The sequence below is a fragment of the Apus apus genome, chromosome 2 (assembly GCF_020740795.1).
Source record: "Apus apus isolate bApuApu2 chromosome 2, bApuApu2.pri.cur, whole genome shotgun sequence".
NCBI classification, from domain to species: Eukaryota; Metazoa; Chordata; class Aves; order Apodiformes; family Apodidae; genus Apus; species Apus apus.
Window position 1 is genome coordinate 54,160,314 of NC_067283.1, and position 71,181 is coordinate 54,231,494.

Below are 71,181 nucleotides of genomic sequence, written 5' to 3' on the forward strand. Positions count from 1 at the left end.
AGTGAAATATGGAGTCACTAGATGAGATCAGGTGAGCTGACCAAGCAGTCTGCTGCTACTGACATGACTCCGCTTGGCCATGTGCTCCTGCTGCTCCCCTACAACATCTCCCTACAAACTACGTATCTCAAAATTAAACTGGCATTTCTCTAAATGCTCTTATGGCAGCTCAAATGTAACAATTCAAATTTACATCCAAATTTACATAGCCAAAATTAGGATACCCTCCAGTAATGGTCAGGAAAATGAAAGAACCACATGCTCAATCTTTTACTGCACTTCTTCAGTTGTTACAATTAACAGGAAGTCAAAATGAAGTGCTTAAGCAATGTGGAAGCTTTCTAAAGATAAATCAGGAGGCTACACAGCTTCATATTGCTCCCAGCTTACCGAGTTCTTATAAACTGAAAAGACTGAGCAGAAAAAAGCAAGGTATTAAAAACAATCTTCTCTGTCCTTACAGCTTTAGAGGAGCGGCCTCTTATTTACCTACAGTATTTTCATTATCTATCTAATATCTAATAACATTACATTAAGTTATATTACTTAATGACTAGGTGTTACAGTACTGATTGTTAAATAGATAGCACACAATTCAAGTTGCATGAACCACTCCTAAGACCATTTAAGGAAAATAGAATCAGATTGTTCTCTTCTACACGCTGAAGTGGCTTAAAGCTGCATTACCTGAACAGATGATATTCTCCTTACACAGCGAACCTCTAGGTTGATTTAGCCAGTCAAATATCAAAGCTAGCTCTGAAATGTCTCTAGAAATGAAGGCACATAAAAGAGATGACTTCCCACAACTTTTCTGCAAATATCTGCTCTCCGCCTTGCTGTTGGCCATGCATCATGGCTTAATTTCTCAACCATTTCATTCATTTTTTCCATCATTAGCTCATGGAAATCACTGTCATCAAATTTTAATAAGGCAAAAGATGTAACAGAATTCCAAAAGCACTTAATGCTATTGGAGAGAGTGAGACAACCCAAAAAACGCCTACAAGGATCAAAAACAAACATGGGATTTGGGCTTTCCCAAACAGCTAGACAGCGAGAAGGAAGGGCTCTCAGTGAGCAAATCACCAAGCTTACTACACAGCTTCTTTACCCTCCCCGCGATAAAACTGGACCTCAGCTTTGCACAGGGCTCAAGTGAGGACAGCAGGACCTGTTTCAACTTTACCATCGCTGAGTTGTTCTACATGGAACTGTAGACATGGCCCACAAATAACACACACCCCAAACACTAGTTCTTTCTGACCTTGCACAAGTATCTGAACTTTCCGTAACATCTTCCTCTCTCGTGAACTCCTTCACCTCCTCTTCCTGCCCCATCCCCCCCCCCCACCATGTCTGGAAAGATTGACACAAATAGTTTATTTTGAGACATCCCTGAGAGGTAGCAGGTTATCATTCATTCAGCCTTGTAGTCCTGTATGTGCCTCAGTTTCCCCAGCTGTGAAGTGTTAAAAAGTTACTCATTTTTATAAATTGCATTGGACTTCTAGGGGAAAAAGTAGCTGAGACCCAAGCAGTGCTGAAAGTCTGTCTGGCCTGAATCACACAATACTGTTTCAAAAGTTAGATTTAGAGCTTCTGATATGTAAGTCAGCCTATCCTTATCTATAAGCAAGAGATCCTGGACTTCATGGTTTTTTCCTAAATTCTCCAGAAAAGGCCAAGATTTGCCCTGTTGACAAACCAAACCAACAAAAAATTAGCTCCATTAAGCTTTCTGGAACATTAAGCCTGAAGTACAACCTATAAAACTCTTCTTCCTGTGGAATTTGGCTCTGAAGAAACAGAATCTTTGACTTTCCTTTTCTCCCAATCTAATCTCCATGAAAAAGAACAACACTCTTTGCAAAATACAAATAAGGTACCTGAAGGGACACTACCACAGATCCTTTTCCCAAAACATAAATAGTTATATCTGACACAAGATGCCCTAGGGCACTTGCAGCCCTCAGCTCACATGAAAAGAATGAAATAGCCTTAGCATCCTTCACCTTTCCAGAAAATCTGGTCCTTGCAGCTAGCAAAAGAATAGCTTGTTTTTAAAACAGTAGTTTCTGTCTCATGTTATGCAATCTACTCTCATAGGTCTTGTAGCACTGAGTCTACTCGTGTAAATGAAAATTTCCTAAATTACCTCCTTTGGTGAGTTTGCAAAACTAAAAATTATTCTGCCTAAAAAAGTATTCTGCGACACTTCAAAAAACAAGCAAACAAAAAACCAAAAACAAAACAAGCCACGAAACAAAGGAAAACCAAACCACCCAAACAAACCGCAACAACAAAACGCAGTAATATAAGAATTTGCTTAATGTTCAAACAGCAATGAAAATAACTAGCTACATTTAGTTTAAAGTATTCTGCAGCTGTTTAAGGTACCCAAATGAAGATCAACAACTTTCTCTCCTATGGTAGTCCAACAAAGGATACTAGTCAGTATGTTTACTATAACCCAGTCAGATCAAGGACCCACCCAGCCTAGTGCCCTGTTTGCAAAGGTGGCCATTAGCTGATACTCAGAGAAGATCAAGAATTTATAATAAATCTTTATATTATATGAACATAAACACATGTAATATGTCAGCCTTCAACTAATATTCTCTCACTCTCCAACCATTTCTAACCATTTATGATGGTTATAAAAGCCAGGGTTGACAGCAGTACCCAATAGGAGGAAGGAGGACAACAGGCAAGAGCTGAAACAACAGAAGTTCAGACTGAATATAAGGAAACACTTTGACACCAAGAGGACTGTCAAGCATGGGAGCAGGCTGCTCAGAGAGGTTGTGCAGGCTCTGTCCTAGGAGCTTTTCTAAACCCGACTGACTAAAGCTCTGAGTAAACTGATATGAGCTAAGTGACCCTGCTTTTAGCAGGATATTGGACTGCAGACCTCCTGAGATCCTTTCCAAGATGAATTATCCTATGATCCTTTTGTTCATCTGAGGATTTCTTAGACTGGATGTTGCTAACATGTATTTAGTGACTCTCAGTTTTGCTTTTATATGCAGTCTTCTCTTCAGCCTGTGTAAACTTCTGACAACTAGTTTCTCCACCATATGACGAACAACATCCCTTGCTTTGATCCTAGCTCCACTGAGCTTCATTTCATGGACCCAGCTTGCTTTCAGGTGAAAGAAGTATAAAAATCATCAGCTAGGAAATATTATTTTTTAAATTGAGTATCACTTATTCACAATATTCTTAGTACATTAAACCCATTTTCATAAATACCCTGCACTAGATGTCTCAGTTTGGAGGTGAGGGGGAAAGGAAGTTATGTATCACAATTTGCTTCAGTTCCCATTAATTGCTGTCAAAACCTCTAAGTACAGTGCCTGCCTGCACAACATGCCTTTGGAATACTTGGATTGTTAAAATGCAGAGCAAGTTTTCACTTCCAGCCATTCAGCAGGCACAGAAGTGTAAGAAGGGAGAACTGCTTGTTGGGAGAACTTGGGCATCTGAAATGATTTCTCTCTTCATAAGGAGAGAATTTTTCTCCCGGCAATAAACATTTATAGTTTATTTATTTACCCTCTCTAACTTGGTAATACTGTATAATGGATGTTAATATTTGGAATGGAGGCTACATTCAGGAATCAGGGGAAGAAAACTGCTGGAAAAAGACTGTTTTCCAGGATACAGCCTCCATTGCCTGTATGGCTTTTATTCCTTTATCCTGTTCACATAACTTACCTTGTTGGCTGGGGCCTACTGAAGAAAATGTAGCTGAATGCAATAAATCTGCAACACACCTCTTTCCTCATCATGTATTGCTTCTTTCAGCAATGTTAACTATGTTTACTTTCAGATCACTGAAAATGTTGAATCACAGCAGGCTTTGTACTGATTCTTAAAAACAAAACAAAATAAAAACAAACTAACTAAAAACACACCCAACCAGTAAAAAGAACTACTCAAAATTTATCCCTTGATTACGATTTTTTGAGATTTCTCCTTAACAATTACCTAACAACGTGCCTGGTAACAGTGAAAACCCAGTGAATCTCACTTTGTCCCCAAACAACTAACCTGCAACCCTGCCTTAAAATTCACTGCAACAATGAAAGAAGCGGAAGAGATGTAGGAAAAGCAAGATGGGCAACTCGGCTCAGTGAGTCTTGTGAGAAGGGAAGATTAATACTTCAGAAACGAACTTGAGATCCACTGAGGGATCCACTGCACAATTACAACTCAGTAGGAGTAATAGAATCTGTGGCATATTTTTTGCTCTTCTTTCACTAACGACACATCCACCACCTCATGAAAACAACAGTGGGTTAGGAAAACATTTTCATAAATAAAAACACAAGTTCTTAGTCCATACCAAGGAATCTTGCTCATTGCAGATAGCTATCTGCAGATTTCTGACCTGTGCATCATCCTGTTACCTTTTACAGGTGAGTCAGTGACAAATTCTTCCATTCTCATTTGAAAAAAATATGATGTTGCACATCAACGTTTAACTGAAACTAGTAACACAGATGAAATCTACTGCAGCAGTCATGTATCTGTAGGTGTTCACATGCATCAGCTTTTCTTCTACACTTCAAGAAAAAAATAAAATCCTTCTGTTACACCATAAAAAGCTTGATTAGAAGAATAATGCCTCAGGCAAACCCTAGAGCTAGAAGCAACTTGAAAGAAACACTGTGCTGAAAAACTAAGTTGATAAAATATTAAACAAGTGAAATCAGGGAAACAGGAAGGGCAGGGGGAGGAGAATCTTAGAGAGCCAGATTCTGAATTCCTTTACGTTGACTTGACATTAACCTAATTCTGCTAATTTCTGCAGAATTGCAAGATAAAGCCATTACGCCATTCACTCATATGAATGTCATACATAGAACCAGGCCCACAGTTCTTTATCTGCCTCACAGAGAGCTGAACACACAGACCTAAGATTCATTACTTCCACAGCAGACCCCAAAACATAACTTACCTAGTTACATTTGCCACAACCTCCAAGTGTTTTGCCATGACCCACTTGCCTGGCTAGTAGTGAGCAGTGATGAGGAAGGTCATGGGGAACTGCATCTGTGCAAACAGAGCATCTTTTCTACATCAGAAACAGCCCTTAGAACAATAATTTTGCTTTGCTGATTAAATCACACAGGGAGCTGGCACCTCTCTGGAGATTTGTCTGGTTCTGTCCAAACATTTTAAGTGCATCACTTTGGGACTGAGATACTGCCTAAGATGTCACAGGTTTGATACACACATGCACAAACACACGAGTTTCCCACAACGAACAAGGAAGACTTCCCAGTGAAATCCAGCCTTGACCAAAACATCTCCTTTCCCTCACACTGTTATTTCCATATAACACAGAAGCCAGCTGCATATTTTTAGTCACACCTCACCTTTAACCTGTTACCAAGAGGCATGTTCAGTTTGTCAAGTCTTGTATCAAAGGCTTTTTGAAGATCCTCATTCAAACCAACAGGATCCATTACCCTGAGAAACCAGCCCTGCCTGAGGCATACAGTGACACCACTGTTGGTGCTACTGCAGTCTGGGGTCACCTCTTGGCCCCCAATGTCCTTTCCTGCTTATGGTAAAGGTTATCTCAGCCTGTGTAGCAAGGGGCAGGAACTGCCTGATTACAGTCCCTGACAGGTCCTAAGCTCATTTGGAGAATGTAATTTGGATGTTGTTTTTTGCAACCTATTATTTTCAGGAGGATGTCAAAACACACAGAGGTATGCGTTTGCCTTTAAATACCCAGGGCTTCTTGTCCTCTATGTTCTTCAAGCTGCTCTTCAGACGCCGGTGCTTAACCAGCATTTAGGTAACCATGCCGAAAAAGATGACAACCCTTTCAGCACTGCTGACTCTGCTTCTGGTCGATCTGCTAAAGGCAGAAGGTGAGTCAAGAACATATTGGCAAATCAATCTTTGTCAGTCTGAAATAAGATTCACATTCCAGAGTGGACTTGTGGAGAATAGCCATGGGAAAAGAAAAAGGGCCTCCTCTACCTGTACAGAGGTAGATAAAACAATATGAGACCAGCTAAGGGCCAGGGCTTGCTGTTAACAGCACTGTGAATGCTGACAACATTCAGAACACTGTTTATCGTGTGTCTGCTGCGTGACTGGCTACATCCTGGGAACCCGAGGACTGTGTATGTCCATGGGGCAGGTGTGAGTGCTGGTTACCTTCTTTGTACCCTGGTTGCTTATTTCTCAGTTCCCACCATAGAAGTATATAAGGGGGCATTTTTTCTCATAATCAACGATTCCTTTTGCTTCTCACCCTGGAGTCCGTGTCACAACTACCACAAATGCCGCCCGAACTGGGGTTTTTTTGCAGTTGAAGGAAGCAACCGTCTGGCTTCGTGCTGCAGAAAAGTTCTACAATTCCGGTGGTAGCTCCGCGATTGAACGCCGGGGGAAGGCGAGCGCGCTCACTGCAAATTTAATTTCATTACCTTCTGTTGAACGGATAGGTGAGCAATCGCGGTAACATGGGGCAATCAGTCTCCAACGAACATAAGCCGTGTGCTGAGGTTTCGCACCGAATTTTGAAAGGACAAGGCTTTGCGGTGTCTTCATCGGACTTAGTGAATTTGTTAGTGTGGACTAGAAAATATTCTACTTGGTTTTCTATTGCTAGCGCTTGTGATAGTGGTGTCTGGGCAAGAGTCGGGGAGGAGTTGAAAATTCCTCAATTCCTTCAATTCCCGGGTTTAGATGAGCTGGTAATCACCTGGAAAGCCGTGTATACTGCTTTGAAAACGCTGCAGCCCGCTGAGGATCTGCTGCAACCTAGGGCGGCACTCCCGCCTCCTCGGGCTGGTGAGGAAACGGGCTCGTGTGGGATTTTCTGTGATAAAGTTAGGAAACCTAAGGATGCTTTCGGCCCCGGATCTGGAAGGCCAGTCGGGTCTACATCCCCCTCCGCTTCCCCCCACCCCCCCTACTCGGAGAGTTTCCCCTCCTTCCCCCTGCGGCTTTTGCCCCTCCCGCTGATCGAGAGCTCTTAGAATTACCAAGTCGTACATGGGGGGGGGGGGTGTCAGTGTTCGGAGAGCGCGGTGGTTCCTTCTGCACCGCCCTGTGAAACAGCTGAGGACATGAGGGGACCTCTGTTTGGTTTGGATACTCAGCTACAGGAACCTGAGGCACTTCCAGCTGCCGGATGAGTGTCGGCGGGATGCTTTCAGGAATGGTGCTGCTGCTTGGTTAGCTGCCCTGCCGGCCGTGATCGGGGACGGATGGAGCGCTTTCCTGTGAGGTTGCAAAGGAGGTCAGGAAGGCAGCCCGCGATTATGGCTTGCAGAATCGTTTTACCGTCAATCTTAACTTGGTAGTTACATCCTGGCGCCTGCCGACTGGGAAGCCCTGCTGCGTGTGGCTCTACCGGCAGCTCAGCACGCTGTCTGGTGGGCTGAGGAGCAGGAGCTGGTGAAGCTGCAGGTCTTGGGTAACATTACGGCTGGTTCGGCAGCCGGCGAGAAGGAGCTGACAGCGGGCAGCGCTCCGGCAGACCTGGCGGGAAAGGCTTCACGTGAAGTGCCCGACCCAGGGCGGCGGAATCATCTCTTCTCGCCACCAAACAGGGGCCACAGCAGCCCCACGTTTCCTTTATAGATCGCCGTCGAACAGCTAATCCCAGACAGGTAGACAATGAGGAGGCGGCTCGAGTGTTGCTGCTTCCGCTGGCCTTTGAAAATGCAGGTGCGGAGTGTCAGAAGGCAATGGCCCCCATTAGGCTCTCTGCGAAGTCCGTAGCCGAGCTATGAGGAGCCCGTCACGCTGTGGGTTCGGTGGAACACAAAGACATCTGTGTTGGCTGCAGCCCTTACTGAGAAGCTTGCGGCGGGCAAAGAGGCTTTGAAGTGTTTGGGATGTGGGAAAGAGGGTCACGTTAGAAAAGATTGTCCGGCCAGGTCGGAGAGGAGACATGAAGCGCCAGCCGCCCGCGCCTTGCCCGCGCTGCCGAAGGGGCTGCCAGCGGGGCAATCAGTGCCCCTCGAGGCGGAGCAACCCAGGCCAGATCCCTCAGAGAAACGGGAAGCGGGGCGCCAGAGCATGCGCCTCGAAAATCAGCAGCGGGGTCTGTTGCCAGCAGGAGACGCCGCTCGGGCTGCTGCCCCAGCCGGCTTGCGCTCCGGGAGGCGCACGGCGGGAGATCTCGCAGCCAGCGCAGCAGGGAGGGCCGGGTTGGGTTGGGTCTCACGAGCACCGTAACAACAGGTTCGGCTTGTGCGATTATGGCACGCGGGAATCTAGGGCCCTTTTGCCCGGAGGTTTGTGTGGTCTTTGGCTGGGTCGCTCATCTGGTACGCGTTCCGGTTTGTTTGTCTTGCCTGACGTTATTGGTTCCGGTTTTGCAGGACAAATCAAGCTTATGGTGTGGACGCCACATCCACCTGGTACTATTCCCTCTGGTCGGTTGGTGGCACAGCTTTTGTTACTGCCATTCTCTGTGCCCGCTGCTGCTGACTGCAAGAGGGGGAGAGGAGGTTTTGGGAGTACTGGTCACCCACGGATATTTTGGATCCGACGGGTAACTGCTGGACAACCACTTGGAACTGTCCTTCTAAAAGGCCAACCTTTCGTCGGGATGGTTGACACTGGTGCCGATGTGTGGATCACAAATCGGTGTGACTGGCCACAGGCCGGCCCTTTGCCCCAGTGCAAGGCACAGGGGGAGCTCAGATCCCACTGCAGAGTGCTCTCACCCTCCTGGTGGAAGGCCCTGAGGAAAAGCAAGCTGTGTTGGAACCCTCTGTTCTCCCCGTTCCATGCGCTTGATGGGGCAGAGATTTATTGTCTCAGTGGCACATCACTCTGTCCATTACTCCATTGTGCCAAAATGCATCAGCAGGGCCACTGACGTCCAGCCTCGACTCAAACTGAGGTGTCTGACTGGCACTGGTTTGGGTAGGTCAGTGGCCTTTGAAGGGAGAAAGGCTGGAAAAGGCACAGCGATTGATTGGTCCAGGAGCAGTTAATCTGTGGGCACATTGTACCTTCTACCAGTCCTTGGAACACACCTATACTTGTTATACCGAAGAAGTCTGGGAAATGGCGTTTGTTACAAGACCTCAGGGCAGTGAATGCTGTCGTGCAGCCAATGGGGGCCTTACCACCTGGAATTCCAAATCCTTCTGTGACTCCTGCAGAATGGCCTTTGTAGGTGATTGATCTTAACGATTGCTTTTTTACCATATTGTTGCATCCTGATGACTGTGCAGATTTTGCCTTTTCAGTGCCTTCCATTGACAACCAAGGGCCCATGCAAAGATGTGGTACTGCCACAAGGAATGATGAACAGCCCCCACCCTATGTCAGATTGTGGTGGACAGTTCCGTTTCTCCCATTAGAGTAGAATTTCCACAAGTAACAATTTATCAATATATAGATGATATACTGTTAGCTGCTAAGCAGTGAGCAGAGTTGTTACAAGCACTGACTCAGCTGAAACACTCTCTGGCAACTTAGGGCTTGCAAATAGCACCTGAAAAAATCCAAGAGGAAGCGCCCTGAGAATATTTGGGTTGGCAGCTGTATGCAGGTACAGTTTTCCCTCAACATCTCCGTATTGCTACCTCCATTAATACTTTACATGATCTGCAGAAGTTGTTAGGGACCATCAGTTGGATTAGACCGTTATTGGGGATCACTACAGAGGAATCAGGTTAGTGTTAATGTCTGAGGCTGAAACAGATACAGGGGCATCACCAACCCCAGACCAAATTGGCTGCACATGCATGTTTGGCCTCATGTCATGCATCCGGGGCAGGATGACTTATGACACATGCTGGCCCCATGTGTTGGAACCTCATCCCCCTTGTAAAGGGTATATAAACCGATTTTTTTTCCTGAAACTGTAATTTGTAATACTGCTTTGTGTAGGGAATTAGTAGCTTAATAGATTGCATCTGCATTGTGATCGGGAATGCATCAAGGGGGTGGGAGAAGGCTACTGGTGAGAAACTTTCTGTGGCTGGTCTCTCACAGTCGCTGGGATCTTCAATACGCTACTGCATCCTGTTGCAGTGATACTATCAGTGCAAATCTGTAGGTACTGGTCATTGCATTAACTTGTTACTGTAAGGAGGCAAGTGAAGCTCTGCATTGATAAGCAAGTGAAAGGACTGGGACTGGCCAAGCGCTTCCTCCCACACTCAAGGACTGGGTTGGCCTCTGTGTTTGCCACCAAGAAGAACCAGAGCTCTGCTGTTGGCCGCAACCCAGCAGGCATTGAGCAGTGGAGACACATGCCATACCAGACCTTGATGTGAGGGATGGCCTCCTCTGTTGTAAGAGGGCCATCCAGGAGGGGAGGGCAGGCTCCAAAGCCTGCAGCTGGCATGAATTACCCAATGGTTGCATCTGGACATCCATTCAACAACTGCAACACACCAAAGCCCAGTTTGTGTCCACCCTCATCTTGAGTGGCTATTGAAAAAACAAAAAGGGGGAGATGTGGAGAATAGCCATGGGAAAAGAAAAAGGGCCTCCTCTACCTGTACAGAAGTAGATAAAACAATATGAGACCAGCTAAGAGTCAGGGCTTGCTGTGAACAGCACTGTGAATGTTGACAACAATCAGAACACTGTTTATCGTGTGTCTGCTGCGTGACTGGCTACATCCTGGGAACCCGAGGACTGTGTATGTGCCATGGAGCAGGTGTGAGTGCTGGTCACCTTCTTTGTACCCTGGTTGCTTATTTCTCAGTTCCCACCGTAAAAGTATATAAGGGAGCATTTTTTCTCATAATCAACAATTCCTTTTTCTTCTCACCCTGGAGGCCGTGTCACAACTACCCCATGTACTCATTCCCAGACTTCTTTCTTGTTCCATCTTCAAACTCCTGCTGGGTTCTCTGACCCATAAAAGCAACTATGTACATGTTTAGATACTCCTAGAATTAACTTGGCTTTTCAAATTATGCTCCTCATCCATGTAAACTCCATTCATTTTATTTGTAGGTCCCCAAGTTACCCCTGTGCTTGAGGCAACGAGTGTGGAGCAAAGCAAAGGTCCCAGCATGCAACCAAGCACAGAGCTCCCCCTGGACTACAGCACAGACCCAAACAAGGAGGAAGGTGTGGAGGAAGTCGGGAACACTGGAGTGCAGGAAGGAGAAGCATCCACCTGGGAGCTGAGTGGGGAGCCAAGTACTGAATCTACCCCTAAGCCAAGCACAGAGCCAAGCAAAGAACCAACCCAGATGTCAACCACTGAAATATCCAGTAAGACCCATTTTGTCTCTGATTGTCCATGTTATTATTATCCAAATGATGTTATTCCAGTGCATCTATTTTCCTGCATGAATGGGGCAAGATATAAAAAAACCTGATTTTCCTTGCAGTCTGTTTCTGGCAAGGAATCTGGCATGCCAGAGATCTAGCCACCTTCTGTTCCTCTCCTTCTTCCAAAAACATAAAGAAATTGCCAGTTATGGAGAAGGTGGTGAGACTCCTTAAGACAAATTTTGTTATTATGAATAAGTGCATTTTACAGCTGTATGTGAAGTGAGGAGGTCACACCTTCCTCCTTCATGAAAGAGGTTTCTCTTGTGGATTTAGTTAATGCTAGCTTATAAGGTGAATTCCTAATGTGAAAAAAAAAAGCAACAAACACAAAAAACCCCCAAACAAACAACAAAAACAAACAAACAAAAAACCCCACCAAAAAAAAAAAACCCAAACCACTCTATATGGTGCAGTTTCATTGTTATGAAGGCCCGTGGTCTGCCTGAGTGATATTTCACTCTGGTGAACCTCACCTCTGAAAAGATGAGCCAACTACCCTCTACAGAAGAAAAATCTGAAGGAGTCAGAAATTCTGTGACTGCAAATCAGCAGAGGGTCTGTCGTATCATCCATCCATATGGAGGTTTTATCTGCAAGGAGGCTGTATGACGCAAAGACCTTATCTCAGTGTTACATTTGAAGGCTCTGTCTACCCTTTGTCCCCTAGAGCTATCAGCAGGTTCTCCAGAGCTCACAGCAGGGCACAGAGCATGCAAAGGGATACACTGAAGAATTACTTCCCCCCCATCCTCACCAATTCCTGCCATGCTCTATTGTGGCTAGAATATGACACTTACTTAACCTTCCATATTCCTTTACTCCTATTCACATCAGCTGCCTCATCTTTTGAGAGTGTTTTCTCTTGGAAACATTTCCTTTGAAATGTTTTTGCTTTGTTTCTGCCACTTATTTCAACAGCATTTCGGGCTATGTCTGTGCTAGGAAAACTGGAAATTATAGAATCATGTCCATTCTGGTCTCAGACAATGGAGCAACTTGTGACATTAGGCAGCACCACTACCACCAACATAACAAGGAAGTGCTACAGTAGAATTCCCTGAGCTCGCTGTAAACTTTCACCCTCATTACTGTTACCATCAGAGCAGTGTTGAGAGCACAAATGCTTCAGTAAATGGATGTGATGAACCTCAGCAAAAAATACTATCAAGCAGTCATGCCACTTGTTCCTCTAGCCCCTGCATTTTGTTACCTACATTGTAGCATAAACTTCTATGCCCTTTATTTATCTCCATGTTTCTCATTACCACAGTGAGCTGCTTTATCATGCACTCAGCCTTATTAATGAATAAGGGGACGCAACTTCATTATCAGATATTAATTATTTTGGCTTGCTTTTGAGATACTTTTTTTTTTGGTGCTGATTTTGTCATTCTGGTATTCTGGTATTTGGAGTTGTTTGGTTTTGTTTTGTTGGGTTTTGGAGTTTTTTTGAGAGGAATGTCTTATGTAAGACATTATAAGTGAGGATCTTTTAAACGGACAGAAGGATCTTCCAAATGATGAAGGCCTGAGGAAGTGTTGGGGTTTTTTTGCTTGTTCTTTACAACTGTTTATATAGAACAATCTTAATTTCCATAGCGTTCGTAGGAAACAATTTGCAGAGCCCCAAAGTTAAGATTCCAAGCAGCTCTGTCACGCTTTGTAGTATTTTTACATTCACTCTTTGTAGTAGTTTTACATTCACTCTTTGTTTTTACTCTAGAATAAACCTCAGCATTAAATCTTGATGGAAAAGCAAGAGCCACAAGCACCTACAAGAGGTGATTTCATGAAAAAAAGAACACACATATGGTGCCTGAAGCAAGCTGGATGGTGGAGCATTGCCTAGAACTACAGCTTGCAGGAGAAGTGTAACCATAGCCTTCAGTTCAAGAAGCAACTCTTGCTTACTTTACTAGGTTAATTAGGTAACAGATGGACTGTGCTGTTTTGCTTGCATAACAACCTGAAATAAAGAATGTCATTGCAACTACGTGCTTTGTCATTATTGTAAATCCTTTCCTTGCTCTTCTTTAACAAAAAAGATTTTAGGGTTTTTTTTCTAGGTTTCCTCTCAAACATATTTCAGAAAAGTGATCCTTGTGTTTTCTTGTTTTATTACCGTTGTGACCAAGCCTACGTTCAGTTTTCAGGAACTAGGAACATGGTTGTGAAAGGACTTTCAGACAGGCTCCAGAAGCAGTCTGCTGAAGTCATCAGAGGAGGGGGACAGTTTGAAACACAAACCACTATTTAGCTCATTAACCTGCCACAGAAAAACATTTTTACACAACTGTGGCTGCAACACACAGAACTACCTCTGAGTGTTTTCATGGCTTGCAGGTGCAACAACTAGTCATTTATCTGCAAATTTTATCTGCAAGAACAACAGTAAGTAAAGAACATGCGCAGCTGTGTCCACAAGTAAGTTTGCTTTTGACAAAACCTTGGAAGACAAATTAGAAACATGAATGTATAAACAACTTAACTTACCTATTTATTTCTTATATAAGATCCAAGTGCTTTCTACTGCCTGGCATCAATCATAGCATTCCTTGTTTGGTATCCCTACTGCTGGAGAAAAGAGAGCAGGCTGGGTGCTGCACAGAACAAAGATGCTGGCCCTCCTCAGAGGCTACGGAGCCATACAGAGATAACGTAAAATACATTAAATGCACCAGAAGAACAAGGAGCCCCAAAACAGTTCAGGAATCCATCTTTGCCAAGGAACTTAATACTGGCAAATTTAATGAAAAAAATAACCAAACAAAATCCATTGCAGCAAGGGAGAAGTCTCCATATCCTGGAGTGCCTGCTACAGACAAAGCAGTCGTGTGATAATGGAAGAGAGGATAAGCAGCCCTGGATTTCCATTCTTTTTCAACTTCATTTCAAACATTATTTGCTCTCTTCTATTTACACATTTGTAAAGTCAAAAAGAAGGGAAGTCCAATGTCTGATACCCCATTTGTAAAATTTAGTAGAAGCTATCTAAATGCACCAAACCAGAACACTGGTTTATGTATGTAGATGACCAGTATCTTGGAAGGCAACAAAAAAGCCACCAAATATTACAATCAAAACACATTTTGGTTCCAAACCAGCATTCGGTTTCAGGTTTCAACTTCTGCACTTCTGTTTGACCAATAATCCAGAAAACCAGTGAAGATAAAAATAGCTTAAAAAACCCAACAAAAAAACCCAAGTAGAACCTCCCCATTCTGAGCTTTCAATAGCACCATGCAACAGGAGACACAAAATAACAATAAATAACCTTCAAGCTACACATTGGCACACAGCTAATTTTGAGAGCTTTGCTGTCCTCAAATACTGCTCATATTATCGGTGGAAATTGCTAAGAGAAAGAAAACGGGCTCAGTAACAAAAACTGTGCTGGGCAAAAATGGCTGGTAACGAAAAAAATCACCACACGGTGGCTCCAAATGCAGAGGCTTTGGAGCAGAGTTGCATTTAATGTTCATACAAAACTATGGCTACAAAACAAGTCAGCTAGCTCTGCAGGAGTGAGGAAATGCAGCAAACAGAGCTCACCCACTTAATCTAGGCAACACAGAGGTTACTTGCTTTTAGGTACTTTCTCTGGGTCAACTACCACGTAAAAACCGGGTCACTGCCCTCTCATCCGTGGTTTGGAGAAACCTCTTTAAGATTGTGCCCAAAACGATATTCAAGGCAATATTCCAAGCGTATCACATGGGATACAGCAAGGAGAAGAATGGAAACCCACTTCTTAGAGTGATGGCAAGGAGTGGAATAAAAGCAGCTCTCACCCATTTACTCATTCAAACCACTCATCGGAGTGAAAAGGCTGCAAGGAAATTAAAAGTAACTTAAACAATACAAAGGATTAGCTCTTAAAAGGCCACAAAGGATTAGTTCTTAAAAGGCCATTATGAATTATCGTGCATAAGTGCACTGTTAGTATGCGCTCAGCTTTAAATATAATCCTGGAAGATTGTAAAATAGATTGATCAGTGATAAAACTGTTAGCTGTCTGCAGGCACCTCAGCTTTTAAAGCTCTGAGTTGCAAAAAAAAAAAAAAAGAACCCTCTCTCCCTCCCAGGTTGTTTGTTCATAAATTATTCCTAGGAGGTTGCTTGTACCTTTTTTCAGGACTTTTGATACCAAAAACACAGTGTTGAGAAACACAGTTCTTATTCTCCACAGACAGCCTCTCCCATCTCTACTCCCACACCTACTGCAGAGGAAAAACACCACAGAGGTGACCAGAGTAATAGCTCTCATGGCAGAAATTAAAGACACCTTTCCTTCTAGCTGTTTATAGCACTGTAATGTTGTGCTCTGGTAAATCCACCACCCCATGATGAAGCACAATCTCCCTAATAAAATCTCCTGTATGATGAAGCTCGCGCCGTTAACTACTAAGACAGACTTGCATTCCTGCAGCACAGCCAACGTGTTCTTTCTAATGTATTTATACTGGAAGAACTTCCAGGAAAATTACTGGATGCAGTGGGGGATGTATCCTGCCACAAGGTTTCATTACACAGAGTTAGACGGCAGGGAAAAGGTAATTTTTTTGTTAGAACAACTCACTGAGGGAGACTTGTGAAATGGGCAGGTATAAGACTGGATGCTGAAACAGCAAAAAACAAAATCCAGTTCTACCCATCTTAACTAAAACCCAGGAACTACCCCAGCAACCAGCAGAAATGAGGAGTGGGTGAAGAACAGACTGCCCTCTGCTTTGTTAGCTGTAAAGACATGCAGCATGTGGATACTGCTGACAACTCGTAACACCTTACTACACACGCACAGTACAGAGCAGAGCAGGAGTCGAACTAACAAGCAAACTTTTCCTCCTTGGAGCATAAATTTTTTCAGATGGAAGAGGGATGCAGACTGGTTTTGCTGGCATGCCAGTATCTTCACATCAGTGCTGGAGTATATGAGAGTACTGGAGACAGAAATAGCTAGAGACTATGGCTAAGGGCAGCACTGCAGCTACTTTGTACTGCAGGAAGAAATTTAGAGTGGACTGGCAAGAGGCAAGGGAATGTTCTTTGCCTGAACTGTAAGCTGCATAATAATGCTGTCTTGTTCAACAACAGGCTATAAATTATTCAGTGGGTATTTCTTCCCTGGACCTGATAAAAGGCATAGCTCAAGGCCAGAAGTTTCACTCTGACGTTGCAAAAATTTCCAAAAGGAATCTGATGCAGGTTAACACCACAAAGCAAGTGCTGCCATTACAGCACACAGAAAAACATTACTTACAAAACAGCAACCCTCTCCTGGAAAATAAAAGAAATTGTAGTTTATTCTACACCATGAGTAAAACCAGCAATTACACCACCAGTGAAAAAGCTTCTCTCTACTATAGGCAAACAACCAATTAACAACACACCACAAGCATCCTCCTCCACCCTGACAACACTAAAGGACCTATGAAGCTTTGCTTCAGGTAATCCACAAACAACAGAGCCAAGTTCAAGTTCACCATGAGTCCTTAGCACAGAGCTCACTAGTATCAAAAACTACCTAGGTGCAGGCTCAGTTTAGGAAGACTCTGTCATCCAAAGCACCCAAGCTGGGTTTTTTTACCCAGCAAAAGGTAAGAGAAAAGGGAAGCAAATTTGCCTCCTTGATCTGCTACCAAAGGCTGTCCAGTTTGGCCCAAGGCTCTCAACATATGAGCATCAATAAAATCCCATTTCAACTGATTTTATGGGAGTTTTAAAGCTGTTTCCCAATTCAACCTAACATGGTATACATACAGACGTTCCTTTCAGAAAAAGAAGAAAGGCTTAACTTGGTTTTCTGTTCATTGACTACTAGTCACGTTTTCAGCAAACAGAACACAGCCAAAAAGGCATAGGGCTCTAAACAAGGTACCTCTAACTCAACTAAAAATTTGGTTGAACAGGATAGGGGAAAGAAACATTTAAGTTCCACAGAAGTCAAGTCTGAAGTCCGTCTAAGGTGCTGAATTTCATCTGTCTGAAGTGGACAAAGATGACAAGGGCACAACAGCAACTGTGCTTTTACTTAACTTTTTAATAGGGATGGATACAATTAATATACTGTAAGCCAGTTAACAATTTTCACTGAAATCTTATTACCTTCCTGAATAAATTAATGCTCAGCTGAACAAAAAAACCAGCATGAATTGAGTGAAGATACTACAAATCCTTCGAGGAACCCTTCCACTGCTACAATTACTGGTTTCACTGATGCACACCCAAAAATGTATGATGATGACTGTTGCTCTCTTCTTTCTCCAAATGCCTCTACTGCAGCAGCTGCAACACTTCAATGGTGACTCATTTAATGACTTAGAGTCCATTATCAGGCGGGCAGCTCTTTGGTAAAGGTGTGGCAACAGACTCTTTGCTTTCTGTCAGTGCTCGCGGCTGATGGACAAAAACGCTGAACTTGACACCTTGGTTAGCTGCTGCCCTCACAAAACCACTATTTGCGGTCATAGTGATGGCTTTTAAAGTGTCTCCTGTCCCAAAAATGGTTAAAGAGCGGCTGTTGATTTTAGAACTAGCCACGAGTCCTAAGGCACGGTCAGACGGCTGATCTGGCACCACATTGATTCTTTTCACGAGCAGCGCGGCTCGCTCCTTCTCCCCAGGTCCTCCCAGCGTTTCCAAGATGGACTGAAAATCTCGGACAGCAGATTCACAGGCAAAGAGCTCCTTCCCCTCCATGAACTCCTCCAGCTGAGGCAGGACTCTCTCTCTCCTTTCCTGAGCTGCTTGCTCAGTCAGCACTTTTTCTTTGAAGATGAAGTAGCAGCCACCATAGCTCAGGGCAGAGACGTAGGTTATTAAGGTAGTGATGTCCAAGTTAACTCTATTGCACACATTTACCTTGATCTGGGTAGGAAAAGCAATGCTGGCCACCAAATTCTCCCGGTCTACTCTGGTCACCTGCAGGAGTTCAGGGCCTTCTTCATCTGATTCACTGGCACTAAGGTGCTGGTTTTCCGTAGATGGCTCTGCCATTGAGTTCACAGCCACAACGTCTCCTCGCACAGATATTCCCATCTCCTTGAGTGTCTCTGCCATAGGACTGGACACGCTGTTGTAGAATGCAAAGATGATGTGGGGATTGCTGTACTCCACCGGCTGCTGACGGCTCGCCTGCAGGAAGTCCTCTGCCTGCTCAATAACGCTTTTGTCACCATACTGGCCTCTCCCCAGCCAGATGTTATGCAGAGCCTCTGCCTTCCGACCAATGGCCTTCACCCACGTGTGACCTCCATTGGCGACAACATCTACCACCAGTGTTTGCTTTTCCCCAAACCTGTCCTCGTAGGCAAAGACATGGAGGACGCTGACAACATCCTCCAGGTTCTCTGCTGACTGAACAACGGCCTGGAGATGGGTAAGGTTTGTGCTCTGCAGATGGGATTCCTTGATGGCCACCTTCCCCGCCTCCACCTTGTGCAAGAAGTTTAGCTCAGCCTTCAGTTTGCCACATAGTTTTGCCCCACCTTCTATTCTCCTTTTCTGCAACTTGGAAAGGGCTTCTGCTCTCTCGATCAATTCTTTAGCAATGGCAATTCTTTCATTAAGCAGTGACTGCACAGACATGTTGGAAACATTATTCCTGTTAAGTGAAAGCAAAAGAGAAGATTGTTATTGCAGAGCCAAGAACAAAAACAGCCAAAGAAGTCTTTGCAACAGTATACACCAGAGTCGTGCAGCAGACTTAGTGCAGCAGCTATTGGCATTGTAAAGCACAAGCATCAAGAATCAGCACAAATCCCACCGAAGAGTTCACTCCCTTTCCTTCACCTCTAGGGGTCCAACTTACGGCCTCAGATCTCAGTTCTCGGCAAGGAAGAACAGCAGCCTTCAAGTCTCCAGACACACCTTGCGAGTTTTTGGTTGTTCCTCCTGTCTGTGAGTCCTTCACTGAGCTAGTCACTTAGAGAGATCTCAGCTCTCACGGGTCATGTGCAAAAGCTGCCATCCAGAGCAAAATCAGAGACGCTGCCAGTGGGATAAACAAATTCTGCCTCTCTCACCACAGTCACCATTAATAAAAGTCACCCACAGCGCTTACTGACATACACAAAAAAGGTGAAGTCTGGGTCCCAGCAAGTGTTTTAACACAGCACAGACAAAGGCCACTGTATTTCACAGGTACGGAGAGCCCAGCTCCACCCTCTCCAGCTTAGACTGCACAACTCAAGAGAATGAGCCGCTAAAAAACCTCCTGGCAAAGTTCCACCACGACAGACTACAGTTCATCATTCTAGAGCTAGGAGGACCTAGAAATCTCCCCGTTTTCTAGTTCTAATCCGGATTTACCGTGCTGCACCTGTTAAGTCAACTCCTTCACCTCTGCACCACTTGAGCACGTCTCCCTGAGGAAAAGGGTGACTGGAATTACTTCACCGAAGACGGGCTGGCTTTGAAAAACGTAGGATTCAACACCACAGCAAAAAAAAAACAAACACCAAACCAACCAGCATTTTTGTGACAAGCTTCACACAGCGGACACCAACCCCGGCACCCTGCAGAAGGGCACACACCGCCAGCGCTAACTGCTGCGGGCTTGGCCGGCAGCCGACCCCGCCGGGGTCTCCCCTTTCTCACCCAGAAAGCCCTAACGCCTTCCGGCACGGCCCCTCCAGGGCCGGGGGGCGGGGATGACAGTGAAGCCAGCCCCGGCCCGCCGCAGGCAGCCGCCGCACCCGGCACCGCACCCCGGCGTTCCCGCTCCGGCACCGCCCCCCCCCCCCCCCCGGGCCCGCCCCGCCGTCACGTGGGAGCGGCGCCGGGAGGCCGCGCCGCCATCTTGGCTGAGGGCAGGCTGCCCCCGGCGCTCGCTCGCCCCCCCGGCCCCGCTCCCCGGCCGGACCTCCTTGCCTCGCCCCAGCCCGGCGCACCTTCCCCCGGCAGGGCGGGCGGGCGGGCGGCTGCGCGGCCCCTGCTCCCCTGTGCCCTCCCGTGGCTAGCGGGGCGCGCCCAGCCCGGGGCAGCCTCGCCTCTCGGGAGGCTCGCGGGTCCCGCTGCCTGCCCCAGCGCCCGCAGCCCGTACTCACGACCCGGCGGCAAGAGCCGCGTCCCCCGGCCGCGGCAGCGGGCGTCCCGGGGCGGCGAGGTCCGGCGCAGCCCCTCCCCCGGCCGGCCGGGCGGGGACGGCCTCGCCCCCAGCCCTCCGCCCCCGCCCCGGCCCTTCCCTCCGCGGCCTGGCCGGGCACCAGCGTGCGCCTTTCGATCCCGGAGGGCCTTGACGGCGGAGTGAAGGCTCGGGAGGAGGTCAGAAGGGCCAGAGAGAAGTCAGCCCTGGGCTCGCGCTGCAGCGGGGAAGAAGCAGCCGCGGTTCGAGCCCAGCGTCGGCTCCGTGAAGTTCAAGCAAGAAAATCAAGCTGTGCTGAACTATTCGGTTGCGAAGTGTGCGCCAGGGTCCTGCCGGCTTGCCCGGAGCTCCTGCCCATTTCCAAGCCGTGGCCTCCAGCCTCTCTCGCCGTGCTGCAGGAACACTCCCTCAGCAGCCCTGGAGAACCTCCACCCTCCCGTTGCTACGGATGGCTGATTCCTAGAGCAATGATCTTGTCCAAATTGTTTCACAAAGCAAGAGTAAGCCAAAGCAAGCTGTAAGGGGTGTACTTGCACCTCCATCCCCTTGGAACCTCACCTTGCAAAATGGTGATACTCCTGACTTCCTTGGAGCAGATCCAGGACATGCAAATCAAGAACATCACCTCTTCCAGGTGGCTGCCCTAGGAACAAGAAAAATGAAGCAAAGTCTTTATTTCATGGTCAGCGTAAGTAATCAGGCTTGTAATTTGTTGTTTCTCACATCTGAACAGTGTTCATCCTCCTGATTCCCTTCACCCCACTTTATGCTGGGAGTGGTTTTACAAAATGTAAATAAAGCTATTAAATAACTAAAACCCAGTAAAAATAAAAATCACTTTTTGAAAATAGCCACCACAACCACTCAATTGCACTAGTATCTCTCACTCCTGAAGTGATTTTGTTGTTTGAGAAATACATCTGAAAATTACTATTTCCTTAAATTCCAAGGATTTTGAATGGGAAAAGATGAAAATTAGTTCCCTGCAGTTAAAGCATGCCCTTTAAATACCAGACAAAATTTAGTAACTAGTCTAGACATGCAGTCTGAGTATGGCAAAGTTTCCTTTCAGTACAGGATTAAGCAGTTAAAAAAAAACCTCCACACTCTAAATCACACCACCTTCCCCTTTAGAACAGCACAGTATCAAGGTCTCTCTGCCTACATCTAAGATTATCTAATTCTCTAAATAAAACCTGATTTCAAGATGTTTTGTATATTCTTTCCAAATTGCACCAAGTCCCATGAACTTTGATTCCCTGTAGAGCATAAGTACATCAAGGAGCTCCAGGAATCGGTTCTTAATGATGTAAAAACCATCTTGCTCAAGAATCAAATTAGGTGGCTCTCCCAAATGAGTAACTGACAATAAACCATTAGACTATGGGATAGACCTACTCTTCTCATTCCACACAAAGCATGGAGCCATTTAACATCACTGCAGAAACGATGATGGGGGCTATAAGGTCATCCCTCAGACAGGCAGCCTGTGGAGAGAAGTCTCAAAGGAAAGTTACAACTGATCATCATTTTGAAGCTTTTTGTCATAAAAGGAGTACTAATGGATAGTACTAGTGCCAGCACTCTCATCTTTCTCAAGGCACGCTTCTGTTTGTTCTCAAATGAAAAAGGTGCCACCATTTAATAACAGCCAGATACAATCATTTTACCAATTCAAACAGTTTACATTCCTAAAAGCACTGACAGAGGAAACCTTGTGCAAGCTGACATTCAGAACATCTGACAAATGTACTAACTTCACCTTGCCACCCATTTACAATGTTGGTCCATAACAACATGAAGTAAAACCAACACTGCTTCTGAACCACACACTTCAGTACCCTGTGTGGTAATGGTTCTGTCCCCTTACACAGTAGGGGCAAGTGGGGGGGAAAAACCCTCAATGTTTACATCAGTTACCAGGTAGCTGAAGGACAACACTTTCCTTACTCAGAACACAATAGTTTCTGTACAATGACAGAAGAGTTAGTACATTTGAGCTACCAAACCACAGGAAAAGATGGAAGATACTGTTTTTCACTTCCCTCCACCACCCGTAATACAAGTAAAATTCTATGGATGGAAGTTATTTTTAAAAACCCACAATAAAAAATGAACAACACAACAAAGCACACACCCCCCAACCTTAAAACATGTTTTTGTTTGTCCCATTGCTACCATCTTGAGAGTTAGATAGCATCATTTATTTGAAACTTGCTTTGGTTTCAACTATCCTTCACAGGACATTCTTTGTTAATCGTTTCTAGTAGGGGAGGCAATCAAGCTACTGCAGTTTGTGCTAACCCTTTTCTGACAAACCTAGCTGCCTTTTTTCATATATAAAACTACTTTAAACCGTATATAACATTAAAAAACCTGAATTAATGTGTATAAATATTCTAAATGGAAGATACAACATCATCAAGTCTTTGAGTTTCAGTTCCAAGTTGTTAATTTTCTCTAGAAGACGAATCAGAGCACAGATTGGTTTTCAGTGTAAAATACTCAAAAAGTAATCTGGACTAAGTGTTAATGGACCATTTGGACACAGCTTTTATTTCTGACATCGGGAAATAAAACCTCATTTACGGCATGCTTACCTAACGATAACAGAAAACATCAGAAGACAATTGGAAAGAACAGCTCAAGGAGCTTACACACTACTTGTTGAACACTAACTCATGCTTTGTATTTTCTTCATTAGTTATGGCTGGCTAGCATGTAACCTGTCACACTGCTCCCAAACGTGCTTAGCCTAATGTACAAGCAGAGTGATCCAGCTATCGCGCCCAGTTCATTAACAGTTTAACAATCAGACTGCTTTAAAAAAAAACACATCTGAAAACAGTAACTTAAAACAGCTGCAGACCAGATTACTTCTGCTGAAAGTACGTTTACTTATCCTGTTTCTTTTGCAGTAAATTTTGTTTCTGTATAACCTGAACAACTCTATACATTTAATAAATGTATTGATACATACACCCACACAGAATAATATTCATTCAAGCATCTAGTTCTGCACCTGTAAAAGTTGTGATGCATAAATTAAGTGCTCTATTCATTACTGCACCTTTAGAGTTGTCTTGCAAGTTGGAAAATACTTCAGCACAATTTGACAGATGTAATTACATTACATGTTCTCATTTTGCTTTATAAATCCTGTTGATTTTTATTGACGGCGATAAAGGCATTTACTTTTCAGTAAGTTATTACTTCCAGTATTTCTAACAAGATTTCAAGGCTGAAAAAGTGCAATTTGTAGGGCCACAAAAATAAACCAAGTAACAGTAAACAAGTTATTGAGACTCAATTACAAAGAGGGTCAAGAACTGAGATGCTCAAATAGATCACAGTTCATGCCTGAAATGGAAGACTGCTTCTGCCTCTTTGTGAAAGTACATGATCTTTCACACCAGATGCAACAATTTTTGGAAGTTACTTAATATTCAAACAACATTGCAAAGTGAAAAAATTATCCTGTCCACTCAAAATCTAACTTCTTTAAAAGAAGGTCTAACAGGAGTTCTTCATATATGTGGAAAATTCTGTTCCTCAACAATGAGGATACTGAAATCTCAGCTTTATTCAGATAAACAAGAGACACACAGACACCTTCCCCCAAAACAGTGGCCTTCAAATTTTATTCTTTAGCCTTTTTCAAGCTGTCATTGTAACTTGACATTTTGACAGTATTTCGTGTAGAAAGATTCCATGTATCAAGGGAAAGAATTACAGGTAGTAAGATTCCATGTATTACAATAGTGGGACTGTTGAATTTGCACCATTTAAAAAATCTCTGACAAACCATGTAGAAATAAGTATGCAAAAACTGCAAACAAAAACATTTAAGTAGCCAAAATTAAAAAGACCTTTGTGTGAATCACACAGTCTTGCTTGGTTTCTACTACGCTATTGCAGCCAAGTAGTCCTTAACCTCAGTTGGAGTGAGTCTCCTAAAACCAGCTTCATTACAGATGCCAACTTCAATGTTGTCTTCTGTCATTTGCCCTTCAAAGCTCTCCTATGAAAGAAAATACAGTTCAGTGAATCATATCAATGATCTCATAACAGTAAAAAACTTCTCTCTTAAACATTCTGCTAACCTTTAGTGTTAAGATAGCTGTATGAATCGCATCTTCCAGCTCCAAATCTTCATTGTATCTGTAAACAGAAGTCAGTGTATTTCAGCATGGGACAGATCTTTCCAAATCCTCGTAATCCTGAAGTTTCTAAAAACCCAAATACTACTAAAATCTTCCTGTTTGTCATAAAAATATTACTTGTAAGCACTGTGATATTAATAGTAAAAATAACTTGAAAAAACAAATAATGAAATAATTTCACTACGAGCTCTGGAGCCCCCAACACAAGAAGGACCTGGACGTGTTGGAACAAGTCCAGAGGAGGGCTGTGAAAATGACCAGAGGGCTGGAGCACCTCTCCTATGAAGACAGGCTGAGGGAACTGGGGTTCTTCAGCCTGAAGAAGAGAAGACTTCAGGGAGACCTTATAGCAGCCTTCTGGTGCCTGAAAGGGGCCTGTAAGAAGGCTGGGGAAGAGCTGTTCACAAGGGAATGTAAGAGCACAAGGGGTAATGGTTTCAAGCTAGAAAACGGTAGATTTAGGTTGGACGTAAGGGAAAAGTTCCTTAATAGGAGGGTGGTGGGTCACTGAACGGGTTGCCTAGAGAGGTGGTGGAGGCCCCATCCCTGGAGACATTCAAGGTGAGGCTTGATGGGGCTCTCAGCAATCTGGTCTAGTTGGAAATGTCCCTACTTATTGTCGGGGGGTTGGACTAGATGACCTCCAGAGGTCCCTTCCAACTCAATACATTCTATGATTCTACTTTTCCTCCTGACAGTGTATAGAACAAAATTTGTGCAAATATATTGAACATGTTTGCTGCACTGAAATAAATCTCCACAAACACAAAAGCTGGATTTCCTCTGTATGTGTAAATAAGCATCATGTCTTAAGTATTTTACACATTTGTTCTGATAATCTAAAAGTGCATTTTTATCTGTCTGTTCTACACGGAACGTGAACAAAAAGATACTATCATTTCAGGAAAGTATCAAATCCATTACCTTTTCTCAAGGAATGTTTTCCCATTGACGTAATTTTTTCCCATTGCTGTTGCTTTCCATGCAAAGTAAGCTCCCTGTAAAAGCAACGCTCTATTATAGTGTTTTATGTAACTCTGTGAAACATTAGGTATTCAATTACTTGGGAAAAAGTACAGCAGCAATTATTAAATTCCTGAATATTACCCCTGAGAATACAGAAGACTATTTGGGGTCACAATCAGACTAATTTTATGTGGAAAGAGATGCTATGAAAAATGGACAAAACATTTGTATAGAGCTCCACCGATCTTCATCCTCCCGCTACTTTGAAAGATTAAGTGATTAGCATAGTTTTGATTTGGGATTCACTAAACAGAAACAGTATGTTTGCCTTTGAGAATGAATACAGTCAGACCTTTCTTGAGGTTCACTCCATATATTCATATTTTCTTATTAAGTAACGTAAACTACCTGTTGCAAATCAGCCATCTGATTTCTCTTAGCTACTAGTAGAACATATAGCCATCACTTCTACTCTCTGCTCTAGCATGAAGACCATCAGCAGTTCCATGCCTCTGTCAAGGTGCCCTACACAAGGCACATTTTTTAATTTATTTTTTTTTTTTACACATTTGAGCATCGGGTAGTACCTCTGAAGCTTATCCATGACCACTACAGTCACCATGTTTTTTGTTTGATCTAGTGTTACAACTCTCACATGTATCAAAGGGTAGTTTTTCAGAAGTGCAGTGCAAAACACAGCAAATAAACTCACTTCCAATTAACCACTGTCATAAAATACTACAGTATATACATTCTATTTCACAATAACTTGCATTTAGTTTAGGGAACAATTATTTGAACAGCATAAACAGTCAATTTTTTTTTGTTTCTGGTTTGTCATACTTACAGATGGATCTGACTGAAATAAATAGGGCCGCCCTTCGTTCCAGCCACAGATCAGCAGTGATACACCAAATGGACGAACACCACTGCAGGCAAAAAAAACCCAAACAAACTAAATTACCACAGTGGATACCTGAAATTTATTCAATGAAAATAAACAGTAGCTAAGTTATTTTGCATGTGTTAATCCTCCCCTAAACGCTTCCCACCATCCCAGAGCTCTGATCAGAAATGACTAGTCAACCAACAGTACAAAACCAAAAACTCTGCTGCCTTGTTGGACAGGTTTGTTTGCAAGACAACCCTATCTCACCTGCTGCCAGCCCATGCTCTTCCTGCCAGCCCACTCTCTGGGGACATTCTCCACTGAAAAACTGTCTTTCTGACACCAAAAATCAAATCACCAGGTAGCTGTTATTTCTTACATTTAAACAACACCATCTTTATAAGTAACTTCAAAGTTCAGAAAAACACATACCCAGACTGCGTGTATTCCTGCATCACAGAAGCAATTCTCTGGACTAGCTGAGCTGTTGGAATGGGCTCATGGTAAACCAAGTAATATTGCTGGGCCAGCTTCCGAGCTCTGTGCACAAGTACTCTAAGAACAAAGACAAAATTAGTATGCCCAAGAAATTCCAACTAGTTGTTACAAGTAGAACTGAAAACTCATGATAAAGACTATGCTAAGGAGTCACACATCTGGCGTGACACCAATGTGAGAAAACACAGACTGTGCTGACTTATGTTCATCAACAGACTAATCTCTGAAATGCCGAAACTGAATCTAAGGTTGAATTACAATGCAGTTCATTCCCTAGTAATTCTTTAGATAGAAGGTTATGTGACAAGGTGCTGAACATATTCAGAAAAAACTGAATTTCATATCCAGTGTAATACCATTGAATATGATGCCATACACTTAGTAAGAAACAGCTAGTTGCTCTCGTTTCCTATGTTTCTTGTATGAAAATGAGTCTGAACAGCGACCAAACAAGTTGTAAATACCTGTAATCTGGACCCATACCGCTGTACACTAAGCCTATATGTTTGGTAATTGGTTCCACTTTGTGGACGCTCCTTTCATCATAAAGAATGGATTTCTGTTTCTTCTCAGTTGCCAACACCACTCCATTTGCAGCTGGAAAGGAACAAGATTTTTTTTAATATTAAACTGAAGTTATGGAAAGCAGTCAAAACACAAAAGTTTATCAGACTGTACAGAGTTTTGCTCCTCCCTATTTTAAAAAGCCCTTCAAATTTACAATCAGGCTAAATAGAGATACTTTGATGAACTCACCCAACATATGCTTTTATCTAAATATTTAATATTATTTAGTTAATAATTAAATATTTAAATTATATTTAAATAATCATACAGCTCCCATAATCCCATTCTAAAGATTCTGAAGCACATACTAATAATTGAGCAGCTGAAGTAGCTTTTTGTGCAATTTCTGTACATACGGACACACAGCTAGAGTTACTTACTTAAGAAACAGGAACACTTAAAGAAAAAAAAATAATAAAGTCTGCTTCTACCAGCTGAGCTGCTTCAAAATCACCTAAGCAGTTTTCATCTCCTAGCATGGAGCTCTGCACTTCCTTCCCGTATAAAAAAATACTGAGTTGTAGAAAAAAAAGCAGGCAACACTAAACCCACTAAAACATGTGAAAATCTGCCAGAAGAAAAACATGTCATAGAAGGCAGGATGAAGAAAGTTGCAGTATATAGTCCAAACTATTTTAGTTCTCTCAGAATCCTAAATCCTTGACTAAACAAGTAGTTATTTTATGAACATACCTTTAATCCCAACCGATGGAGCTCCTGCAGCCACTGCAGCCAAAGCATATTCAATCTGAACAAGCTTTCCAGAAGGACTAAGAAGTAAAATGCAGAAGTAAACCTAACATTATTCTGATATGCTCTTTTAGTCTATTTATACCTAGCATCCGTATATTCTAATAAAAAAAAAAAAAATAGCAAACAATAAAACCCCAAGCCAACACCAAAACAAAAAACCCCCAAGCCCAAAATCTCAAGATTCATAACAGCTTCTAAAAGAACTGGACTGGCTCAGTACAGAACTCACTGCTGCACTGTGCTACTGGGATACTCACACAGCACCTGCCTCCAACCCTGATGGAAGCTAATGTGTGGGATGGGGAGCAGCCAGTGAGATGCAGGCTGAAGGAGGACAAGTCCATTCTCCAACTTGATAGCATTTGGAACAAGTTCTCCACTCAGTAGGAAAACTCTTCAGAGCTATTAATGACTTTCTGCTGAAATGGCATTAGACCTGTGGTTTACAAGTTTTCAAGATGCTGCTGAAATCTATGAGCAAGGACATACAGCTACTTGCTTTGACTGATAACCACACATCAGGTCAATGGTACAAGACAGAAACAGCTTCCATTCCAGCCCCAGGTATTCCCACATCTTGTTTTAGTGATCCGTGTCATTCTGGTAATAAACACAGAATCATCAGAACAGAGCAGCAGGTGTTAGGCTGCCAAAGTAACTCATCCAGAATGAAGGGAATCGAGGGTCCCATTCTCAATCCCCAGGGAAAAGGACTGGATGAGGGATTTTGCAAGTGGGATCTATTCTCTGGCCTGTATTTCAGACGCTGCTGCTTTAATAGCTGCAAAAGTAAACTAGAATATTGTGTAACTCAGTGCTTAGAGGAGGTAAAATAAACAACAAAGCAAGCAATAACCTGCGTATAGTTAGTTATACACTGAGTAAACCGTGTAGAAAAGTGACAAAGTAATAATTCTAGCTTCTCCACTACAAAATACTAACAAACCAAACCAACAGTTTCCTGTGCCAGCAATTAAAGTATACGGAACATTAACAAAATATTTCAAAAGCCCTAACTAAAATAAATAATTCTAAGTGCAAGGAACAAGTGAATGAGGGAAAGCATAAGCAAGGGTATTCTGTTCTGTGTGCACATAAAATCAAATGGCTTCAGGATTCAGAGCATGTGGTGCTTCTGTACAGTACAAAAAGTTTGTAACTCCCTCAGGAAACTACTTAAAAAACTAGTAAAGGATCCAACCCATTTGAGTAAAGCAGGCATGTTTGGCTGCATCCATCCATTAAGCAGATTCTTTTCCTACTTTTAGATTGTGAACTGCTTCATTTCATTAAATGCAAGAAGACTGTAGTCACCTACTTGGCAATTACACAACATCATTGTCCTCGGAGGTTAAGAAGGCGCTTTACCAAAAGCACCACACAGATTCTTGCATTAAGTCCTTCTTTTCATATGTATAATTCTGGATAGCTTATTAGTTTCCTCAAAAAATGAAACAGAAAACAATTTCATTTTCTCCAAATTAATCCGAAGTGTAGGTGTTAGAGCAACACTTTAACAGAAACCACTCCAATGGCATATTCCTTTTGCCCATGTGAACATCCTACCTCTAGGCTCTGCACAACACAATGTGCAAGGACAGCACCGCTTGCCAGGTGCAGCAGAAAGGGAATTCAACTATTCAAAACTCATCTGAAGGTTTCTTTTATCCCCAAACCTGCTAAGCTCGATGTAAAGGAAGCTCTCAAGATACGGTATCATCCCGCATTTCCCATTAGTTCCGAATCGTCGTCCAGCCTAAAGCGTGTGCGTGGGGATCCTCAGTTTGCTACACCGCCTCACCGAGCGCTCGCTACGAGGCACTACCCAGAACGAGACAGACTTCAGGTCGGCCCCACAGCGACTTACAGCAACGAGAAAACACAAGCGGCGAGCGCACCCGGGCGAGGGCTCAGCGACACAGACCAGGTGGGACCAGGGACCCTCCCCGCAGCCTGTGCCCGCAGCCCCGCAGCTCACTAGGCCTCCCGGCAGCCGTGTGCCCCGCGTCGGGCGGAGGCGAAGCCCCCTGAGCCCCGCCGCCTTCCCGCTGCCCGGCTCCCGCCGCCCCCCCGCGCCCGCAGGCCCGGCTCCGCCGCCCCGCCAGGGAAGCCATGACTCTGCAAAGTCCCCACGCCGTCCTGCCCCGCCGCCGGAAGGCCGCTCCGGCCGGGCTGCGCGCCGCCCCCGTGCTGCCCCGGCGGCCCGCCCGCCGGGAGCCCCGCACCGCAGCCCGCCCGCCCCGCGCACCTGAAGGTGGTGAGGGAGAAGCTGTAGCCGCGCTCCGCCATCTTGGAGCCCACCCCGCCGCTCCCGCCTCTGCGCAGGCGCGGCCGCCGCCCCCGCCTCGTGCGCCGGGCCGCGGCCAGCGCTCTGATTGGCCAGGAGGCGGGGAAGAGCCGAGCATGCCGGGAAGCAGCGCCGGGCCGTCGGGGGACGCGATTGGCGCAGGGGCGAGCTGTGCGGCATGCTGGGAATTGAAGTCCTGGCCTCCGCCCCTCCGGCGCCGTGAGGCGCTCCGGGCACTCCGTTTCCCAGGAGGCTCCGCGGCAGGGGCGCATGCGCAGTGCGCCCCCGAAGGAGGGGCCGCCGGCCCCTCCTTGAGGCCTTGCGGGACGATGGCGGCGCTGGTGCTGGCCTGCCCTGCCCTGCCGGGCCTCCGCGCCCTCCTGCAGCGCTGCTGGGGGCGGCTGCGGCGCGGCGGCTGGCCGGGTCTGCCCGGGTGCCCGAGCCCGCCCTGGGGTAGGTCCTCTCGGCTGGAGGGCGGGGGTGGCTGCGGGGCTGCGGGGCCCGTTCTGAGCGGGGCGGCTGAGGGAGGGAGGGAGGGGGGGGTGGGGGCGGGAGAGGGTGCAGCCCTGGGGACACCGAGGGAACGGGGCGGGAGGAGCCGCCGGCCGCTCTTACCTCCTGGCGTTGGGAGCGTCTTGTTTCCTCGGCTGCGCGCGCCAAAACGGGGCTTGGGCGCAGTGAGCGACTTCTTGTTTTCCCTCCAGGGCCAGCGCTGGCTGTCCAGGCGCCAGCTTTTCTCCCGCGACCGCTGGACGAGCCCAGCGGCAGCTCCGAGGCGCCAGGCCTGCTAGATAGCATCCTGTGGATGGCGGCGCCGAAGAAGCGGCGCACCATCGAGGTGAACCGCTGCAGGCGGAGGAACCCCAGTAAGCTCATAAAAGTGAAGGTAATCACCACATTTCGGCAGGTTTGCCTTCTGATCGACTGCCAGTAACTTCCTGAATGGCAAAGAAGCCACGGAGTAAGGTTTATGCCAATTATTTCCCACCTCACTTCTTTTAGAGTATCCTTATCGTAGCACTTGATACTCCCGGATAAATCTTTTTGGAATTTGTTTATAAATAAGCTTTTAAAGGCCACTGTAATCTTCAAAATGCTTTATAACGGGTACATTCGTTGTGTGCAAGTAGCCTGTGGTTAAACAAACAGTGACAATTTAAGTGCAAGCCAATAAAATGTGCATTTTAGCTAAACTGCAGGCATGAACGGAAGAGGTCTGTAGCTTTTTTGCACCTAATTGGGTCAACAGGTTTTTAGTCCTCCAGACATCAGTAGGCATAATGATGTAGGTGTTTACTTCAAAGGCTGATTTTAGTAGTAATAGTCATGCTATAGTAGTAAGCATTTGACATAACCATACCTTGCAGAAAAACTACCTAGAATAATACATTTTTGAAAGGGCAATTGAGTTTCTCTGGCATTCAGTTGAATAATTTTTATTAGTTTGTGGTTGTTCTGTATTTCTTGTGTTGCTGTTGTTCAAAGTACAGTATTTCCTATTTTCCACTGTCTTCTTTTAGAGGAACATAGATGTTTGTCCCGAGTGTGGAAACCTGAAGCAGAAGCACGTCCTTTGTGGCTATTGTTATGCAAAGGTCAAAGCAGAAACACGGCTCATACGGATGGAAATAGGTAAAAAGGAAGGAGGACCATTTAATGCTCCAACAGTAGAGACTCTTGTCCTTTATGATGGAGAGAAGCCCACAGAAAAAGACGAAGGCAAACGGATCATTGAAAGAGCCAGGAAACGTCCATCTTGGTTTGTCCAAAATTGATGCTGTTCAACTGTAGCTAACAAAAACAGTTGCTGTGGCAAGAAAGATGGTGATTTTCAAGAATGTTTTCCTTCTTTTGTTCACTCAATGTTGAGACAGAAAGTCTATGAACTTTTGGGAAGCCTATTAGAATCGTGTCATGCCAGCTGGTGTTGCAGTCATTTGTTGTTTCTGTAGCAGGCAGTGGGCACTGCTGCTCAGTGATACGTCATAGTAGTCAACAATTAAAGAGAAATCAGGATCTACTTTGGGTTTGGACATCTGCATACAGTATACTGAATAATTTGTGTGCTAATGTTCTATTCTGGTTTTGTAAATAACTTTTTTTTTTAACAAAGGAAATACATTCACAGGTGTTAAAATAAAGTATGTTAAGTTTCCCAGGGAAACCTGCTTCCTGGTTTTGACTGCTGCTCTTTTGGAGGGGAAAAAAAAAGGGGAAGGGGTAGAAAGTTCAAAACCAATCTTGATTAGATGCAAAGGATATTTACAAAGAAAGATACAGTTATTTTGTTATTTCCAAGGCTCTTAACAGAATCTCGCTTAACTGGATCTCTCCACAAGTCTGCTGTTTGAGATACTCTATGATATCCCTGTTTCTGAGCAAAATAGTGGTTGTCATTATGTATTTGCACTTCTGTACCAGACAGAAGGTTGTTTCTTGTTGTCAGTATACAAAAAAATTTTCTGTTTTAAAGGGATGTGGAAAGTCTATTTCCCTCCTCAAAGTGCACTTGATTTCTTGAGTGAAATATCGAATTTAAATACACTGACTGGAAATCTGTAAATTTGAGAAGGATCAAAGCTGGTTCTTTGCAGCCATTGCCATTAAGTAGCCTGGGTGGTCAGTGGCTGCTTGGAAAACCTCGAAAAGCAGCGGTGCCTTCCTGTCCTGAGCCTTCTGCAGAGAGGGGCTAGCTCTGCCCTCTGCTGTCCGCTGATCCTCTTCAGTGGTGCAGTCGCAGCACCTCGCTGGGGGGTTTCACTTCGGTTTTAAACACCGCCGTAGCACCACTGCATTTAAGATGAAAACTGGTTTCAGTTTTAGGCTGGGATTTCAATATACAAACGGTACTGTTGGATATTACTTTTCAGCCAGTCGAGTAGCCATTTGCTGCCAAAAAAATGCAAACCAGCTTCTAACCCTGGCTGGGTTGCCCCTGTGTTTCCTTGGTGTTTGAGGGTGTCTGCTCCTGTGCGGTGTCTGCTCCTGTGCAGTCCTGTTTTGGGGAGCTGTGCTGCCAGAGAACTGTTTCCTGGCTTTCTGCAGCTTGGTTTTTGGTGGGTACCTCACTGTATCTTCACCCATGTCAGGGTCAGAGAGAGACAGTGTGGGCAGTAGGAATATAGAAGTGGAGGATGCAGGACCACGCTTTCCAGAATAGCCTTCATTTGCATATCAGCCAATTATGCATGCTTAAGGAGTGGGCTCGTGTGTGCTGTAGCACTTCACTTCTGCTTTCCTCGCTCTGGATTCCATGTTCTGAAACATAGCTGGTAGGAACAGATGTTAGTGGAGATGTAGCAGTTCCTCCTTACTCTAAGGGAATAATGCAAGCTGAGACGTGTAAATTGATGCTATTTAGTTGACAGTATCCACGCAAACAACAGAAGTTATTTTCAGTTGGTCCAAACAGAATTTATTCCAGGCCTGTCTGTTTTTCACTTGTTCAGAACTGAAGCCCATAAAAGGTGGCAAGCAGGAGGCAGAGTGGAAGGCTTACATTTGAGGGAGCTGCATGGGATGAGACTGACATATTGGAGGTGAGATCAGTCAAGCTATAAGACAGATATGTTGTCCTGAGGGAAAGGTGTGTTTGTATTTTAGGAAGAGGTGGAGGGGTTTTTCTTTCTTCGTTCACATATTATAAGACCAATTAGGCCTTACTATTGTAGTTGCTTTTTATATAGTCCAATAGCCCCCCTGGCATCAGCTCATGACCTTGATATATATATATATGTATTTATATATTCATCTATTTTTATATAGTTATATTTTTGGCAAAGGTTCTGTAGAGAAATGAGTGAAATTAGTCAGGGATGTTGAGAGTCATGGGTCAATTTCTCAGAAACACAGAGGTATTAAAAAGCAAACTATTTTTCTGTAAACATGAGAGAGGCTGTGGTTTCTGCTAATGGCATTATAATTGGCAGATGCTGCATTCATTGATTGTAGCATCAGTGAAGCAATGAAGATGCTTTACACCAGAGTTCTTAGAAACATGAGTGAAGTTACACTGTGTCAACACTAGAGGTTACAAAATACTTGCAAGGTCATGGTTAGGTAATGATTCATTTCACGGCCGTACTGCTTATGTTAGTGCTGCATTTGTACAAGCCTGAGATGAGGAGATGCTTGATAATGTTTCATAGTAGTCATTAAAATGTTCATGGTCTCTAAAAGGAAAAAAAAAAAAAAAAAAAGGAAATACTGATAAATATTCAAGATTCATATATGCAATTTTATAGTGCTAGTTAATATTCCGAGAAAGAAAATGTCTTAAGTGAGAGTCAGAACAGTTTAGTTTAAGTGACTTTTCTTTCAAAAGGAGTAAAGCTGGCTTTCATAGGTTCATTTTATTAACCTTGATGATACAAAGCTCTATTACTTAAAAAAAAATCCACAATTCCTTTAAAATACATAACATAGTCTGTTACTTCAAATAAAACCTGATTTAATGTAATTTTGAAATACAAATCAAAATACCTCTAATATAGAAAAATACACTTTTTTAAACAGTGTAAATTAAAACATTGGGAACCCCCACGTAGTTGAAAAATACATTCTTTTGTGTCTAAAAATTTCATATTATTATATACACGTTATATTTTATTGCTTTTCTTCTGTAAGTATTTTATTTTAAAATTACTTTATTTCACATTTGAGAAACAACCAGGAAGATGATGTCCTAAAATACAAGCATGCAAGTTGCTAAACTAGTTTGTATCATGCTAAGACCTGCAGAGATAGGGATGATCTGTATGGATACCATAAATGATCACTGCCAGAGGCTGACAAACCAAGTTTCTCTTTCATCTCCCATTTAGCAAGGGAATTTTAATAGCAGGTTTCTGCACAGTTCTCATCTATTCTCTTGAACACACTATGGCAGTTAATATAAAATACACTTCTTTAAAGCACTAGGTGGCAGAGGAGTGTAGCTTTCTGGTAGTTGCAAAATCTCCTGTGAGATAGGAAACAGTGTCCGAATCATGAAATTTGCTCCTGTGTAAGCAAAAGATCTGCAAAAAACTGATTTTGGTAAGTACAAAGAAAAATACAATAGTTGTTATGAAACAAACTAATCTATTGTAATTCATTGTTCTGACCAAATTTAATTAGATCTATACTGAGAATTAACACGCTGGCTTTTGTGTATATTTATGCACTTCTGCTTTTTGCTGAATTATTTGAAATTGCAGTTGTACCTGTCACTTTCCCCTAAAGAAATAGTGTAGGGGTTTTTCCACCTCTTAATTAGGAAACAGCTTTCTAAATGTTGTTGCTTTGTATGCCTGGTATATTCAGTTAGTGAATGCTTTATTTATGCAGCTAGAAAGTCATGCAAATAATAGGTCAGATGGCATTCCAATAAATTTCAAGGTATAACTGCCTGGAATTTGTAGAGCCGTAAGGATCAATTTGCAAACAGCAGACACAAAGTGGAAAGAAAAGTAAACCAATGTGGTGTTTAAATGAATAATAGTTGCTCAGAAGGGAATAGAAGACTGTGTGCTTCATCCAAGTTTTAAAATGTTTTGGGAGCCCACGAGTAATAAAAGTGCCTATATCTTTTGAACTTAAGTTCTTTAAGCTGTTTTTAGATAAAATCCTTCTTTCACCTCATATGACTGCGTCATGTAGATTTTACAGTGAATGTGGATCAGTTGTTTTTAAGTAATGTGCCTCACTCTTAACCTGCCTAAGACTTTAAGAATGGGGCCAAAATGGGAGGAAAACCAATCAAAGGGGTGGAAAACCAATCAAAGGAAGTAGGCTATGCAGCAGTGATGGATCTAGTTTTGCCTACTCTATGCATATTGCTAGGAGATTATGTTGAAGTCAGTGAAGTGTAATTCAAGGCAGAATTTGGTCAAATATACTGAAAACCTGGACATACGGATGTGTGCAAGCATATATTTTTTTAATGCAGAGCATTTATCTGAAACTAGTGCTGGATACCAACAGGACTGAGTTTACACCTGAAAACTAAGTTTGCATTTGATCAATGTAGTAATTTGGGTCTAATCAGTTATGTTGATCTTTTGATCACAAAAGTTATCAGAGGGCTGGAGCACCTCTCCTATGAAGAAAGGCTGAGACACTTGGGGTTCTTCAGCCTGAAGAAGAGAAGGCTGTAGGCAGAGACCTTTTTGTGGCCTTTCAGTTTTTTTCAGGAGGCTTTATAAAAAGATGGAGGCAGACTTTTTAGTAGGGCCTGTTGCAATAGGACAAGGGTTAATGGTTTTAAATTAAAAGACTAGATAAAAAGAATAATTTTTGTACAGTGAGGGTGGTGAAACACAGGAGCAGGTTGCCCAGAGAGGTGGTGGAAGTCCCATCCCTGGAAACATTCAAGGTCAGGTTGGATAGGGCTCTGGGCAACCTGGTTTAATTGAAGATGTCCCAGCTTACTGCAGGGGGGTTGAACTAGATGACCTGTAAAGGTCCCTTTAAATGCAAACTAGTCTATGATTCTATGATTGGAAGGAATTAAAGTATCCTATCTCTTAGTTTCCCCTGTTTGTGGACAATGTGCATATGGAGAAGAAAAGGTACAGGATTAATTTCATGCTGTATGTGCCAGTTAAACGTATGAAGAGCAAAGATGAAACTGCTCTGGAGCAAAAGACTCAAAAGCTTTTGTGGAATTATCAGTGTATGAGATTTGGCAAGGATTTCTCTAAAGTTCTCATTGCACAAGCATATAGAAATGTTCTGTCTGATATGTCCTGGATATAGGCTTGGTTAATCCTTTGTGTGTCCTAAATGTAGGAACCAGATCATGAGGCTCAAGAGGCACATGAAATGCAGTGTGTCATGGTGTAGGAAGAACAGTCAGTCCCTACTTACACAGCTGACACAGCCTTTACATCCATTCCCAAGCTACGCTAATGCTGTTTCTATTCCCAGCCCCATCTCATCAGCTTGTCTAGCAATGTGGCTTACAGCTTTATTTTCCATTATGGTCTAGCTCTAGATCACGTTATGTTAAATACTTCCAGTGGGACTAAGGATTTTTGAGCAGGCTATTGGAAAGATGTATGTTTGATTTTATAATCTGGGATTAATACTAAATACCAAGAAGAGTGGTTTTAAAGGGGCTGTGCTGAATAGCATGAGGCTCAAAACTGACAAAACTAGTCCTGTAGGAAAAGTTAGTTCTAAATATATCGAGTTCTGAAGTTCCTGCTCAGTCATCATCAGGTCAGGCAAAGCATCTAAAGTGTTTTGAAGAATAATATCCAGTTTTGGTCCAATTAAATATATATCTTATATAATTCTGTCACTCTTAAACAGGATAAATGATACCTTGATCTTCAAAAAGTCATTGATTTCAGTAGGATTTCTTTTAAAGGAAATAGGAATTCCATTAATGAGATCACAAAAACAGTTTTTTGATTGAAATCAAGGACATAAAAAATTAAGCCTCTCAGTTGCCAACATCCATTGTGATACATCACTTGAGCCCATTAGTCTAGCCCTGCCGTAGTCCATTGGATAATTTATGAATGAAAACTGTAATCTTTTAGGAGTTCAGGAGAATGCTGAGACATTTTCCCTACCTCCAAATGATATTTTGTCCAGCATAGAGTAGATTACTATAAAATTAGCATGAAAAAGGAATGGAGGAAGGGAAAATGAGGGACCTCATTCAGGTCTGGAGATCAATAAGGGACAGTCATTGCCAAGTATGTGAAAGTAAGAGGCATCCTGTTTCTGTGTGTGCAAGGAGGTACTGCAGGAAACATGCCTACGTTGTGCAACTGAGTGAGCAGCTGCGAAGTACTTGTGTGTGGCACTGCAGAAATGGATGGCATAGCAAATAGCACTCCATCATGCATCACTTTCATGTTAGGTGTTTATATTGGAAGCTAAATGCCACGATTCCTACTTGACAGCTGGTAAACCGAGGTGCAGTAGGAGCAAGTGAATTCCTCAAAATTGCTCCCTCAGTCAATGTCAGAGGAAGAAACTGAAGCTATTGGCAGATTATCAGCTAGTTGTAGTATCTGCTGTATCACAGGTTAGGGAATAATGACAATTATCACAAGCAATGACTATTAATCTAGCTACGTTTGTGTTTTCATCAAGTAAACTGCTGCAAAGATACTATGTATACAAATATTTGTCAGGACATAGGCCCATGAGGACATTTGTCCAGAGCCCTTCAGATAAGCTGGAAATCTGATTTATTACTAAATGATGCCACTTTTTTTTTTTCCTTTCACTTGAGAACAGGAGGAAAAACAGTGATTTTTGCAGGAAGCTTCTGAGGACATCAGCCTCAGTCACTTCTAATCTGCAGAAGAATGTCTTCCCCTAAACAAAAAGCCATTCTGTGCAGTATCATTATTTATAAGAGTATGACTGAGCTGGATAGCAGTGGCAGAATCTGTCCTCAGGAATTTTTTAATGTATGAATCTGAAAATAAGTCTGGTCCTAGAAAAATCCTAGATTTCTCCTCCACAGATTATATTCCTTTGGTCCAGGAATAAGGTGCCTTCTTTGTCTGCTATATACAAGACATTTGTCTAATAGGAAAAAAAATAACCAACCCAAAAATTACAGGCAATTAAACTGTTAAAGAAAACCCCAAGAACGTAAGATCCAGGGATCATTCACCAGCAAAACCAGCCAGTACCAATGTGCAAAGAATTGGTTTAGATCACATCTCAAGGAAAACCTTTTTCCATTGAGACACTTCATGCTGAAAAAAATGGAGGAAGATAATTTGCTATCTCTTTCCCCCTTTTCTTTCCTATCAAAGAGATGTACTTTGCTTTCAAGCCACCAGAGTGTATCTTCCTCATCCTGCTGATTTGGCAGATGTCTGGGATCCCTGAATCTGTTGCTTCGGTTATGAGTAGCAGATTCAACAGGCAATTGATTAAGAATAGGTAGTCTTGATCAAAGGTAATGCAATTCTTTTCAGTTTATTGATGTTCTAATGACCCTAATTGCATAGACATTGGCTTTGTTAATATGATATTCAAGAATGCTATCTGTATCAGAAACATAGCAATTGAAGAAGGAAAAAAAAAAGGACTCCATATTCTTCTTTGACAGATCTTATAGCCACATTCAGATCTGAGAAATATGAAGGAGAATCTGAGACTTTAAGTAAGATTCCTTTCTTTCCAAAAAGAAAACTGAAATGAAAAAATTATGATAAAAAATTATGATAAATACCTTTCACTCAGTTTTCATAAAAGGCCAAGCCTCTGGAGTTAAAAAAATAAAAATATGGAAGCTACTTGCTGAATTCAAAGCTGGAGAGAGCATTGTCAGGCAGGTTGCTTTTTGTGCATACTATATCCACATCCCAGGAGAATTCCTCTTACATGTCTGTAGTTAGTGTTAATTATGACTACAAGTAGGTTTCATTAATAGTGCAAGCAGCAGAAAAGTCACAAGAAAAATGAGAGTTACAAGCCCCCTGCTTCAACAGTAAAATCCATAGTTACTTTGGTGAATAACAGATATGAACATTTTTCCACTGATCATCTTCCCTTCAGTGGTTGCCATAACCCATGGTCCTTAGTGGGTATGTTGCCAATAATTTCCCCTGTTTGTGCCTCTGCTTTCCATCTACAAAACAGGGATAATAACAATCTCATGACACCGCCATGGAGCTCTGTCAGGAGTCTGTTTTCTTAAGCTGTCTATATTCTGAAGATCAGAATGCAGGCATGGGTGTCATCAACAGAAAAGCCAAGTGCACCCAGAAGTCCACCTTGCTGGTGGACTGGGTATCGCTGGCAGAGCCTGTTTTCATGTTGATCACTGGGCACTGGTGCCCTCTGCAGCTTCTAGAGAGGTCCCCTAACATAGAAATAATCATTCCTCAAGTTCTTCACACTCATGCTACTGGATCCTGGACCGACAGTCTCAGAGGAGTAGTTGTGGAAAATAATTATTCATACTGATTGCTGGGGAATAACAAACAAGTACAAAGCCTCATGGAGATGGCACAAACCACATCTTCATTTGGTTGTATGCAGGCAGCTGCAGCAGCTTGTGCTTATGTGCGGTCTGTGTGTTTTGCTGATTGTGCCATGCACCGTGGCCCCTAAATGGGGACATTCTGCCATACCCAATGGCCAATGGAAGTGTGGACTCAGATCCTGAGGAGGCAGGATGCAGTGGAGGCAGTCCCTAGCCGAGGGCAGCTGTCTCTTTTCCACCCATCAACCACCACCATTCACAGCAGGCTTGGCTTACAGAGAGCATAAAGATTCTTGAATCTGTGCTGAGATCAGAATGGAATGCAGCACCAAGCAATTCCCCCTTACCCAATCTTGCTGCTGTTATTGGAGAGAATGTGGACCTGAGATTTTTAAATTTCAGCGTTTTGAAGTGTACCATAATTCTTCTCTCAATGAAATAGTCAGAAGTATGGGGAATATTTGACAGGCCAGGCATCAACTTTTAGTCTTCTTCCTGCTGCAGGAGCTGTCAGCTATCATTTTCCATGGCCTGCGCAGTGCTCTGCTTTTCTGGACTCCATCCACACAGCAATTCTTGCTGTAGTGCCTGAATAGTTGGAATTTTGCATTATAATTTGGCCATGTTGAACTTCCCTGTGCTGCTTACCCACTGCCAAAATATGCATAGCTTTGGCATGTGTTGTGATTTCCCAACCTAATAACTCACTTTCCCCATTTGAAATTTCAAGAAAACACTAACCGTTGGACACCTATTTTAAAATAAGTTTTTCCATTTTATACAGCTCAATTGTCTTAGTACCTTCCTCCTATTTTCTGTGTATGACCTCGAGGCTGATTTCGACTTTGGTAAACTGTTGATCTAAGCAGCACACATAGGGATAAGTGTGGTTCCATATGCCCAGCCAACCTGCTTCTGGGCTCTGTGTTAGTCCCTCCAGATTTTGCGTGGCGTAAATTCACGGAAGGCAGAGGTTAAGCAGTATTCTCAGATTTCATCCATTTTAACTTGAAAAATTCTGGACTGGCACATTTCCTGCTTTCTTCCTTGGTCATTTTCCAGTAAAGCAAAACAATGAGCCAAAGCTCAAGACCTGGTGAACAAATTGGTGCAGTTTACTTTCAACATTCAGTCTCCAAGATAGTCAATAAACATGGAGGACTCTCTGTACCATGTTGACTTCTTTCCACTTTGCATTTTCCTTTAAAAGAAAAAGGACATTGGGCTTTTGTGAAGTACTGCTCCTACAAAAGAATGCTTTGTGTCTGCACAGCTCCAGCAGCAGCAATACGTAACGTTAACAACAATGAAGAGTTCATGCTGATGGGGACCCTCCATTTGCTTACCCAGAGATATGTGTATCCAGTGTTTTGTATTGCTGATCAGCTGGAAAGACAGCAGCAGTGTATAGAAGCGGAGATCTGATGCATCTCTCATTGTGCTGAGACTAATATGGCTTTATATCTTATTTTAGCTACAGAGGAAGTCCCATGGCCATGGGGGTTTATCAGAAAAGCAGCAGTATGGAAATGTGTATGAAGGGCGAAGGGAAATGAACAGCTGGAGAGTACTCAGCACTGGCACTCTATAGGGAAAGCAGAGATCTCATCATAAGTACTAAGATCTCATTGTGAGTGCATTGATCTCATAGGGTTGTGAAAAGAGAACATGGATTGATCATTTTGGGCCACCACCAGTTGTGGATTTTATATCCCATCGTGACCAGCATGATTTTGATTTGCTTGTCATGTAGTGTATCTGGCTGAAATACCTTTCAATCAATTTAAGCACTGGTTTTCTCAAAGTCAGCAGAAAGCCTCATTTTTTAATCAATTAAGTTTTTTTATATTGTATCAATGTATGAAAAGTTTTTTAATTAGCCAGCCACTTTCCTTGAGGGGCAAGGTTTTTTCTGCTACTTATTCACACATATTTCATATATTCTTCTAAGTAGGGGAAAATTGTCTTAAAATACTAAGAACTGTTATTGGCTAAACAAGTTCTGTAACAGAAAAATTAATTACTTCATTGCCTTGTTCAGAAATTATTTTCAAGTGGATGACCTTGTCGCAAATTAATAACCGGGAATGTGGATCAGTATGGAAGCACACATGCTTATTTAGCAGCTGAAAGAAAGCTTCAATAAGGATAGTTAATTACACAATTTTAAAGTGCCATTTTACTTTCTCTCTGCCTTTTCATGCATAATCCCAAATCCATTCTCTCTTGCTTTCCACATTCCTTTGTCTCAGTGAAGCTATGAGCTTTGTTTCACTGTTCCCACATCTCTGATCCATGTGTTAGGTATTCATTCTTTGTGTATTTTCTTCTAAGGATTTCTCTTTTTCATCTCTAGCTGTTGTATGAAACCCTTATCTTTATCCCCACTGAAGTTCAATATAGCCTACACCCGTCCCGAGCTCCTGAAAACAAACCTTTCCTTGTTCTTCTGATGTCTTGCCTCCCAGTGTCTTCGGACCTGGTGTTTCCATTCAGCATATAAAAAGACAGTCGGTTTAGTGGGGAAGCCACAAGAACATCCAAAGGCTTTGTTCAGGAAAGGTGATGGGAAGTTTTAATAAGATGGAAAAACACAAAGGCAAAGAAGGAGGGAAGCAGGGAGGGAAGAAGGGAAATCGTGGATGTTCAGAGATGCAAGATTAGGCTCAGATGGAGAATCACTCCAGGACTCGCTCTCCCAGGCATTGTGTGTGCCCAGCCCCAGCCACATTCCTAGAGTGCTCCTCCTCACATGCTCCCTTGCAGGTTCTTCCACTCTTCTACTTAATAATTTAACTAGGAATATTAAGCAACTACTGAATTATTGAAGGTGTAATTAAACTGGCAAGAGCTGAGGGGAGCATGTGAGCGTTTTCTTAGCCAAACCAAAATCTGTTTCCCTATGAAAAGAAATGTCACAGCTAAATCTGGTTACTACCTAGAACCTGCTCCCACTCCCTCCATTAAATAGCTGATGCACGTGTGCAGTAGTTGAGAGTATGGGTAGTGAGTCTTCAGCAAAGCCACCCAGCTGTTTGGAAGGTGACCCAACTTCTGACACTACGGGGGGGGGAAAAATGCTCTCATCCTCCATTTCATTTTTTTGTGTAGTAGTGGCAGTGAGCTCCTGTTTAAAGGCAAGGTCATGTTCCTACATACAGCTCTGGGTAAATATTGAGCTATTGTATGCAAAAATTGAGCAGCCTCTGTACTGCAGATTAATATAGACAGTGAAACTGCTTTCTGGTTGCCTGAGGTTCCCCTAAGGTAGAGATAAGGAGCTCACAGTTTTGTCCTGTGCATAGTAGAATCCTTCAGGGTTGTGACTTCAGTTGTGACAAAGATGAAATTCAGCTCAGCAAGATGAGGCCTGTTCATGAAGCAAAGTTTATATTAGATGGGCTTCCTTTCTGAAATACTTTGGTTAATCTTGGCTGTCTTGCTGTAGCCTAAGAACACGTAATCCAGCTGTGGAAATCAGGTTTGACAGGATTTTATTTAGTATAGTAAACACTTTAATTCTGGGATTTAATCATTCTGCAACCGAGAGCTAAGTTGTGATGAAGTTGTGATGGGTGTCTCTATTGTTCAAGTTATTCTGGCTCCTATGGGACAAAACCTTGAACTAAAAAATGTGTATTTTCCTGCTTTGCCTCCTTAAATTTGAGTTTATGACTATACTTAACAGGAGGTGGCATTTCCCTGGGAATTTTTTTCCCCCTACATGATTTTTTGCTGTTTATCTGGTTTTGGTTGGATCTTCTTAGTTTGGCCATCTTTCTTCCTCTGAAGAGGAAGAAAGATTGTATTAATAAGGTACTGCTGGTATAACCTTCCCTTCACAGAACATTGGGTCAGACAAACAGAACGAGGAACATCTGTCTCCACTCACTCCAGTGCAGACATGGCCTTCTCCCTGCCAGTGTGGTGGAAGCAGTCTAAGTAGTGCTTGATCCTGTATTGTAGTGTGGCTGGTCCAAGTCACAGTCTAGCTCCTAGTTTTACTTTAAAGTAAAAAAAACAGAACACCTGTGTTGGGCAGAACCTATGGGGAAACCTGTAGTCACAGGAGGAAAGCAGAAGTCAAAAGGTGTGGAGAAGTTGAGAGAAACTAATGAACTGGAATACTTCCGATATTTTTTTTTAAAAAAACAGTCCAAGCACATTAAAATAAACAGGCATGTGTCTTCATAGGCAGAGGCTGCTTTGAAAATTTCATTTGCATTCTTCAGCTGCCTGTTTTGGTTTTTTGTTTGTTCTGACTTAACACTTTTTAACAGTTTACAAGAACTGAGCATCCAAAAGATTGTCCAGTCCATCTTGTCTTGAGAAAGTGGTGAAGTTAATTCACTGAGCAATTATTCCATGGCCTGAAATACATCAGTAATAGTTTGATAATGAAAAACCAAGTATTGCCAGAGACAGTTAAAAGGCAGGGGAAATATGGTTTATTTTGTTGTTGTGTAAGTTGGTAAGGAACAGGACAGGTGACATAGGGAGAAGCTAAGCTTGCCCTCTAGCCCCTCCCAAAGTGTATAAAGACAAGCATCATATTGTCAATGCTAGCAAGTTTTCTGGGAACACCTTAAAATAGATAATAAGGTGAAGAAGTTAAATGCATGAGATTCATTAGGTAACTTCTGACCAATTGGTAGAGCTAAAATTGCCTCTGCAGAGGAAATCTAGCCGACAGAATTCTTGAACAAATATTCTCAGTGCTTCAGGCAATTACATGGGTTTCTCAGATAAACTATGATGTCCTCCTCTCTCTCTCTTCCTAACATCTTCTTTCCTGCTCCCTTTGTGGTGAGCTAAAAATGGTCTTTACCTCTCCAGCTTGAGATAAAACCGAGGCAATCTGCATTTCCACAGGGCTCTGTACTTCACTGTATTTCCGCTAGTTACTGTACTACTGACCTTCCACTAGACTAGACTAGATTTCTTCAGTAAAATCTTGAGTCTGTACTGAGCCAGCTGCCAAATATATTGCAGGTCACAAAGGCTGCCAGTCTGGTGGGTAAAGCAAGCACTGGGAATAAGAAAACTTGTGATGAATAATGAAGAATAGGTAAGCCAAAAAAAGGTGCTAAATTAAACAGGGAGAAGAAACACAGAGGAGCTGAAGGCAGATACCAAGAGAGACCCAAGTCACTTCCCACTGAGACAGCCTCGTGTCCAGCAGCCTTATTGGTGTGGGATGCTGAAGGCTAGAAAGGTTCCGTTCTGCTGCCATTGAGGCTGGGATGCAGGCTCCTCAAGCATGGTTGCCAAACTGCACACCAGAAGATTTGTAAACCCGCAGCATTTTGAGGGAGACGTTTACAAGAAGCAGCAGCTCCTACTGAGGTACAAACTTGGCAGAAAGGAGAGATGCTGTTCTCCACAGAGGCACATCGCACCAGCAGTGTGGCTCCCGCTGAGCTTTTGTCAGCGTGCTAACTTGGGAAAGAAAGATGTGGTCGGCCACATTAGCCTTGAAAGTTGCTGAACCCTTGATGCAGCTGTTGCCAGCTGTAATAAGAAAAGCTTCAGGACTTTTTCCTTTTATCCAAGTTGCAACAATCCTGCAGACACAGATCCAAATCACATTGTGTCTCTTCTGACCTCTTGTGCGGTGACATACATTAGCCTCTAAGATGGGGAACTGTCTACCACGGAGTCTGCCAGCAGGCCTCCCGCTGCTTCCTCTTCTTGCAGACACTTGCTAAGTTTTCAGCTGTGGTTGTCCTTAGCCCATTGGCCCAGTTGTCCCTTGGGTAGAAAAAGCTATTAATAACTATGTGATTTTTATACTGCTTGATGCCAGCTTTTGTTTCCATCTCTCACAGTATCACAGTATTGCAGTATCACTCTGTTTGGAGAAAGACCTTCAAGAACATTGAGCCCAACCACTACCCTAACTCTGCCATGTCTACCGCTAAACCCTGTCCCCTGGCACCACATCTGTCTTTTTAGATGTCTCCAGGGATGGTGGCTCAGCCACCTCCTCGTACAGCCTGGATCACCCAGTCCACTCTCCCACTGCCTCCTCAGCACTGCTTTTGCATTCAGCAGGCTGTGGAGTAAGTAAGATGTGGTGTGGATGACCACCTCAGACCCAAGAGGAAAAGCCTCTTGACTGGTCCCCACAGGCTTAAGAGAGGTCCATTTTAGGGACCTGTTAAAAAAAAAACAATAAAACATTTTCAGGTAAGTAGGCACTTTTAACCTGAGGCTACAGACTAATGTCTGCGGGGTTTGTGGTACACTCTCCACCTCCAGGGGAAAAGAAGAAACAGAAACAGATCAGAACAGTGTGACTTACACATCTGCTAGAAACAGGTCACTCAGGGCAAAGAAAATAAAATCCACTTTAAAATTATTCTCTCCTAGAACAAGGAAAGAAAAAAGACTTTTCATTTGATTGCAAATATCATGGGGGGACCTTCCTGTTTCGTGCATTTTGTGGATGCTTAAAAAAATATTAATTTAAACCCCAAATTTACTTTCCTAGAGGAAATAATCCCAGAAGAAACATTTGTCTCTTCTTCTATTCCTCTTAGTCTTCTCAATGAAGATATTTGATGAGAATATAGAACATATCCCTTCATCTCTGCTCCCCCCATTCTTGCAGTAATGTTTTCAAGTCATAGGTCTCCACTGAGGTTTTGTTCTACTTTTTAAAAATAGAAGAAAGGAAAACAAAAATGTAGCTTCCAGTCAGCTCTTTCTTGTCCTTTCTCAGTACACCAAGGTAGATCTCTTATCTCTTATTCAGATTCAGTACACTTTTCCCACAAGTACCAGCACCATGGAACTCAGAAATGCAAAATCAAAACAACTGGGCTAGTTACTTGTACAGATTGCATAATAGAAATTACCTTCTTTGGAAGAGAAGCTGGGGGACAAACAAAGAAAAAAACATCTTTGCTCTTAGAAAATTCTGTTGTCACATTTTCAGATGTGCAAAGTCATAGAAATAGTGTGGTCATCTGAATCCCTGGTTTGATAATTCTCTGTGCTGTTTTTGAAAAGCAAAAATTTATCTAGGAGGAAAACCAAAACAATATCAGTGTAGCTGCTAATTATGGGGTTTATACAAAGTCTTCTATACTGCCTTTTCCCACATATCCCATGAATGTATAGAGTAGTGGTGCAGGCTTCTTCCTCATAGTCTCAGTCAACAGCCCTCAACTTAGGTTTGAGACAGCGTCTCAAGGGTAGAGAAGCAAATTCATCTTTAAGGCCACGCAAGCAGTCACCTCTGGCACTGCAGCTGCCAACAGAAGTACTAGTTAGGTTTATTTGGGTTATAACAGCAAATCTGTGTGGGAAAAATGGAGACCACTATTTCTTTGCAGCTTATCCCCCTCCAAGTGACTGACTTGTTGCTGAAGTGGCTGGATGGATTCATGGTGACTTCCAAGGGAGGTGAACAGATGGATGGCACTGTGCATGTTACCACAATGGAGGGAAACCCCATTCTGAACTCAGGAAGCTGAGGGTGTCCATCAAGAGAACAGCCTTGTGTTTGTTTATAGAACTGCCAAAACCATTACAGTTTATCCAAGAAGTGACCTGCTTGTCAAGAATCCTGCACAGAAAGGGGTCAGGTTAAGCCAAATTGTTGAAATCCCAGATTTTATTTCCTACAGAATTTGTACAAATGCTCAAAAATTGTGTGTGCCAGTCTAGATGGGAAATCCACAGGGCTTAAACTTTTTTTCAAAGGGATTTTTGTAGTGAGACTTAAAACTCATAACACCCCAAATTAATTAGCTATATGTATATATATAGTAAAGTTTTGAAGGTGATGCATTTACTTGTGTTCAGGCTAAACAGGATGGGTTCCCAGGATATCAATACTAAAACAGCATTATTTGAAATAAAGTGCAGATGGTTCCTGAGACCCAGAAACATTCACTGTTGACTGAAAACAGTGTTGTTAAAGGGCAAAAGCAGCAGGGCATTCTTAAATGTGGGTCTCCTAAAAAGGTCTAAATTGACATGTGGTAACCTCTTCTGGTTTTGCACATTTCTCACAGGGTGTTCCTGATTTTTGTCTTGATCTTGCATTTGTTTAAAGCATTGGCCTGGAATGCCAGAGTCTCACAAGCAGTTAGTCTGTAGGCAGCTGGAGACAGGGAGAGCTGCTGACACAGGGTGTTGTATTTGGAGTTCTTCAGCCTGCAAAAAAGAAGGTTCTGGGGAGACCACATTGGTGCCTCTAGGTATATAAAGGAAGCTTGTAAGAAAGCAGAAGAGAGACTTTTTACCAAGGCCTGTAGTGACAGTACAAGGGGGAATGGTTTCAAACTGACCACACACAAAAGAAGAGGAAGAAGAAGTGGTGTGTGGTACTTTCTGAAGTATGACACGTAGAGATGACAAGCCACTTTCTGCCTTCCCAAACTTGCTCCACCGCTGAGCTCCTTGCCCAGCGCTGCCTGAGCAGCGCCCTCGTGCCTGCCCTGTGCTGGTGTTGCACGCAGGGACAGCTGGAATGGGGCAGCTCTGGATGGTGCAGCCAGGCTGGAGCCCTTCCAAGCACAGGCTGTTGTGCACAAGCAAGAAGCCCTGGGGACAGGGAGCCCAGGGAAGAGCAGAGCTCTCTGCTGCTCCAGACTTGCAATGCGCAAGAGAGCCCCAGAGAGCCAGGGCATGAGTGGGGCCTGGAGGGGCAAGAGCAGCAGGTGAGAACTGAGCTGAAAGGGCCCAGAGGAGCCCTGACGAGGGGCTCTGCTCATGCTACAGAGGAAAAGCTGCAACCCCGGGGGCCACCCTGGGGGTCTGGAAAGCTTCCTCCCCCCATATGTGGGGCACAAGGGCCACCTTCATGGAGCATGAGCAGCAGGCAGTGACCTCACAAAACGGGCCAGAGGAGCCCTGGAAAGGGCCATGCTCAGTGCTGCAGAGGAAGGCAAAAAACTCCCGGGGACCAGGGCCAGTCTGCCCCGGGGGAAAATTCCTTCCTGACCCCAGCAGAGCTGCTCCCTGAGCATGTGAGCAAGACCTGCCTCCTCCTCCCACCGGCTGATCATGCCTCCCAGGAGATGCCCAAGCCCTGTTCTCCCTCAACCTGGAAACATCTCAGGGTCTTCTGAGAGTGGCCAAAGGCCTTTATCTTGATCAGCCTTAGGGGCAAGAATCCTTCCCGTGCCTGGCAGGACACCAGTGGGTGCTCCAAAGAGCTGGGACCCCTGGCAACATCTCTGCATCCCACTTCTTGTGGCTGTTGCTCCTGGCTTTGCAGGGGATGAGGATGGTGAGCTCTGCAGTGCTCCTCAAGAAACCATTCCCTTGGTCTGGCCACAGCTCTCCAGCTGGAAAGGCCTGATAGCCTTGGACACCTCTAGGGGTTGGTGGTTCATGTCATCTCCAGCAGCCTTGTGCAGTCTCTGGTCTCTCTCCCTCAGCCCCCTCTAAGTAATTCCCCCAGCTCCTCAACGACTTCCTCTTGGATATCTTCAGGCTGCCCCTGGGCCAGGTCTGGCAGCAGAACATGGGAGGATGCCCCTTTTATACTGCCCTGGGACGTTGTGACTGCTGCTTTGTCTGTGGTGGTGTTGTGATGTGGGGGTGACAGGGTCCCCCCATGTGCAGCCCTGTCCACTGCCCCTCTGCCCAGCGTCCTTTGGAGGAGAAGGCCTTTGGGGTTCTCTGAGGCAGTCCCAGGAGTCCCAGGGGGCTGTCCTTACCCTTGGTGGCCATGCCTTAGGCACAGCTGCTGGGCATCCCTGACAGCTCCTCTGTCACTCTGCTCTCAAGGACAAACCTGGTGCTGTTCCTCTTCCCTCAGGTCATGGCAGAAACCAGCTCTGCACCCTATAAATCATCCCTATTAGCCCTCACCTCTCTATGCCAGAACTAACATCCATTAGGCCACCTTGGGCTGCTGGGTCCTCTGAGTTGGAGGACAATGACTGCAGGAACAGTGATTTTCCATTTATGGACACTGAAATGGTAAGGAACCTTTTGGATCAACTGAATGTTGACAAGTCCATGGGACCTGATAGGATTAATCCCAGAGTACTGGAGGAGCTGACAGATGTTGCAGCAGAACTCCTCTCAATCACCTACCAAAGGTCTTTAGAGTCTGGGGAGGTCTCCACTGACTGCAAGCTTGTCAGCTTTATTCCAGTGTACAAGAAGGCCATGAGGGAAGACATAAGTGACTACAGACCTGCTAGTCTAACTTCAGTACCTGGAAAAATTGTGAAGATAGTTATAGTGGGTCAACGGCTCTTGCACATACCTGAACATATCTGTATATAATTGTATATATTTTCTTCTATCATTAGTGTTTAATTAAAGCTGTGTAGTTTAGTTTTCAATCCAGCCAAGTCTCTCTCTTTTTCTTTCTCTCCTTCCCTACCTGGGTGGGAGGGGGAGGGGATCAAGAGCATTGTTGTCGGACCTGAGTCAAACGGTGACACACTGGAACAAGTCCCCCAGGAAGCTGTGGATGCTACCTTCCTGGAAGTGTTCATCAGGTTGGATGGGGTTTGTGCAGCCTTGTCTAGTGGGAGGTGTCCCTGCCTATGGCAAGGGGGATTGGACTGGATGATCTTTCAAGTCCCTTCCATCCCAAACCATTCCATGGTTCTGAGATTTTGCTCTTTCTCCCATGGGGATGCAAGAACACAACTTGTGAAAATATATGTTTACTGGAAATAAGAGGAAGTAATCTTTGGAAGGTCATGTTCTCTGATTCCTAGGTGCTATTTTGCTCAGGCTCCTTGCTGCTGAAGGAAATGTAGATATGGTGGGTTGCAGCTGCCTAAGGAGTCCTCCAACTGAGGGGAATCCTCTTATAGTATATGTTACAGCAGCTGTAGCGACTCCTGTGTCAGCTCTGTGCTGGGTTGCTGGATGACATGTTCCCAACAGCCTGAAAAAACTCAGAAAAAAGGAGCAGTGAGACTGGGAGAGATGCTTTTACATTCTGTAGGCTTGGTATGGGGATCTAGGGCTGTGTGGTGTACCTGAACAGTCTTGGCTTTGATGTGATGCTCCCTGGGAGTCTGCAGCCTTCAGCTCTCTGGCAGTGCAGGTGAGGGGTTAGCTGGCTTTTCTAGAGAAGGTTGCAGCTCCTGCAGCAGCCAACAGAAGACGAATGCCTCCAGCTCCTACCTGGAGCTTTGGGCCACCCTGCTGAGCAGCTGCCAGGCCCACGGGGACTGTGTCAACATCAGGCACTGGTATCCACAGTGCATGAAACAAGTGGAAATTCTGACTGTTTGGAAAACTCTCCTGCAGAAAACAGTTTACCCAGTCATGCTTAACATCACAATCTCGGAAGCCAGTCTTTGCTGGAATGAAGAAAGAAGTATTCATTTAATAAATTATGAGGAGCAGCCTGACTCAATGCACAGCTTCTTAATAGTACTTGGCAGTGCTACTGCTTGTGATGATATCCTTAATGCATTTGCTGCTGAATAAGTAATAGATTTTGCCGATGCGATTATACGTTCTGCTCAACTCATTTTGCTTGGATATCAGGCATTTGCTTTCAGCAGGGTTATTTCATTGAAATGATCAATATTGTACCCTCTACTTCTTTTTTGGTTTCTATTAATTACTATGGCATTGCTTGTTTGCAAGAGAAAAATTTAGTCCCTGATCCCGAGAAGCATTTGCGTAATATTAAACACAAGCCAGGTCACATTGATCCCTACAGATACTTGTATATGTTCAAGGGCTATGCTGGATGCTTGCACATCAGCTGATTAATTTAAGAGGGACCTCTTTTTATTCTTGGAATTATATTTTTTTTATGTGGAGCCAGTTCTGCTTGACTGTATGACAGAGGAAATTTCAGTCCTTCTACAAATTAGGATTACAGCATCTGTTTTCTTTTTTTCGCTGTAAACAACTAGCTCCACCTGAGCCTAGGTCAGGAGTCTGCTCTCTGAGTAAGCTTCAGCCACTGGCTAGAGGGGGAAATGACATTGTATCTTCTCTTTGAAGCCAACAGGTTTAGCTAGTGCATTCACCTACATAGAAGACCTCAGTTCAAAACCTTCCTCTGTCTAAAAAATGTGACCTACATCTGCCAAAGCCCAGAACCTGCATGAATTCCTGAAGCCTCCCAGGTGAACCTCCTAAGTCACTGAGCAAAACGAAGTGGTGGTGTCCCCTGCATGCTTCCTTGGCAGCACAGGGGATTGGTGCATGGAGAGCACGCTCCCTGGTTTGAGCCTGGCAGATGAAATCAGCAGATTCACAGCATTTTGTGGCTCATGATGGGGCCTAGACGTGTACTAAGTACCTAGCAACTTGGTGCTGTTGGCTTTCGGACAGTGGTGCAAACGCCTGTGCAGTGCTGTTATGTGGAGACATCTGAGTCATTGCTGAATACATTAGCTCAGTTTTGGAAGCAGCCTAGACATGTTACTGTGGTATTTCGCTCTGCTTCTTTTTGGCCTTCTGGACAGGGCCTGGGAGTTCCCTCCTTTGCTGTGCATCTTACATTTCCAAGCGTAGCTTCCTTACAGATAGCTATTGCAAGTAACATGTGGCATTACTATAGCATACACACCTACAGGGTTAGTTGTCACTTGAAAGGCAGCTTTTTGAATGTCACTAACTTATCAACAGTGTATCTAAGCATCCAAAGCCCCTCGGAAAGCCCGTCTTCCAGCTTCTAAACACCTTTCATCCATTCTATCAGTATAAAGGAGAGCTCTTCAAGATAGAAATATGGTTATTTGCACTGCACAAGCAAGAAGTTTAGTGATTGCCAAAGTCAGCTGTAAGAATTGGGAAAGTTTTTGTCCCTTGTGTAAAACTGCAGACTAAACTACTCCCTTTGATTCAATCCTCTTGTATTGCTCTTTTATGTTGGAGCTGACTGATGCCTACAAGGAAATGCATTCAGCTAACTTGAGTTCTAAGAGCTAGCAAGGGAGATGCTCACATTCTGTATAAATGTGCATCCCATTTGCCTGCTGATGAATTATTTAAATCTCTGCTATTTATGGAAGCAGTCAACATGCTTTTCTCTGCTGCTTTGACAGGAGAAGCAAAGGAATCTGAGTCAAGTGACCAACTAAGAGTTAATATTTATTTTTAGTCGCACTGCAATCAGTTGTATTTTGCTCAGTATTTGGCAGTCCTCAGAGATGTTACCTGTTACTATAAATAAAACACATCTTGCCAGCATAACTGTTCTTCTTCATTGTCTGGCAAAATGAACCATTTTTATTTTACTTTTAAAATCTGTATTATTAAGGTCTGTGTGTGTATTTGGGCTCTCAGCACAGACAGCTTTTATACTATTCTCATGTTGCTGTTTCTCCATGTGGTATTTTTACTCAGAGATGGATTTCACATAGTAATACTGAAAGCTCCCACACACCATAGAGAAATGTGGACTGGGCTGCTACCAAGCTGGCAGGCAGATCTGGTGCTGCTCAGAAGCTGGTGAGCAGAGGAGGGATAGGAAATGGTTGGTATGTTATTTCAGCAACTCCAGATTGCCCTGTACTCTGGTTCATAACCTCTCGCCTACTCATGAAGCTATCATCTGAGGTAGATGTTGGCTTGGGATGGAACTTTACCTTTCAAGCATTCCCATTGCCATGCAGCTACATGACTGTGCAGAGAAACAGATCTGGCCAAAAAGCATCCAAGGGAAGCAAAAAATTAATATATTTCAAAATGTGTTGGCATTGCTGCCAGCACAATGGTGTGTGCAAGAAAATATGGTAGAGGAGAGGATGAAACTACTATTTTTGGTGGTGGCAGCCTGCATTTAAAATGGTTATGGAACTGATCCACTGAGAGAAAATACAGTTATCTTTTATGTTGTTCCCATGTAACTTAAAAGTGATCCTATATATTAAAGTATGCTTAAATCTTTTCCTTTTTATTAATAAAAGTGTATATTCCATTAAAAAACAATGTAACTACTTGCATAAATGTTTCACAGGGAGAAGAATTCCTGTCTATACAGATATCAGTATCTCTATATCTATCTATCTATCTATCTATCTATCTATCTATCTATCTATCTATCTATCTATCCATCTATCTGTCTGTCTATCTATCTATCTATCTATCTATCTATCTACTATCTATCTATCTATCTATCTATCTATCTATCTATCTATCTATCTATCTATATCACTTAATGTGCAGAAATCATCATGTACTCTTGCCAAAGGATTAAGAAGTTAGTTTATGGGAGATTAATCAGTTATTTTATGGGAGTATTCAGTATCTCAGCTCTACAGAGAGGTCAACTCAGCATGCAGAGAGGATGTTTTAGAGTCTTATCCAAAGGCAACTGAGTCAGAGAAACTTCTTCACTAGCTTCCCTGGACTTGCCTAAGACCAAATGATAAATAAGTAACAGAGCAAAGGAGTGACTGAATTGTCCAGATTTCCTGTTTGTAGTTTCTAGTCCCTAGACACCTCCTTTCTGTGTTGCCATTAGTGGAGTGATGGTGTTACTGGAGTTAGTGGAGTGATTTTTTTGTTTGGTTTGTTGGTTGGTTTGTTTGTTTGTTTTTCAGAAGGCACATAACAATACTAACTTTTCCCAGGATGAAATTCAGTCTGAGGACAGCTACAACCTAAAATTATCATACCCATTTCTTCCTGCGTTAAAGAATGCCAAAAAAGCTCTTTTGTGGTTTCACATCATGCACTTAGCACTTGTCTCAAATAGTACAAGGTGGCTTTGAAAATATAATTGATAGCATGAACTCAGCTTTTCTAGTATTGAAATAATGTAGTCTGCAAGTGAATCAAGAACGGGTGTTTCCTGCTGGGAAAATACCCCACACACAAGGCAAAGGTGCTCATGGATCACAGCATAGGACAGCATTAAGCAACCACTGCAGAACATTGCAACAGTCTCTGTTAAAACTTTCAATCCTAATTGTGGTATTTGCTATGTTGGGAAGGGTGTTTGTGAGCAGTTCTCAGCCCAAGAGTTTACAGAAGTGATGGATTCCACACTTGCATTTGAAGATGGTGAACGCAGGCATTAGGATGGCAAGATGTGACCAAGGGGCAGAGCTATCACAGCAGTTCTCAGGGTCATCACAGTGCAAACATCATTGTGTGTAATGCTTACATACCCTAGTGAACCGCATTGTGCAACTGCGTATGAACTCACCTCAGCACATCTGCGAGTATCTCTGCAGTTTGGGAAACAGTTTTTACAGCCAGTTTTCACATAGATGGTATCTTACCTCTTTTATGGGATCTCCACTCTTAGCCTAGGAAAGAGAATTTCCTTACAAAATAAATAACTAACTTAAAATCAAAGAGCAGGACTATGTAAATGAGAGGTTTTGCTCACGTGTGCATGCCAAGCTATTGCTCTGCAACAGTGAGACCAGGAACTAGAGGACCACACTGTTCAACTTTTTTCCTGACAATATCTGTGACCTCTAGGGACCAGTCTCTTTTCTGCAATGTCCAATGACAGGACAAGGGGCAATGGGCACAAACTGGAACATAGGAGGTTAAAGTTAAACATAAGGAAAAACTTCTTTACTGTGAGAGTGACAGAGCACTGGAACAGGCTGCCCAGAGAGGTTGTGGAGTCTCCTTCACTGGAGACTTTCAAAACCCCCCTGGACACGTTCCTGTGTGATGTGCTCTGGGTGACCCTGCTCTGGCAGGGGGGTTGGAGTGGGTGATCTCCATAGGTCCTCCTACTTGTCAGCAAAGCCTGGGGGTCCAGCTGAAGTAATGAATGAGAGGGATGAAATTTGTAATGATGATGTGAGACAGTGGTGGAAGACCAGAACAAAATATATGACCTGTAACAAAATAAGCTCATAGTTTGGGAGAAGCGAGCAAATGTATTTGGCATGGAGGATGGTGCAGTAAGTGGAGAGAGGAGCAGGGCTGGGAGGGTAAGGGGGAACCCATACTCTGGCCACCCAGTGTTGTATCCTCCCAGTTCCCCTTTTCTCTTTTTCACTGATTCATCTGAATAAAGAGAAATGAAAATTAAGCTTTCCAGCCCCCCCCCTTTTTTTTTTTTTTTGAGCAGCACTGGGGATAATAGGTGTTGAGTCTGTTAACAACAGAGATTTGTGCACCTAATTACTTCTGCAGTGCACTAAGTGTTTGTCCACAGTGTTAGTGCTCCCCCGACCTGTTTTCTAATTAGAACTCACACTCTCTGTGTGTGTGTGCTTTTGTGAGCCTCTTCCCCCTCCAACCCTCTCCTACCCAAGTTCTCTTTCATTCTTATGAAACAAGAGCTTGGGAAGCTCAGTGTCACCAAGCACATTAAGTACTGACATGCTGCAGCTCTCCAGGGAGCACAGATGGGGGCTTCAGCTGCAGCAGGTGCCGAGAAGACAGATCCCAACTCAGCCAGAGAATTATTGTGCATCATCTGTATGGGCCTATTGTTTAGATGCATCCAGCTCGGTCACACACTGCGCGGGGCAGCGGTGATGCTGAGGGGGGCTAATTCAAACACTGCTTTTAATTTAGGAAATGAAAAGGATGTTCTCCCCTCACTCCCTTCCCAGAATGCAGCACATTTCAGGACAGACATCACAGTCAGGCTATGTTTGCAGGCGAGGGGGGGGAAAGAGTGGGGATGAACTGATTATTATGCCTACAAAGGTATTTTCTATCCTCTTTCTAAGGGAGCTCTGTTCATTTTGTTGTGGCTAAAGAGAAGGGTCAGGCACTAAGGTTAAAGCTACTGCTCCACAAGCTGTAATCCAAACTGCATTTTTGGCTGTGTTAATGAAACACTGTGTTGCATGCAGTGCTGGCCATCTATCCTGTGCTAGGGACAGGAGAGATGGGATTTTTCAGCTGTAACTGACAGAGTTCATTGGACAAATTGCAAAAACAGTCTGCAGCACGTGTGTCCTGCAATCCTCAGGGCATCTAGGGATGTCACAATTATGCTCCTGGCCCCAAGCAAACCTTTTTAACCCTGGACTGCTATTCTTTTTGGGGGTTGTGACATCAAAGTAATAGCACTTGGCCTATGTTAAGATGTTAAGTCTTCCACTTCCCACTGGCACTGCCCTAATTATAGCTCTTAAGGCATTTGGGGAAGAAAGGGGAGAGGCAGGAAAGGGGGAAGAATCAAGTGATTTAGCTAAATTTATTATATGAGTTTTTGTAGCCTGGTAGTTCTCTCCTCAGCACTAGAGAAGGGAGGTGTGCTAGCCTGGGATGTGGAGGATGTCCCCTGCCTCCCTGCTGCCCAGCCCATGCCTTCCTCTGCCAGGACACAGACCTCCTCAATTGCACAACCTTTTGAACAGCAGGAGCCAAAAGAAGCTGTCCCAATGTTGTGTTTGCTTTCAGGATCACACTAACACTACCAAGACCCATGGTCCTCGCATGTGCCCAGCACAGCCGAAGCCATCATGGACTTCCCCTCCTTTCTGCAGCAGCAAAGCTAAGGCAACAGTTCCCTTTCTGGCACTGAAGTAATGCTCTTCCCCACCAACCCCTTTGTGACAGAGGTGAGATCTAGACATTTCCTTGGAGGCCATCCACCCAAGCCAGCATAAAATTTGCACACAGGTGGCTGCCAACCAGGGACATTCTGCATGTTTTAGGTGAGGTGTGGCTGCAGGGCTGCCAATGCTGCGTTTCTCCTGGTGACGTTCCCTTTATTTACAGAAATTAATGCTGTGAAGGCCTGGCATCTCTGACTGAGCTCACACACTTGGGTACTTCCTTCTCTACCATAGGATTCACGGTGTGTTCACAGAAGGTGTGCTGCAGCTTGCCAGCTGCATGAAGGACTTCTGCTTCTGGCAGATGGAGAACTTGGTCCCACTGCTTTTTTAAGCAAAGTGATCTAGAGTGTAACTTCCAGCACTGCTGCTACCTTTTTTATCACCTCCTGCAGCTGGCTTGATCACAATGGAGTGTGACTTAGGTATTTCCAGTTTAAATACAGTATTTGAATATTCTCGCTTTTAAACGCAGTATCTCCATAAGAAGTTGAGTTATGAAAGTTTCAAGATCTTATTCTAATCCAGAAGTGTAATTTCCAATGTGTTTGCACTGGTTATCTCTATAAATTTCCCTGTGCAGTTAAAGCATCATTATTATTAATACTCTGTGCCGTCATATTATATGATCATGGTGGAGTAGGTATAAATCAATGTTAATAAATCTGTGTCCCACAGAATAGTCTGTAAGATTTGGCACAGATTTTTAAGCCTACCGTCTCAGTCAAGACTTAAGTTCACCATAGAGGGTCATTCTTTCCACTGGAAAATTTTTAGGAGGCATTGAATCAAAATGGTTGGTAACTGGTGTCCTTAGTAACTGACTGGATGGTATAAATCCTGGGGTCTGTTTTACACTGATCAGTCCTAGAGTTGCTGACATTGTAGGTCTTCACTGTCGGTAGACAGAGAGTGGGTAAAGGATTTTTCATGAAGCCATGCCTGGGTAAGATCTAAAGAAGAGTTGCAGGTATGGAAAACTGATTCCCTCCCTGCATTGCTGTGCCACAACTCATGCACTAACTGTAATGCCAGAGGAACTAATCTATATGTAAAATATTTCAGAAACTGCAGGTACTTTGCAGAGGAGGTACTCTTTTTTCTAAATCACTTACTCTCCCACAGCATCCTTGTAGATAAGTTGATCAAGTATGGGTTTGATGATCAGGCAGTGAGGTGGATCAAGAACTGGTTGAAAGGAAGAAGTCAGAGAGTTGTAGTCAATGGGGCAAAATCTAGTTGGAGGCCTGTGACTAGTGGAGTCCCTCAGGGGTCGGTACTGGGACCGGTGTTGTTCAACATCTTCATCAACGACCTGGATGAGGGTACAGAATGTACCCTCAGCAAGTTTGCTGATGACACCAAGCTGGGAGGAGTGGCTGACACACCAGAAGGCTGTGCTGCCATTCAGAGAGACCTAGACAGGCTGGAGACTTGGGCGGGGAAAAACCTGATGAAGTTTAACAAGGGCAAGTGTAGAGTTTTGCATTTGGGGAAGAAAAATGTCATGCACCAGTACAGGTTGGGGGCTGACCTGCTGGAGAGCAGTGTAGGTGAAAGGGACCTGGGGGTCCTGGTAGACAGGAGGATGACCATGAGCCAGCAATGTGCCCTTGTGGCTAAGAAGGCCAATGGCATCCTGGGGTGTATCAGATAGGGTGTGGTTAGTAGGTCAAGGGAGGTTCTCCTCCCCCTCTATTCTGCATTGGTGAGGCCGCATCTGGAGTATTGTGTCCAGTTCTGGGCCCCTCAGTTCAAGAAGGACAGGGAACTGCTTGAAAGAGTCCAGCGCAGAGCTACAAAGATGATGAAGGGAGTGGAACATCTCCCTTATGAGGAAAGGCTGAGAGAGCTGGGTCTCTTTAGTTTGGAGAAAAGGAGACTGAGGGGTGACCTCATCAATGTTTACAAATACGTAAAGGGTGAGTGTCAAGAAGATGGAGTTAAGCTTTTTTCAGTGATGACCAGTGATAGGACAAGGAGTAATGGATACAAATTGGAGCATAGGAGGTTAAGGTGAATATCAGAAAAAAATTTTTTACTGTGAGAGTGACAGAGCACTGGAACAGGCTGCCCAGAGAGGTTGTGGAGTCTCCTTCTCTGGAGACATTCAAAACCCGCCTGGACACGTTCCTGTGTGATGTACTCTAGATGACCCTGCTCTGGCAGGGGGGTTGGACTAGATGATCTTTCGAGGTCCCTTCCAACCCCTATGATTCTATGATTCTATGATTCTATGAATTGGTCTCACCATAGTAGCAACCAGATTTGAGTAAAACTCTTGTGAAATTCAGAAAAAAAAAAAAAAAAGTAAATTAAAAATTAAAAGAAGTGATTGGTGATTCAAGAGAATTGGTTAATGAGCTTACTGAGCTAGTGCCCATTGCAAAGTCAAGGAGATTTGGTGGAAGGATCTAAAAATTATAAAAAAGGAGTAGCGTTCTTTGTGTTTGTTTTTTTTTCTAAAGTAGAGAAAATTCTCCTCTTAATGATTATGTCCTGTGTTTGGTCCCCTGTGGGCCAAAGGGTAAGGAGTATGTAACAAATATTACTGGACATATGAATCTGCATTCTGAACAAACTATGTAAGAGGATTAACTACGTGCACTTGTCTTGGGAGTCCTAGTTATTTTCTTATGGGTAGAATGGAACAATGTTATGTGCAGTGAAGCTTTTGTTTTACAGTTTTTTGTGTAGAAATAAAAGTCAACTAAAATCAGTGGGATTAAACCCCCATATTTTTTCAGGAATAGCTCATGCTCTGGTTAATCCCATATAGATAAAGGATTGAGGATATTTTGACTGTGACAAAAGGCAGAGTGCCTTGGGAGTAAAAGAGAAAAAAGCAAACATCTCCTGTGTTGTTACTCTTGCTGACATGTTATTCAGCAGTGGAGAAGGTTGTAAGGCACAAGGTTGGTTGTTTCAAATAGCCCATTTATCCATGCATAATTAAAATACAGGATGTGCCCCTGACATAAATGTACTATTGTATAATACTGCAGTACCACAAAATATTTGGGTTTTGGGTAGCAGTTGTTAGTAACATCCCTCTTGAAAACCTTTTATCTGTAGCACAGGAATAAAAGAGTTAATGCATGATCTCATTCATGGGTCTGGCAAACTGTCCCTTTGATCAGCCTGTGCATATTTATAACTAAAACCTCTAAACAGTTGAAGAAAATCCCAACAAAATGTTTGTAACAAGAAGTGTATCTTTCACCACAGACTATATATTGTGATAGTATGATTTACCCAGGCACTTGGTCGGGAGTAGGTAGAGCTCATTTGAAAAATGTTTATGGGGTTGAGAATGACTGATAGACCTTTTTTTACAAACTAGAACCAACTGAAGCGAAGTGTTGCACCCAACTGGGGAGCCTGTATCATCCCTTCTGGCTGGTAACTTGAGTTCATCATTATCTGACTTCAGAAATTACCTCAGAAGATCCAAAGTTGTGGTCATGTTTGATGGGGCAGGGGGAAAGGGAGATACGTTTTTTATTTGCATGAACATGCTGAAGTGCTGCTTTAAAAAACAAGCGAAAGGCAAAACTTAATTTGGAGACCAGTCAATAAGTAATCCATTGTTTTTATTGCTGAAAAACAGCTTGTTTACAAGGGAGATGAGTCAGGACAATATTAATGAAGCTACTAAAAGATGAGTTCATAAAGGAGGCATCAAGGTAATTAATAAAAGGACTTCAACTATCTTTTACAGCATTCCTCTTCAGGACTTGAACTGTTTATGAATGGCATCAGGAGGATTTGAAAGGACTGCATTTTCTTACTTCAGTTTAGTTTGAGATATTTATGAAGGATTCATGCAAACTACTGGCTCTTTTAGCACAATGTTGCTAATGAGAGGCAAATAACAAAAACAGAGCAAATTTTTGGTGATCTTCAGAGAGATTTCTAACACAATGTGCCTCGGTAAGCCATGCGTTCATGTAGGGTGCCTCATTGCAGGCCAGGGGGATTTTAGACTTGCTTGGGAAGACGCAGAGATATGTTTCATTGGCCTGTATTGAAAAAAAGCAATTCTGTCAGCTGTGGAGTTTACACAACCCAAATTTCTGTGCATTTCAGTCCTTTATCTTCCTCTTCCACTTCCCTCTTTCCACTCCTCCCATTCCAGTAATGCCACCCTGTCTCCTGTGTCCCACCAGGAGCCAGGGGACAGCTGCACACTCTGTTGCTCCCACACCCTGAGCTCACTTTCCTCAGAGTGAAGGACCGACATGCAGAACACTTTCTCTTCAGCAGGTTGCTAATTTTGGTCTTTCAGCTTTATCCTGATGCTGAGTGTTTTTCACAATTTTTTAATATAATTTAATTGCCTTGGAAATATCTGTTCCTCGGGGCCGATGGCTCAGGAGCTGTTAATGAGGGATAGATAGTGACAGCACAACCTGGGTGCCTGCTGGTATTTGACTGTCACCTAGAAGATAATCTTTGTCTGATGGAGATGTGGAAGGTATTAAATTTGGCAGAGCATTGTAACACATGGTGCTGAGAACCACAGGGATGGACCTCTGAGCCCTCCTGCTTCTTTGTGCAGATTGGAGCATAATTGTATTTATTCTACATGAGCCCCTGTAGAAAAATACATTGGTAGCCTCTTTTATTTTAGCTTTCTGGAAGTGTTTTGGCTGGGGAACAGCATATTCTTGAAGTTGAGAATGCCCAAAGATATATGGGAGTTCTGCTATCAAGCTCTATTTTCTGAAAATTTGAAATATTACTCCTTTTTCTATCTATGCCAGTCATGGAGTTTGGGTATTTTGTTTTAATCTATTCTGTCCTTAAAACATTTGTACCCTCAAGCTTCTATCTGATGCATTTTGTTGAAGTATGTCTTTATTATAACCTCAAATGTTCTGAAGGGAACAAACAGTGACAGGAAGGTCGGATTATGTAAAGTTGTTCAAAGAGAGTACAAAATAGGGTCAAAAATTCATAGTATGAAGGGACTTGGCACACAATAAGCTGCTAGTTAGGTGGTTGCAGGTTTTTAATGTGATAATATAGTGTCTAAAGGTAACATAAGATTTTTGCTTTTTTTCCTATGAAAATATTAGATTTTAGAAAGGAAGAAATCAAAGGCACTTGAAACCAAGCTACAGTAAAACAAACTGCACTCCTGGCAGAAATAATCGTGTGTTGACCATATGACTTCACATTGTGTGCATGACACACATTCTGTTTTTAAAAAACTCCCTTTTTTTTTTTTTCATTAATCATGATAACTTGGAATGGAATTCTTTAGCATGGCAAAAATTATGGACTTGCTATATAGTGGATTAGCTGGGGTGAAAATATTGCTTATAAATGTAGTATTAAAGGGTCCTCATTCTCAGACACAGAGGAACAATAGTTTTAATGGGCTGGGCTTGTCGTTGCAATAAATCATTTGATAGGACTTCAGCAAAACTTTGAGCTGTGGCTCAAATGAAGGAGTTTGCAGAAACACTTTCAAGAATGTTCACATTTCTCCACCATCAGATCAAGACCATTCAACTGACCTCATGCCATTATGTATAGATGAATCCTTTGTCTGTTTAAGAAGTAACATGTAAAAGGTGATGTGGAGTAAGAAGTGTAATTACGGAACAGTGGATATGGAATGGGAAAAGTGATTCATTGACTTCTCCAATGCACGTTTTGTGGCTGGTTGTGCTGTTCCAAGTGCAGAGTAGAAAAACTTATTAATAAGGCAAAGCAAACTAAAATACAAGTGGTGTATGGAATCTCTAAGTATTGGCCATATCATGCCTGAAAGTGTTGCTGGAAGATGTAAAAAGTGAGCTACAATTCATAGTGCAATAAATCCTTGTGGTGATCAGCACTCAGAAGGGGCTGGCATTGTGGCCCTCTTACCACTCCTTTACATTAAAATGAAGAGTTTGGAAAGAAAAATATGCACATTCCTAAGAGTTTTTAGTACTGTAGCACCTAGAAATCCAGAGGTAGGACTTTTTATATTTAGTTCTCAACAAATAATCTAAGACAGCCCTTATATCTAATAAATTACCATACGGACATGAACCAGAAAATGGTTGGTAGACCTTGAAAATGGAGGAACAGAGCTGCTGAGTCTTTCTGTGCTTTAAAAGTATTGTATTTTAGGGGGACAATAAACCTGCTGATCATGCAGTGAAAATAAACCCAAAGCATACTCAGTGAGGATGCTGCAGGCATTTTGGCCAGCTGCAGCAAACCTGACTTCTGGAGCGGAGCAGTGAGATTTGTCAGGATGCTTTAACTTCCCTGAAAATCCATCCAACCTCATTTAAATTATGAGCCACAGAAGCCTAGTGACTTGTTTGAGTCCTAATCTCTCATTCTTGTTACCATTAGCCCCAGTGTCAGTGCAGTTTCTGGTCCAACTTCCTCCCCCTCTCTCTGCCAAACCGCAGCCACACGGATTTGCTGTGCTTTTATCCCTGAGCCTGTATCGCTCTGTGCAGTCTAGTTTGCTGCTTTGAACTGTGGCTTGTCTTTCCTAGCCCTCACCTCACTCCTTATTTTAGTGCCCTCCTCCACTTCCCACCTGAGCTGGTTTGTTCACTGCATTTGGACCAGATGGCTCCCTCCCCCCTGCTCCTGGGATGCTGGCCACCCACTCCCGAGAGAGGCGGCGTGCCCGGGCTCTGCTCCACCACTTGCCTCCGCACCGATGGTGGCTTACGGGAAAGACCAGCTTTGCCCTTGTGGTCCTCCAGGAGGATGGCACTCGGGTAACTTGGCTGTATGCTGGGGCACTGGGTGCTCAGTCAGGAGTGTAATTTTTAGCAATCTGGATTTCTGAAATGTTATTTATGTCTGAAACCTGGCCAGATGCTCTTCTTTGCCTGACTCAGAAGCCATCTCTGCCAAACTTCACTTTTCTCTTTCAAAAAAGCAAGTCACCTTGCCATTTCAAAGAGGAGAAAAAAACACTCCTCTAATGTCCAAACCAGTATTTTTTCTAGTATCTTATTTAGAAACAGTTGAACAATTTTGACTGCTTTCTAATTCATTTATTTATTTATTAAATATAATCAGCCTAAGGCAAACATTCAGCAGAGGCAGCATCCAAATGGATAATGTTTGGCAAAGCCAGAAGCGACTGTGTCCTATAATGCAAAGTGTCTGTCAACCTTACTGGGCAATGCTAGAAGTTTTTTTATAACAGAACAGGCCTGAAGAAACACAAATTTCCACGTCATACAGTTCAGGATTTTGGGGGATTGTACAAAGAAGGAGAGATGAACATTACGCCAGTTGAACTGAAAAAAAAAATAAAATCAAAAGCTACAAAACCATGATGCTTTATGCTTCATATCTGCTTTGTTCTTTTTTCATTTTATTTTGCATTTATTTATTTATTTTTAATAGGGGCAGCTTGGAATTTCAAAGCTATCCTGCCTGTGACTTTTTAAAAGCTTTTTATTTCCTGAGGCAATTTATATACTGAAAATGAGTATGAGGTACTTGTGAGTGCTCATGGCTTTCAAGAAAAGAAAAAATTGTCAAGTTCAGGTTTAAATTGGATAAATTACTTTTTCTCCTCTGCTTAGATAATTGCATGAAAGCCCACGTTTGGTTAGCAGGTTAGAAACACTTCTAGTGTTTGCAGCACAATCCTGAATGGTGCTTAGTGGGTTTTATTATTTCATTCGCTCCTCCCTTAATTTGATATGAAGCCTTGCAAGAGAAGCAGGCAATTGGCATCTCATACCTTTCAATTTATTAGACTTTTTTTTCAAAACACAGCTGTATTTAAGCCCATCTTCCTGGCCCCAACTGGGAGAATTCATCTTTCCTTTGCCTGAAATACTCTTTTCATCTGAATCATGTTCTGACACATGACCCTTAGTAATTAAAATTATGGAGGTTTTCATAGACTACACATTCAAGAGTCTAATAATCTAGTTGGAGGTGATGCATTTTAGGAGATTGGTTTTATGCACAGCTGCTAAACTAATTGCAAAGTCATTATTTGCTTTGATAGAGCCTCCTCCCCACCATCCCCCAATGCAACATTTGCTGTTGCAGAGGCAATTGACCTCCACAAAGAACTTCTACCAGTTTGGGCTGTGTCCTTTTAGAGAAATGACCTGATCCTTGGTCATGCAAATCAACAATACTGACCAGCTGTCCTTGATTTTGCTGTGTGGCCATAAAACTGCAGTCTGTGTGTCACAGCCCTGGGGAATCTGATGGGGTGGCCCATGCCATGAACTTTTGTGTTTGGATGTGTGCCTGGTAATTGCTCTTTCCACAGCTATACCCATTGAGCTAATAAAAAGTGTGACTTTCTCCTTTCAATCCAATCTCTTTTATGTCTTTAGACCATTGGCTTTGCCATGATGGATGCTGTGACAAAACGTGCTACTATTGCTGCCTTTCCTGGTACCACAGCTCAGTGGCACAGCATCAAAACACAATTGATGTGGAGAACAAGGTCTAAAAGCATCTTGGTTGATCTTTGCTGTTGTAGTCCCAGAGAATCTTTCCAGCTTCATATACTCCCCCCAAAGAGCAGTTCAGCACTGGCAGTGGAAATCACAGATGGTGTTTTTGAACCACCTGTTTAAATAAAGCTCTGGCAAGCTTCTGTCTTTTCCTGGAACCCATATCATTTATGTTCAGTGTGGAGGCAAGTTCCTTCTCCCCATCCCTAGTCACATAAACTCAGACCTCCCAGTGCTGCTCTCCTAGCTCCTTCTCCCTGGGACTTTAGCTCCAACATGTGCAGTAATTCCTGTCCCCTACCACAAACAGTGGGACAGAGAAGTAGCATCCTTGTTGTGCAGATGTGATTTTGAGAGAGAGTGAGAAAGCATAGCTGGCTTGTCTGAATACAGGCAGAAAATCTACAGGCCAAGCCCCAGGCCAGTCAGCATATTTACAAAGTTGAGCTCCCTACCTTTCTGTGACTCTACAGTGACCTCCCTTTAGATGAATGCAGCAACAGTATTGATAATTTACAAAGTTAGGTCTGCCTTCACTTTCACCTGCATCCTTATTTTAAAGCCTACCAGCTCAAACTAATGCACACTTTTCTCCTCCTTCTTCTCTCCCAGCTGGTATTTCTAGACACCTGGTTTCATGGTAATTCTCAGTTTAAACCATGACAAAGACACTCTAAATTTAGCATCATTTTTAGGACCTAATCCAGCAATCATTTGCTACCAGGTGCACTGTTGAATACCTTGACAAGTCTCATTTCAGGAAAAAAAACTCCACCTGGAAATGTCTCATAGCTCCATTTTTTTTCCTGATGACTCAAACTGGCACTCCTCTTCAAGTGCACAGCCTTTAATAAGAGACAGTGTTTTTCTCTTAAAGCACCTGACATAGACTATTGCTTCATTTCTGTTTGGAAGGTGGACTGCTGAGAATTACCATCAGGTCTCATTTGTTAAATTGTTGAACTGGTGAAATGAAGCATAGTTTTGCAAATGCACTTGTAACAAAGATAACTTGGATGACATATTCATAAGGGGAAAGTCAGAGCATCCCTCTCTGTGAATATGTATTCATGCCCAGTCTGTACCTTCAAGCTCTAGACATCAGGCAAAATGAAAGACTATGTTGCCAAAATAACCTACTATAAATACAGTGTGTGACAGCAGCTAGTTTGGAGAAGTGTATATGGCCTTTCTGTCTCTTTCTCACTCATTTTACTGCACGTGGATTGCAAGTGGCCAAGAAATAGAAACTCCTTGTACCTGCAATGTTTTTTTTATGTAAAATATGCTCTCATCCATTATAGTTTGCACATCACTTTTCTGTTTGTGATTTCTCTACTGGCAGTTTCCCTGCTAGTGAGAATTCATGTTTATACACCAAGATAGTGCCAGTGGTTAAACACATGGATGTTGGGATTCAATGTATACTCAGCAAATGAGCTGGATTTGTGTGGTGGAACTGAGCTGGCTGTAACTCAAGAGCATATATGGTACAACACATGTCTGCTTAGTGTCAACCCCATACAGGCACAGTTAAAGAAACCACTTGGCCAGTGTATGCAATTCCAAAGCATAAATCCAGACTCCTTCTCTCCTTTTGCCAGGCAAAACTTGTGAGTCACTGTCTGGTAAAGACCAGCAGTGTTTACTAGCAGAAGCTCAAGCCCCCAGAGCCTCAGACTGTCATCTGGAGCTGCCCCAGTGGAACAAGCCATCTATCCTCAAGCCAACCTCCCTCAAAAGCTCCAGTGACCCGTGCCAGGGAAGTCTGTATGTTTGGGTCATAAAGATGCAGGTGGGTAACTCTGCAGTTCATGGTTTTAACAGCTTTTGTAGCTACCTCCAGAAAAATGGTTTTGTCTCAGAGCTTTTCTCTCAAGAGGCAAATTGGTTTTCATCAACTTCTGCTAGGCCTTTTTTTTCTTTCTTTTTTAATTCCCAGTTGTTTCTTGCACAGAAATTAAACAGTCGCAGCAGTTGTATGTATTCAACAGTAATCCCAAGTGAAAGAAATTCTTTGCTTTTCATCCCTGTGCAAGAAATGGATGTGGTGATTCTTCCACATTCCTCATCTCAACCTCCTCCTCTCACCCATGTGTTTTTCTTGCATTTTGCAAGAATCTGCATTTTTTATTTCTCCATTAATTTGGCTTTTGATGCTGCAGCAAAATCTGTGTGGGCAGACCCTGCCCATGCGAAGAGTCTCTTTAAAAGCAGCAAGACTGGATGTGAAAACTCCGTGCAGAGTAACATGCAAGGTGGGGACGGTCCTTACTTTCATATCTAACCGATCAGTGGGCAAGATTTCCTGTAATCAGTTGTGTCTGCTTGTACATCTGCTCAAGACAACTTATTTTTTATAAGGAAGGGTACAACAGTCTCCTTATTACAACAAGGCAGGTGGGCTCAGTCTGCTTATGTCAAGGTATGTGTTATATGGAGAAGTCAACAGAATGGTGAAGGACAAGAATAAAGGTACATGCTTTGTGTTTCTGCCAGGTTATTGGGTTTGCTGTTAGGTATTGTGCAAGTTTGTGTGTTCATAACTGAGCGTGGGGATGCAGAGAGAAGAGAGGTAGGGATTGCCACAGCACGTAGCCAAGACAATTTAATAGGGAAGAAAGGAATGTATTTAGACAAATAGGGAAGGGACAGAGCAATCAAATGGCTTGCCTAGTATCATGCCGAAAGCTTTTGTAGCTGGAGCTGAAAACAAATCTCCTGTGTCACAGTTTAAAACCTTTTGAAGATCAGGTCATTTCTAAGTAAAATAGAAGCTGAATTCTATTTTCTTTTAATAGTCTGTAATGCCATACAATTATGCCTGTATTAAAACATTCACAAAATTATGAACCATTAAAGGAGAGGCAGAAGGGGAAAATCTTTTCCAAAATTCTCTTTTAAAAGGACCTGAATCTACAACATTGACATTTTTACTTAATGAATTTTAAACAGGATAATGGAATATTAAACTTGGTCTTTGAGGCTGCCATTTTGAATAGAGCTCATGATGGCATGAGTTAAAAAATTCTAATGTCTAATCAGCCCAGGAGGAATTGAAAACTGCCTTCTCAGTTGTTGTGGTGAAATGCTCCTTCTCCAAAATGTCCGCTGAAAAATTTTGTACATAACACCCTTGTAGGATGGGAATTGGAGGGGAATGAAGACAATTATTACAAATAACCTGGTAAGAGTCATGTTTGCAAGATATGATTGATCATGCTCTATTTGATTAGGGAAGTAAGTGAGAAACCTCTGGTCTCCAGGAATGTCAATATATTGCTTTAGATGGGTATTCTGATTGTTCCCAGCAGAGATGGAAAAGAACTTGGCATTTAGATTAAAAAAAATCTGCAATGTGCAAATCCCTGGCATACCTATTGAGATATCACAAGGCTTTCATGCTTCAGTGAACTACAAATAATCCTCGTTCAAGTGATCCTGCCTCAAGCTGCAGCCTTACACCCTTCCTTGGTGTATGGGACCAACTGAGATGCTGAAATGGTCACTTTCTCATACTCGTTGCTTGCTGTGATGTATGAACTGTTGCTCTCATAGCCAGTTGCCATGGCATTGCATGCCTGTATTAATAATGTGTGTTACTAGGCTGAGGGATGTAACTGCACATGCTCACAGTTGCAAATAAAACATGTATACATTGGACTTTAATTAAAAACAATAATTTATCATTTCCTGGTCCTTTGTCAGAGAACTTAAGCACCTGTGTGCTTTTTAGGAAGCATTTTAGGTAGGGCCCAATAAGCAGAAAAAAAATACATAGAGGATTGCAGTGGTAGCTCATGATAGGAAGATGCACGTGTGGCTATTGTTTAGCAGGGTGGGAGATGCAGGCAGGATCTGGGTGATTTGCTTGAAATTACATAGCAAATTGTATTTTGGGGGTGAAAATAGAAGACAGATGTCTGCCATCTAGGCTGAAAATTTCAAGTCCATCTTTCTTCTGAATGGAGAGTGCTACTAATTTATCCACAAGCAGGGATGTTTCTGTCTTTAGCTGAAACAGCCTGACAGAAAATGGAAAATTAGTCTTCACTGTCTCACTTGAAGCTTGAAGAGAAGCGGGTTCATTTGTTAAGCATAAATTCACTTCTGTGACTGATTCATTAAGTCTTGTGCTGTATATTTCTTTGATCTTGAAAAGCAAAGGGTCAATCTTCTAGCGTTTGTGCTGCAGTGAATCCAACTGAATTCAAGACGAGTTGGTTGGGTCAAAAAGAAGCTGCTGGACCACAAAGCATCCAGAAATGTATTTACCGATATATTTGACATTTAAATCCTGAAGATTGTGAATGTTTTAACACTTATGGGGGCAGTGACAGTACAGCCTTGAAAAGCTCAAAGGAATAGCATGAAATTTTTTTATGCATTAGGCAAACATATACTGGTTATCAGATATCTTTAGCCAACTAGAGAAGTTAAGATACTTTTAGAACAACCTTATGCAAGCTATTCTGGGATTTCTGCATTGAAGTCCAGCTTAAATCTAGTCATGTTTAATTTTAAAGCATTAAAAATACTACTTTTATTTTATTTTGTTATGAAGTATAAGCAGCAAGACTCAGTTTTGGATCCAAGGTTCTCCACAGCTTTACCTTCACACTCCTGATGGACAGTTTTAATTACATTAAAATGTAATTACTTTACCTCCATCCCACAGGGATAAACTTTCCTGTTTTCTAGTTTCCTGAGATGGCATCTTCACTCCAAGAAAACCTACCTGGGAAAAGTTCATATAGGATAGCAGTGGTAACGAATGTGCTCAGAGTGTCTTGGAAGGTACTTTTAGCCTTGCAGGATTCTTTTATAGTAAA

At 43.1% G+C, this 71,181-nt stretch overlaps 3 protein-coding genes across 10 annotated transcripts; 1 reads left to right on the plus strand and 2 right to left on the minus strand.

Moving 5' to 3' along the window:
* Positions 1–17,315: 17,315 nt before the first annotated feature.
* On the minus strand, positions 17,316–21,022 carry C2H7orf25 (chromosome 2 C7orf25 homolog). 8 transcript variants are annotated; one of them, XM_051609624.1, is made up of 3 exons: positions 20,343–20,438; positions 19,606–19,661; positions 17,316–18,898 (listed from the first exon to the last, which is right to left on the minus strand). In XM_051609624.1, the coding sequence occupies exon 3, from the start codon at positions 18,880–18,882 to the stop codon at positions 17,614–17,616; it is 1,269 nt and encodes a 422-aa protein (XP_051465584.1). In that variant the 5' UTR covers positions 18,883–18,898; positions 19,606–19,661; positions 20,343–20,438; the 3' UTR covers positions 17,316–17,613. The 8 variants fall into 8 exon arrangements, with proteins under 8 accessions (XP_051465584.1, XP_051465583.1, XP_051465581.1 ...); XM_051609623.1 differs by having other exon boundaries at positions 19,616–19,661; positions 20,339–20,399; XM_051609621.1 differs by having other exon boundaries at positions 20,339–20,399.
* Positions 21,023–23,993: 2,971 nt separating this feature from the next.
* Positions 23,994–30,543, minus strand: PSMA2 (proteasome 20S subunit alpha 2). Its single transcript, XM_051609628.1, has 8 exons — positions 30,465–30,543; positions 28,157–28,233; positions 27,361–27,493; positions 26,831–26,953; positions 26,357–26,438; positions 25,468–25,541; positions 24,484–24,541; positions 23,994–24,401 (listed from the first exon to the last, which is right to left on the minus strand). The coding sequence occupies exons 1-8, from the start codon at positions 30,503–30,505 to the stop codon at positions 24,285–24,287; spliced, it is 705 nt and encodes a 234-aa protein (XP_051465588.1). The 5' UTR covers positions 30,506–30,543; the 3' UTR covers positions 23,994–24,284.
* Positions 30,544–30,804: 261 nt separating this feature from the next.
* MRPL32 (mitochondrial ribosomal protein L32) lies at positions 30,805–32,667 on the plus strand. Its single transcript, XM_051609629.1, has 3 exons — positions 30,805–30,956; positions 31,208–31,389; positions 32,024–32,667. The coding sequence occupies exons 1-3, from the start codon at positions 30,833–30,835 to the stop codon at positions 32,276–32,278; spliced, it is 561 nt and encodes a 186-aa protein (XP_051465589.1). The 5' UTR covers positions 30,805–30,832; the 3' UTR covers positions 32,279–32,667.
* Positions 32,668–71,181: the final 38,514 nt, after the last annotated feature.

Coding starts and splice junctions, on each gene's coding strand:
- PSMA2 (XM_051609628.1), bottom strand. CDS start 30,505: ATGGCGGAGCGCGGCTACAGCTTCTCCCTCACCACCTTCAG. Junction 26,439..26,830: donor CAGGAATACACGCAGTCTGG/GTATGTGTTTTT, acceptor TTTTGCCTGCAG/TGGTGTTCGTCCATTTGGTG. Junction 24,402..24,483: donor CAGCTATCTTAACACTAAAG/GTTAGCAGAATG, acceptor TTTCTTTCATAG/GAGAGCTTTGAAGGGCAAAT.
- C2H7orf25 (XM_051609627.1), bottom strand. CDS start 18,882: ATGTCTGTGCAGTCACTGCTTAATGAAAGAATTGCCATTGCTAAAGAA.
- MRPL32 (XM_051609629.1), top strand. CDS start 30,833: ATGGCGGCGCTGGTGCTGGCCTGCCCTGCCCTGCCGGGCCTCCGCGCC. Junction 30,957..31,207: donor GTGCCCGAGCCCGCCCTGGG/GTAGGTCCTCTC, acceptor TTTTCCCTCCAG/GGCCAGCGCTGGCTGTCCAG. Junction 31,390..32,023: donor GTAAGCTCATAAAAGTGAAG/GTAATCACCACA, acceptor GTCTTCTTTTAG/AGGAACATAGATGTTTGTCC.